This window comes from Benincasa hispida, chromosome 2, assembly GCF_027475165.1.
Source record: "Benincasa hispida cultivar pf3 chromosome 2, pf3_genome.v1.1, whole genome shotgun sequence".
NCBI lineage: Eukaryota > Viridiplantae > Streptophyta > Magnoliopsida > Cucurbitales > Cucurbitaceae > Benincasa > Benincasa hispida.
Genome location: NC_143479.1, coordinates 25645342 through 25706289, shown reverse-complemented (window position 1 = coordinate 25706289; position 60948 = coordinate 25645342). Strand labels below are relative to the sequence as shown.

The 60948-nt window shown below is 32.8% G+C and overlaps 1 protein-coding gene across 2 annotated transcripts; it reads right to left on the bottom strand.

Annotated features, from left to right (window-relative positions):
* Window positions 1–24832: 24832 nt before the first annotated feature.
* Window positions 24833–30220, bottom strand: LOC120071532 (K+ transporter 1). Of its 2 annotated transcripts, none has more exons than XM_039023859.2 (11): window positions 29764–30220; window positions 28787–29152; window positions 28640–28697; window positions 28231–28548; window positions 27896–28141; window positions 27659–27757; window positions 27510–27542; window positions 27214–27399; window positions 26818–27018; window positions 26620–26695; window positions 24833–25843 (listed from the first exon to the last, which is right to left on the bottom strand). In XM_039023859.2, the coding sequence occupies exons 1-11, from the start codon at window positions 29949–29951 to the stop codon at window positions 24993–24995; spliced, it is 2622 nt and encodes an 873-aa protein (XP_038879787.2). In that variant the 5' UTR covers window positions 29952–30220; the 3' UTR covers window positions 24833–24992. The 2 variants fall into 2 exon arrangements, with proteins under 2 accessions (XP_038879787.2, XP_090166821.1); XM_090310695.1 differs by having other exon boundaries at window positions 28787–29211; window positions 29764–30117.
* Window positions 30221–60948: the final 30728 nt, after the last annotated feature.

The window sequence follows — 60948 nt, the reverse complement described above, 5'->3', positions numbered from 1 at the left end:
ATCTATCCTCGGCCTCGCGGCACCTTTGGCGTGTCCCCCCAACGGATGGTGTTTGGGTAGATCAATATCAAGGTGGATGGAGAGAGTGTTCATAGTAAGTGTGAGTGGGAAGTGCGACAACATATCCCTCGGCCTCCCTCGTTAGTTTGAAGAAAGTTACTGCGCATCGCCTCAAGGCACCCTGGGAGTGTCCCCCTAAAGGATGGCAGTTTTGTGCGTTTCTTTATTTGATCTCCTGTAAGAGGATAAGGTAACTTAGTCTCTTATCCTAATCTACTTCTTCCCTATGGTGGGCTCATTAGGGCGGGACTCTAGAACCGAAAGCGAAAGGTTACACTTACGCAGAATAGTTAAAGGTTAACGATTCTGGACCGAAAAATGGTGGTTGTTAGGTTCAGTTCCAAAAGTTGGTTCTGCCTAATGGTTGAGAATGTCTCATCCCATCAAAGGGGCAACTGATCACCCCACCGGTGGAGTTTGTCCTGCCTCACTGGGGCATCATTGCAAAATAGAAACTATTTTGCAAAATTGATTGGTTTAAAAGTGGTTTAGCAAATTCTAATAAAGTTCTGTTCGTATTTTCAACAACATTTTCAAAATGGCAACAACCACGTTAGTATTGCTTAGCTCCGAAAAACTTATTGGCGATAATTTCGCAACATGGAAGCACATAATCACGACAATCCTAATCATCGAGGACCTCATGTTCGCTCTCACGGAGGCTTGTCCTTCTATTCCAGCTCCTAATGCCACTCGAAATGTTCAGGAGGCATACGAGCGATGGACAAGGGGGAATTAAGAAGGCTCGAGCCTACATCTTGGCAAGTCTTTCTGAAGTCTTGGCCAAGAAACATGAGCCTATGGTCTCAGCGTGTGAGATCATGGAGTCCTTGCGGGGGATATTTGGACAACTGTCTGAACAGCTTATGCATGAGGCTCTTAAATACATATTCAACTCCAAAATGGAAGAAGGCACTTCTGTTCATGAACATGTGCTAAACATGCTGGTCCACTTTAATGTGGCGGAGTTGAATAGGTCTACCATCGATAAGGGCAGCCAGGTTAGCATAATCATGCATTTTTTGCCGGAGAGTTTCTTGCACTTTGTTAGCAGTGTGATTCTTAACAAAGTGAAATATAACCCTACAACTCTCCTCAACGATTTTCAGACATACCAATATTTACTGAAAAAGTAAGGAGAGGCAGAAGGGTGAGGCAAATGTTGCTTTATCCTCTAGGACGTTCCATAGAGGTTCGACCTCAGGAACGAAGTCTGCACTTTCCAATTCTAACTCTGCAAAGGGGAAGAAGAAGAAGAGTGGTAAGGGCAAAGGGAAGGCACCCGCTAACCCACCGTCTGTTGCCCCAAAGAGGCATCCATAGGTTACTAAAGGAAAATGTTTCCACTACAACCAAGATGGACACTGGAAGAGGAACTTTCCTCGGTATCTGAAAGAGAAGAAAGCAGCCAAGACTAAGGCCAAGGCCGATAAAGGTAAATATGATTTACTTGTGCTTGAAACTTATTTATTGGAGAATGATGATTCTGCCTGGATAATTGATTCAGGTACCACTAATCATGTTTGTTCTTCTTTTCAAAGGATTAGATCTTGACGAAAACTGAAGGCTGGTGAGATGACGATGTGAGTAGTGGGAGGACTCCAATTAGCTTTATAGAATAGGTTTCTTGTTTTAAATGATGTATATATTGTTCCTGAACTAAAGAGGAACCTCATTTCTATAAAGTGTTTATTGCAATGTAAATATACTATCTCTTTTAATGTGAATAAAGCGTTTATTCATAAAGATGGTGTTTTTATTTCCACAGCAAATCTGGAATCGAATTTATATGTGCTAAGGCCGTTAGCCATTAATTTCCTCCATAATCCTGAAATGTTCCAAACTGTCGTAACTCAATCAAAACGTTGACGAATTTCTCCAAAATAAAATTTCCAATTTTGGCATCTATGATGTTTAGGGCACATCAATCTCAATAGGATTGAGAGATTGGTGAAGAATGGACTTCTAAGTGAGTTAGAAGAAAATTCTTTACCTGTGTGCGAATCTTGCCTTAAGGGTAAGATGAAAAAATGACCTTTTACTGGAAAAGGTTATAGAGCCAAGGAGCCTCTTGAGTTAGTACATTCTAACCTTTGTGGTCCTATGAATGTGCGAGCCCAAGGTGGCTATGAATATTTTATTAGTTTCACTGATGATTACTCTAGGTACGGGTACGTTTATCTTATGCAACGGAAGTCTAAATCCTTTGAAAAGTTCAAAGAGTTCAAGGTTGAAATTGAAAACACATTAGATAGACGGATTAAAAAATTTCGATTGGATCGAGGTGGAGAGTTTTTGGACTCGACATTCCAGGACTATTTGATAGAACATGAAATCGTTTCCCAACTCTCAGCGTCAGGTACACCTCAGCAGAATGGTGTAGCAGAGAGGATAAATAGGACCTTGTTAGACATGGTTCGCTCGATGATGAGATATGCTTCCTTACCGGACTCGTTTTGGGGTTTCACAGTGGAGACTGCGGTATACATACTCAACTGTGTTCTCTCCAAGAGTGTTGCAAAAACACCTTTGGAGTTGTGGAACGGGCGTAAAGCTAGTTTACGTCACTTCCGCATTTGGGGTTTCCGAACCACAGTCGAGGTTATGTATCTTTGTAGGCTACATTAAAGGTACACGAGGGGGTTATTTTTATGATCCAACAGAAAATAAGGTGTTTGTTTCAATAAACGCTACTTTCCTGGAGAATGATCATATAAGGGAGCACAGTCCACGAAGTAAAGTCGTGTTGCATGAGCTTTCCAATGAAACTACTGAAACTTCAACAAGAGTTGTTGAAAAGTCTGCTAAATCAGCAAGGGTTGTTGATGGGAGTTCATCCAGTAGGTCAGTTCCACTTCAAGAGTTAAGGGAACCTCGACATAGTGGGAGGGTTGCAAACCCACTCGTTCGCTATCTGGGTTTCACGGAAATCCTTGCTATGGTAGCAGATGGCGACATTGAGGATGTTGATCAGGATGGAAACGTTGATGAACCTTATGTCTACAAGAAGATCATAACGCTTCAGTAGTCTTCTTAATGTTATATGTAGACGTTATTCTACTCATTGGGAATGATGTAGGTCTACTAACTGCAGTTAAGAACTGGCTAGTGACCCAATTCCAAATGACAGATTTAGGAGAGGCTTAGTTTGTTCTAGGTATATAGATCTTTCAGGATCGTAAGAACAAAGTGCTAGCACGGTCTCATGCATCGTACATTGACAAGTTGTTGCTCAAGTACTCGATGCAGGACTCTAGAAGGGGCCTACTACTATTCAGGCATGGAGTCATATTGTCTAAGGACATGTATCCTAAGACACCTCAAGAGGTTGAGGAGATGAGACAGATCAGTCTAACCCAGACAATTTTATTGTTGCTGACTCGTTTACGAAGGCTCTCATGGCTACAGTGTTTAAGGGTCACCTATGGTTCATGGGTCTACAGGATCGCCCGCGCCTGGACTAGGGCAAGTGAGAGATTTTCTTGTACTGGGCTTTCATGCCCTAGTTTATTGTTTTGTACTAAGTTTTTGTACACACCACTTCGTTTTAGGACAAGTGGGAGATTGTTGGGGTTGATGCCCTAAAGTCTCGTGTCCTGTAGTTTGTAAATAGTATGTACGAGCGCTTGTGTTGTTAATATATGGTATTTACTTCATATCTTGTATTTTTGCTCAGTTACTTGTTTTATTTGCTTTACCACAAACCAATAAACATAAAATTCCTGGTTATCTATATGTGACTCAAACATGTATGTGGTGACATACAAGTGGATCATGTTTTGAGTGATAGCCAAAATGGTCTGTAGTATATGAGGGAAACCTTATCCTGGTAACGCTATGGACGCGGCCTGCTTTGTGGAATGGTCACAAGCGTTGTGACTTGTCACAGATGGTCTGATCTTGATCATTCGTGTTGGGGACATGCGAGCAGGGGTGTCCTATATAAAGAGTTTTTATAAGACTTGACCACAAAGTGTTAACGTCTCGTTATATAACACCATTCATGATAGAGACTTCACTTCACAAGGATGACCATAGGTAACATGACCTCAATCCTGAGTGAGTTGGGAACTCCTACCATTGAGGGTGGTCCTTTTATTTGTATGGGTGCGAGTGGCCAGATCGCCAATTCAAACCTACCATTTTGGGGATTTGTCTGATTTGGTTGCTGGGAACTCAGCTACACAAGATGGAATTCACTTCTTATCCAAGGCAGGGGTAAGCAGATAGATAGCTCCCTTAAGGGCTGATTCCGGGGCTTGAACGATGTGGTGCCACACACCTTCTCTTGGCCCGAGAGGTGTTCACACATAGTTGGACTATGTTGTATTGTTCATTAGAGGAATCAATGGTATTTAAGGAGTAAGATGTAACTACAGGGGCAAAAAGGTAATATGGCCTAGTTGTACTTACGTGCATCTATGAAGGGTCATCGTACTCATGATTGGTTATATCCAATGGACACAGAAATATATCTATGGTAAGAAGAGTTCAGCTATTGGTCTTTAGTAGAATGCCTGACAGTTAACGGATGGTGGATCTTGTGGCTAAAGAGTTTTTTAGTAAGCTATTCACAGACTGTTGGATCTTCAAGCCATAGGTTCATTAGGTCCCCTGGGTAGCTTGGATAAAGTCGAGAACTAGTATTTGGGTTAATTTGAAATGTTCAAATTGACAAGAGGAAGTTCGATTATATATGATATAATTGGTCTGGTTAATTATATATGATATAATTGGCTAAATGTAAGATACATTATTTTAGAGAAAATTAGCTATAAATATGATTTATATCAAGTAGAGGAGAAAATACTATAGTAGATATGTGATATCAAACTATAGGATATAAATATAATATGATTATATTTATTTATTAATTAATTGGTTAATTATAAGATAATTATGCCAAAAATCACGTTTGGACGTGGGTTAGTGGGGCAACGTCGGTTATTGTAACTCATGAGTTAAAATGAAAATGATTTTCATTTTGAATGGTCCGTCGTTCAATCGCCCAAAGAAAAAAGTGAGAGCACGTTGGTGTTGATCAAAATGATCGCTTAAGCATTTCGAGAGACTATACGATAGCTCTTCTCTGCCTAAACGATTGTCCACCTCGACTAAACGATCGCACACTGTCGCCTACACGATCGGATAGCTTCTTTAAACCATCGTATAGTGTGCCAAATTTTATTAAATGATCGTGTACCTTTTACTAAACGATCATTCAGTAAATCCTACATGATTGTGTAGCTTCTCTTAAACGTTAAGTATTTCTGCTATGCGATAGCGTTTTCTTCCCTCCCACTTGCTTATCGCCTACACGATTCGTGTTTCCTCCTTCCTATACCAAATTCACCAAAGCCCACCCTTTGGGTTTTCACTCCGAGAATACCTGGGGCTCTTTAGTGTGGTATCGTCCCCACAGTATTCGTGTTCGCGGTCATTCATGCTGCAATTGTTGACGCTGCTACTAGGTGTTGGTAAATCACGTGGAGGTTTTCCATTGCGTTGGAGTTTCGAAGTGTGAAGACTGTCTTCAACTGGTATGGAACTCTCTCCCTTGTTATTTATCTTGTTCGTAGCATGCCGTCAATTAAGATTTTTTTGCATAACTGTATATGTTGAATGTATATATTTGTACTTCGATCACTGTGAGATTGGAGCGATTCGAACACGCTTATGGAACTCTACGATATGAGATCCTTCAATCTCCCTAGCCTCAAGCTACCTCCAAGAATTACTTTCATGTAAAGAAGTAAGAACGTGGTTAATGACTCATGAACCAAGTATCCAGATATTGCTATTATGTTCCGCTAAGCATGTTTCAAAAACAAATAAATAATATTTACCTTCTTTGTCCTTTTTCTTCTCGGCCAAATAAATTGGGCAGTTCTGTTTCCAATTCCCATCTTGATTGTAGTGGAAACAATTTCCTTTTGTACCTTTGACCTTTTTCTCTTTCTGGGTGGCAGCAAGTGGATTAGTTTTATTCTTTCCTTTACCACTCTTCTTCTTCTTCCACTTCTTGGAAGATGAGGAATAAGGCATTGACTTAGTCCCAGAGGTTGAACCTCTGTGAAATTTTTTTGAGGAAATGGAAATGTTTGCCTCCCCAGGATTTCCCTTAACTTTCATTAGGGACTCATAAGTCTACAGCTCGTTTAGGAGAGTGGTAAGGTTGTACTAAATCTTATTCATAACCGCATTACTGCAAAACTGGAGATAACTCTAATTTGAGTGGCTTCTTCTATGAAAACGCCATTCATTTCTACTACGTTGAAGTGGATCGTCATGTCAAGGACATGCTCCCTGACAGATGCCCCTTCTAGTATACGGGCATTAAAAATGAACTTTAAACAATCATGCTTGAGATGAGTGGTCGGTTGGCCAAACATCCCTCGCAGTGACTCCATGATCTCCCAAGTAGAGACCATGGCTTCATGCTTCTTGGCCAATACTTTAGATAAGCTGGCCAGAATGTAAATCTTGGCCTTTTCATTGGTCTTGGTCCACTTGTCATAAGCCTTACGAACAATTCGTGAGGTGGTAGGTCTAGGAGTTGGAGGACATTCCTCCAACAAGACGAATTTTAGGTCATCAATCACCAAAATCGTATTGATTATATTTTTCCATTGTGCATAGTTATCACCATTTAATTTAGCAGTTCCAAGCAAGAGATTACTGCACTATTCATATTTTCTGATACAAAACAAATCGCTTATTTTAGACACTTATGCAAAAATCCATTTTTATCTAATCAGTTTAGCAAAAAACTAAATAATGAACCCAACATTATTTTATTTTGCAATGATACTTTAGTGAGATAGAATAAGTGCCACCGCGGGGTGAACAGTTACTCCTTCACTGAATCGAGATATTCTCAATCAAACATTACATCAGAATAACTCTTATTCCTATAATATTTTATTATCATTGATATGGTCAATCAATAACTTCATTAATGCTTTCTTGTAAGTGTAACCCATCATTTTCAACTCTATAACCCATCATTTTCCCATTATTATAGCGATCTTATCCATTTCTGGATTTTGATATATCCCTTTCCCATGTAAACACTTTTCTAAGGGGGACGCTTTTAGGGTACCACGAGGCCGAGCATGGAAATGACATTTCAAACCAATGAAGGAGACCACAAGATGTGTTGAGACACGTCATTCTCCCACTTACTATAAATACTTTCTCCATTCATCTTGATATTGACCCATGCAGATATCTTTACAAGGAGAGGTGCGCCCAAGGCACCACGAGGCCAAACATAAATCTCACCTTGTGAACTTTTAGGGAGAACATTGGTGGAAAAACGACATATCATATACATCTTTTTCCTTCCACTAAGTGTTTTGTAAAAGATGGGTTTATTAACTTAGTAAAATCCGACTAATTAATTTTAACTAAGTCCTTGTTAATTTGTTTAATATAACGCTTATATTGAATATTTTAACAATATGTGATTTCATTCATTAAACTCTTTGATAAAATTAATCATTTATTTCATGCTTATAAAATATTTTCCCAATTCACCTTCCGAGTCGATTTCTAGGTGGAGGTGTTATGTTTTCGTCAACTTAAATACCCCCTCCTAGACATAACGTTCCTAAGACAAAGGTCTCTTATAGGTAATTATTTTATAAACTTAATCTTTTAATGGAGTTCATTTTAATCCCATTAAAACGAATCAAAAGATTAATCTATTTCTAATCTCATTAGAAATGCTTTTAACATAAGTCTAGGTGAATTAATTTTAAACCATTTAAAATTAATTTGGATCTATGTTTGCATGCAACTCTTGATTGTAAATTTTTATTCTAATTTCATTATACTTATAACCATTATAAAATAATGAAAAATAAAATCTATAAATTTACATTTTGTGACATTGATTAAATATAACATTTTATATTAATCTAAGTAATGTCATACTCAATGCAAAGTTAATTTTTATTTTCATTAAATAATATAACAATTATATTATCACTAATGAAATCAATTCACATGCTATCATACTATATAACAATTATATTCTAGTATGATACATTAGCATGCTTAATTAATCATGCAACCACAATATAACACTTATATTAAAAGGATACATGAAACATGTTTATCCTAAGGTAGGATTTTAAATCTATACGGTATACATTATGCAATATATAAATCATATAATATAAACATACATCTCATGCACATTCAATTATATAAAGGCATTAATAGACCAATATTTGGCACCCTGATAAAATAATTAATTTAAAATTAAATAGAAAAAACAAAAAACAAAATTGCTTCAGTTTGGCGGAGACGGCAGATACACCAGGGCTTAAAATAATGATCCAACCATTCAAAACGAGACCCTAGGTGGCTTGAACATACTGACCAAATTTTGGCACGATCCAACGGTTTGAACTCTAGCTATCAACAAATTTGTAAAAGCTGTACCTGAAAATTTAAACTTTACTACATAGTTTCTCTCACTTTTTTCTTGTTTCGCCTTCGTTTTCTTAGGTTCTTTACACAGAAACTTTTTTTCACGAACGACACGGACTTATAGACTCGATTTATAGTAAAAATGTTAAAAAACAATGGGCTCTTACATGATTGAATCCAGTAAAACGAGTTTATATGCCAAATACTGAAAATAATATTAAGCCAAAAATACCCAAATGAAATCTACAGTATTCATCTCAGAAAACAGTATACAAAAGCACCCACCATGTTCTCTATTTTTCATTTCTAAAAACCAAACATCAAAATTGCAAGAACTGGCTCTGATATCAATTTAAGGGAATCGAGTTCCCGCGGAAGCATGAGATCGTCTTGCGTTTTATTTTTCAGGTTTTAAGGAAACAAAAACAACAAATAAAACAGAAATAATAATGGATAAACATTATAGGAATCATGCTTTAAAAGAAGAAACAAAGGGATAAAGCAACAAACTTTTGTCGAATCCCAAACTTTTAACGTTTTCCTCTCCGCCTTCTCACAAACGTTTCTTAAATGAATAAGAGATACTACTGCAAGTGTAACCTTATTATTCTCTAGGAATTCAAGGGTAGAAGAGGGGGTCACTATCACCTTGGAGGAGGAAGAATAATAGAGAATGGTTGAGAAGAAAAAATTTGAGAGGAAATCTAGATTGGAGGCTAGGGCACAATGAAATTTCATTCCCTAAATTGGCAATAAAGGGATATTTATATGGAGAATCTCTAAGTCTTTCCCAATTTAACCTTCAGCCAAATTAATTAGATAATATTTATTCAATTAATTAACATACCAATTAAACAACCATATATATTAAATCCAATTTAATATATATAGTTAATTAATTAATAAATAAAAGTCGCATATTTATTTGCCTTCACTTCTCAAAATTAATTAATTAATTCTTCGTGAATCTAATTCATAAGAATCTAATAGTTGAATCTTATTCAAATATTTCTCTCTTAGTTATAAATCATATTTATAATTAACCATATCATATTAATCTCATTAATATGTTATTCCATCAATTGACTTAAGCAATTCAAATCATTCCTATTATCTATCCTTTAGTGAGCTAACATTGGGACCTCATGGACCTACAGATTAGAAACTCTAATGATTAATTAAACTCTTTAATTAAATTAATCAATCTTCATTAACTACCGATCACTCCACTAAAGACCGACAGCTACATTCTTCATATTATAAATATATTTATGTGTCTATGGATATAACCAATTAATAATGAGTCAACCTTTCACAAATCGCTCATAACTACAATTGGGTCAAATTACCGTTTTACCCTTGTAGTTACCTCTAACTTCTTAAGTACCACAGATTTCTCTAATGAACAAATAGTTTATAGTCCAACTATAAACTAACACCTCTCAAGCTAGTGGGAGGTTGAGACCTCAATGTTCAAGACCTGGAATCAACTATTAAGGGCGAAATTTATCTACTTTCCCTAAGGACGGGAAGGAGTGAATTCCATCTTGTGTACTTGTGTTCCTAACTCCCTACTCGGACAGATCCCCAAAATGGTAGACTTGTTGAGTCGACTAACAAGGCCACTCTAATCCATGCAAATCAAAGGATTGCTCTCATAAACAGGAGTTCATAACTCACTTAGGATTAAGGTCAAGTCACTTATGGTCATCTTAGTGAAATGTAAGTCTCTTCTAGTAACAGTGTTATATAGAGAGACTATTCATTTCGTGGTCCAATCTTATACAAAACCTTTATATAGAATACCCTCGCTCGCATGTTTCCACAAGAACGATCAGGATCTGATCATTTGGGAATTCCTGCCATTGAGGGCGGTCCTTTGATTTGTATGGGTGCGAGTGGCCAAGTCGCCGATTCAAACCTACCATTTTGGGGATTCGTCTGATTTGGGAGCTGGGAATTCAGCTACACAAGATGGAATTCACTCCTTCCCCGAGGCAGGGGTAAGTAGATAGATAGCTCCCTTAAGGGTTGATTCCGGGGCTTGAACGATGTGGCGCCACACATCTTTTCTTGGCCCAAGAGGTGTTCACACATAATTGGACTATGTTGTATTGTTCATTAGAGGAATCAGTGGTATTTAAGGAGTGAGATGTAACTATAGGGGCAAAATGGTAAATTGGCCCAACTGTATTTACAAGCATCTATGAAGGGTTATCGTACTCATGATTGGTTATATCCGATGGACACAGAAATATATATGTGGTAAGAAGAGTTCAGCTGTTGGTCTTTAGTGGAATCACTGACAGTTAACGGATGGTGAATCTCGTGGCTAAAGAGTTTAGTCAGCTATTCAGGTACCATTGGAGCTTTGAGCCACAAGTCCATTAGGTCACCTGGGTAGCTTGGATAAAGTCGAGAACCAGTGTTTGGGTTAATTTGAAATGTTCAACTTGACAAGAGGAAGTTCAATTATATATGATATAATTGGACTGTTTAATTATATATGATATAATTGGCTAAATGTATGAGATACATTATTTTGGAGGAAATTAGATATAAATATGATTTATATCAAACAGAGAAGAAAATACTATAGTAGATATCAAACTATAGGATATAAATATAATATGATTATATTTATTAATTAAATTAATTGATTAATTATTTGATAATTAATCGATTGATCCACGTTCGGACGTGAGAAATGGGGCTGCGAAGGTTATGGTAACCGGTGGATTAAAATAATGAAAATTGTTTTCATTTAATTCAATCGTGCATTCATATTCTCTCGCGCCCAAAAGAATCCGTGAAAGCGATCGCGAGAGCCTATACGATAGAAGCTTGTTCGTCTAAACGATCGTCTACCTCACGCGTTCTCTAAATGATCGTATACATCTTTCCTCAATGATCGTTCAGTTTTTCCTACACGATCATATAGCTCTACTATACGATAAGCATTTCTCCTATATGATAGAAGAATTCATCTCCCACTTGCTTATCATCTACACGACGTCTTCTCCTCCGTCCTCTACCAAACTCACCATAGCCCACTCTTTGGGTTTTTGACATCAAGGATACCCGGGTTTCTCTTGTGGTGGTGTCATCCTTGCTGCATTGTTCGTGTACGCTCGAATCATGTTGTTGCAGTCGACATACTCACTGGGTGCCGGTAGATCAGTGGGAGGTTTTCTACTGCTGAGGGTTCAGACATACGAAGACAGTCTTCATTTGGTATGAACCTTTTTCTTTGTGTTTTATTGTATTTTGAGCATGCCGATAATGAGTTTTATATGCATAACAGTATGTTTGGAATATATGTCGTTTGTGTTTCGGTCACTGTGAAATCGGAGCGATCTAAGCTCGCTCATGGAACTCTCGGTATGAGATCCTTCACTTGCAACCTATAGGTTTTACTCCATCAGGTTGGTCTACAAGTTTCCAGATAAAATTAGAGTACATAGATTCTATTTCTTGATTTTATGTTCTTAATCCATTCATCCTTGTCAACATCTTTCATTGCCTTCTTGTAGGATAATGGATCCTCAACGTCATCATCTTGTATGATACTTTGAGTTTCAGTTAAAACCAAATAGTGAGTGGATTGAGTTCTAACCCTCCCACTACATCGAGGCTCCATCAACTCTTGAGTAGGATGTGTTTGACTTGATGAAGCAATATCAAAAACTCTTGTTGAATTGTTTTTTTCTTCAACAACTCTTGTTGAAGTTTCAGTAATGTCTTTAATGAGTTCATTTAATACAATCGTACTTCGTGATTTATGCTATCTAATGTGGTCTTCCTCCAAAAAGGTTGCATTTTTCAATACAAATACCTTATTCTCTTTTGGATCAAAAAATAAACCATCTCTCATTTCCATGGAATAGCTTACAAATAGGCATAATTTTAAACGCGGTTCCAATTTCTTTAGGTTTGCTACAATCACGTGTTGGACCCCCCTAAATCATAAGATGTTGTAAACTAATTTTATGACCTCTCCATAACTCAAAAGGTATTTCAGAAACACTCTTTGATGGAACATGGTTCGAAAGGTATGTTGTAGTCTCCACTGCATAACACCAGAATGAGATGGGAAGAGAAGCATAACTCATCATAGAACGAACAATGTCTAACAGGGGTCTGTTTCTCCTTTCTGATACACCATTATGTTGGGGTTTACCGGGCTCTTAGAGTTGAGATATGATTCCTTCTATCATATAGTTCTAGAATCCTACATCAGTGAAAGTGATAAAGTATTCAAATCCTCCCCTTGCTTTAACATTTATCAGACCACAAAGGTCTTTTATGTTCCTGCTATAAGAAGGAATTTAATATCCATCTCTTGTTTGTTAGAACAATTGTACCAAATATCTTTTGAAACAAATGACGTGTTCATTAGTTCAAGAAGTATTCATGAAGGAAAAACCATTGAAGCTTTACGCAACGGAATGCGGGGATCGGTCAATTTTTGTTTTTCACATAACTTACAAAAATTATAGAATTAAAAGAGAAGATTATGCATTTAATTTAAACCTACAACATGCTTTTCTAAAGAAAAAAAGGAAGAAGAAAATACCTTTGAAGAACGAATTTCTTAAAGAACTCCCTCGATCAAGATCACGATCTAGAAACCTAATTGGGACACCACCAAACTGGAACCTTCTATATTCTCCTTAGGGTTTGATGTATCAATTAATACCTTATATTATAATCAAATAATGTATTCTCCCTTGATGTATTCTCCTGTATTCTTCAAATTCCTCTCATATTACCTTATATTATAATGTAACAAATACATTATATTAATTATATCATATATATAATTATTTTAATCAATTATATCACATATAATTGATTCCCTCAATTAATTTGAACACTTCAAATTAATCCAAAATTAATTCTCAGTTAAATCTCTATTGAGCTATAGAGGGGACTTTATGGATCTATAGATTGAAGCTCCAACGGTATTGGGTAATTAATTAAACTCCTTAATTAAATTACCCAACATCTATTAACTACTGGTCATTTCACTAAAGACTGACAGCTGCACTCTTTGCACTACAGATAAATTTATGTGTCCATTGGATATAACCAATCAACAATACGATGACCCTTCACAAGTTGTTCGTAAGTACAACTGGGCCAAAATTACCGTTTTGCCCCTATAGTTACATCTAACTCCTTAAGTACCACTAATCCCTTTAATGAACAATAAGTCATAGTCCAACTATGACCAAGTCCTTCTCAGGCTAGGAGAGGGTGTGGCCACTATGTTCAAACCCCTGCATCAGTCCTTAATGAAGCAATTTATCTACTTACTCGACATCAAGGAATGAGTGAATTCTGTCTTGTGTAGCTGCATTTCCAGCTCCCCAGTCAAACGAATCCCCAAAATGGTAGGATTATTGAGTTGGTAATCTGGCCACTCTCATCCATACAAATCAAAGAACCGCTTTCATGAGCAGAAATTCACAACATACTCAAGACTCAGGTCATGCCACCTATGGTCATCCTAGTGAAATGTAAAAAGACTAATTATTTTGTGGTTCGGTCTTATACAAACTCTTTATTTAGGATACCTCCGCTCACATGTTTCTACATAAATGATCAGGATCAGATCATTTGTAGTACTTTACAACACTTGTAACACCTACAAAGTGAGCCGCATCCATAGTGTCACCAGGATAAAGTACCCAGTCTGATCCATCTACTACACACTGTTTAAGTTTATTATTTAAACAAGATCCACTTATATGTCTCTACTTATTTAAATTACATGAAACAACCTAGGATCTTAGTTTATTGGATTGAGTAACACTTATTTTAGTTTATTGGATTGAGTAACACTTATTTTATTAACAACAATATGTTTATACAAAGTTTACAAACTACGAGATTACAAGAGATTTAGGACACTAATCCCAACAATTCATATCTATTCTGCAAAACTAGAAAACAACTTATGCGTGTTAAAACCAACCGAGGCTAAAGCTATTTTGAATACTGAGATGTTTAAAACATTTGAGACTCAAAATAAAAGCCAAAAAGTTTCTCCTAATGCTTATCTTTGGTACTTGAGACTTGCACATATTAATCTCAATATAATTGGGAGATTGGTAAATAGTGGACCTAATAAGTCAGTTAGAAGACAACTTTTTACCTCCATGTGAATCCTGTCTTGAGGGTAAAATTACCAAAAGATCTTTTACAAGAAAAGGTTTTAGAGCCAAATAACCCTTAGAACTTGTGCATTCAGACCTCTATGGTCTGGTGAATGATAAAGCACGAGAAGGGTATGAATATTTCATCGGTTTTATTGATGATTATTCAAGGTGTGGCTATGTTTACCTAATGCATTATAAGTCTGAAACTCTTGAAAGGTTCAAGGAATATAAGGCTAAGGTTGAGAACCTATTAGATAAAACAATTAAAACACTTCGATCAGATCGAGGATGAGAGTATATGGACTTGAGATTCCAAAACTATTTGATAAAACATGGAATCCAGTCTCAACTCATAGCACCCTATACATCTTAACAGAATGGTTTATCATAAAGGAGAAATAGCACCCTGTTAGACATGGTTTGTTCAATGATGAGTTATGCTCAGTTGCCTAATTCGTTTTGGGGATATGCAATACAGACTGTGGAATACATTTTGAACATGATTCCTTCGAAAAGTATTTTTAAAACACCTTATGAATTCTTTCAAAACTGTGTCTATTCATAGGATGCCCCAAGGACACGAAAGGTGGTCTGTTTTATGATCCTCAAGATGACAAAGTATTTGTATCGACAAATGCTATATTCTTAGAGGAAGATCACATGAGAGATCATCAACCTCGTAGTAAGCTAGTATTGAATGAAATTTCCAAATATGCTACAGATAAATCAACAAGAGTTGTTAATCAGGAAGAACCTTCAATAAGAGTTGTTGATGGAACTGGTCAGTCACATCTTTCTCAAGAGATAAGAGTACCTCGATGTAGTGAGAGGGTTTTTCAACAAACTGACCATTACATGAGTTTAACAGAAACTTAGGTCGTCATACTGGATGATGCCATTGAGGATCCATTAACCTTTAAACAGGAAATGAATGATGTAGACTAAGACTAGTGAATCAAAGCCATGGACCTCTAAATGGAGTTTATGTACTTCAATTCGGTCTGGAAACTTATAGATTAGCCAAATGGGATAAAACCTATTGGTTATGAATGGACCTACAAGAGGAAACAAGACCAAGCCGATAAGGTGCAGACCTTTGAGGCTCGACTGGTGGCAAAAGGTTATACCCAATGAGAGGGGGTGGACTATAAAGAAACCTTCCTTCTGTTGCCATGCTAAAGTCGATTAGAATACTCTTTTCCATAGCTACCTTTTATGATTATTAAATTTGACAAATGGATGTCAAGACAGCCTTTTTCAATGGCAATCTTGAAAAGAGTATCTATATGGCTCAACCAAAGGGGTTCATTGAACAGGGTCAAGACCAAAAGGTTTGCAAGCTAAAACGATCCATTTATGGGTTGAAACAAGCATCTAGATCCTGAAATATAAGATTTGACATTGTGATCAAATCTTATAATTTTGAACAGAATATTGACGAACCTTGTGTCTACAAGAAGATTGTCAACAAAATTGTAGCTTTCATAGTATTGTATGTTGATAACATCCTATTCATTGGGGATGATGTGGGATACCTTACTGACGTTACATAGTGGCTAGCAATGCAATTCCAAATTAAAGATCTGGGAGAAACTCGGTTTGTTCTTGGAATCCAAATTGTTTGGAATGGCAAGAATAAAACGTTAGCCACTTTCTCAAGTATCATATATAGATAAGATGTTGTCTAGATATAAGATGCAGAATTCCAAGAGGGGTTTGTTACCTTTCAGGCATGGAATTCATCTATCAAAGGAACAATGTCCTAAGACACCTCAAGAAGTTGAGGACATGAAACATATTGAAGGAACTCGTGTGAGGAGAACCTTGAGCGAAAGCAGATCAACCAAATTTCATTAATTATCGAATACTAAGTTTACAGTAAACATACAACAGATATGCATTTAAAATAAATTACAGCATACTTTTAAAAGAAATAAGTTCAAGAAATATCACCTTTGAAGAATCTTTCTTCATGAATCCCTCGAACAGTCACGAACATCTTGAAGACCTTCTTCAACGAAACCTCAAACAGAAACCTGGACACAACTACAATGGAGTCCTTGGTATTCTCGGGGTGAAAACCCATGAGTGGTGGGCTCTGACTATTTTGGTTAGGAGGGATAAGTCTTAGGGTGGAGGAAAAAGAAGATTGAGAGATATCACACACAAGGAAAACTCACGGAACTTTTCTGTAACACTCTCTCAATCATTCAACAAGTTCAACGTTCAAGGAAGAAGAAAAATAAATTTTCTTTTATTCCTTTTTCCATAAAAGAATAATAACCCAAAGTGGGTGGAGAGAAAAGATTGTGGAAGAGAGTTGAAACTCCCTTCCTTATTTTCAAATAATAATAATAAAATATAAATAAATATGATAACTAACTTATCATATTATATTTATATATAAAAATTATATGTTATATCAAATATAACATTATAACCTATATGTTATATCAAATATAACATATAACCTATAGCTTTAATATTGTATCGCATAGATATAAACTATAGTTTCTTTTCTCTATTTTATGGCATTTAATATAAATCACATTTATATTAAATTTAACAACTATGAATCACATTCATAGAAAATATATTTGAATCTCATTCAAATATTTATTTCCTCCCATTAAGCTATAATGTATCAAATACATTATTACAATTATATCATATATAATTGAAACAATTAAATTACATCATATATAATTAAATCCCTCTATTAATTTAAAAAATTTAAATTAATCCAAAAACTGATTCTCAACTAAATTCTTTTGAGCTACCAAGGAGACTTATTAAGTAGTGTTGTTAGACTACTCTCACCTATGCAGATCAAAGGATAATCCTGAATAAATAGGAGTTCATAGTCAGCTCATGATTAAGATTGAGTTACCCTAAGTCGTTCAATTTGAAAAAGTCAGTTTTAATAGTAAACGGTTGTTATAAAGAAAAGTGACTATTTCGAGGTCTGATCTTATGCGAACTCATTACACAGGATAAGTATTCATATTATAGTCATAGATTTGTTTATTGGATTTTTATAAAAGAATGCAATATCAACAATAAATTTATTGAATAAAATACTCAATAATACTTTTGTTGATAAATTGAATATGTTAACAATATTTACGAACTGCGAGTTTAGGACATTCCCAACATCTTGTTTATTCGGGATTATCCTTTAATCTGCATGGATGAGAATAGCTCAACATCATCGACCCAATAAGCCTCCCATTTTAAGGGCAAAACTGGATAGATAGTTGGGGACATAGTCCTGTAAGATGGAATTTGCTCCTACCCGATTCTAGGAATAGTAGATAGATTATTCTCTTAAGTGCTTACTCTGGGTCTTGAACAAGGGGCTCCACCCTCTCATTGGCTTAAGAGGGACTTGGTTTGATGGTTGGACCACAAACCAATTGTTCATTAGAGGATTAGTGGGACTCAAGGAGCAAGATGTAATTCCAGGGGTAAGTCGGTAATATTGACCCAACTGTTATTATGAACAACCTGTGAAGGATCGAATTACTAATCATGGTTCAATCAAATGGATAGAAATATATTTACAGCGAGGAGAGTGCAGCTACTGGGCTTTAGTGGAGTATCCCAGTAGTTAAGGAAGGTTGGTTAATTAGGTTAAAGGGTTTAGCCGGTTACTCTCGAATCGTTGGAATTCATAATCTGTAGGTCCGCCTACTGGCTCAGATCAGACTAAACCTTAGAACAATGTGATGAGAATTTGAAATGTTCAAATTTGGTTAAGGGAATAAACGTTGAATTATATGAGATATAATTGACGTAATTGTATATAGTTTAATTGTTGAATTAAAAAAATTGGAGAGTTAAAAATATTTGATTTAAACATGGTACACATAAATCCATATTTTCTATTAAATTAATTTTATTAATTAAAGTGCTTAATTAATTATTTAAAATTTTTTTAAAAAGGAAATGAATTTTATTTAAAATTAATTATTTGAATTAATTATCAAAATTAAATTTGAATTCAATTTAGGGTCAGTGTGAAAATCTCACTTTTTCCACTAATTAAACCACCTCAATTCCTACTTAATGCATGTGATTTGATGTCATTTGTAGATGCAATTAGGTTTGCATGGTTTCTTCTTTAAATATAAGAAATTTTGGGATTAAGTTAAAAAATAACGTAATTTTTTAAAGTAATGACAAAAATAGTGTATATAGGAAAGAAATTACAATACTAAGGTGGAAGAAAAAAGTATTGACAAAAATAGGGTAGCAAAATCGTGTACCCGGTGCACGATTATTGTTGTGGCCTCCATGTCAGGGTATGACTTAGTCAATAAAGACCAAACTCGTGGACGGGGACCATGATTTCCATTTTTTATTTTTTTTAATTGTTTTCACAATTTCCTATATTAATAAGTTTTCATATAAAAAAAATTCGAGACCGTCCACGATTTTCATATTTTTATTTTTTTTTCATTGTTTTCACAATTTCCCATATTAATAAGTTACCACATAAATTCGAGAAAAATTTGAATTAATTACATGTCGCCATTATATTAATTTCTGCATTAATTGAAATTTTAATGAAAGGTATATATATATATACACATATTTCTTTTTTTAATGAAAATCTTGAGGTGAAATTTTAGAATATACAAAAGATTCAGTTTTTGTTCAGGTCGATCAATTAAAATTTCCTTCATCCAACAAATTTGTTAATGTAACATTATATTTAGGTTCTCACTTAAAAGAGAAAAAAAACTCAATGGTAGCAGTTTATTTTTTAAAAAAGAAAATGAAAGGATTTGCTTTCAAAATCCATAAATATTCAAACCAATTCTATTTTTGTCAATACTTTCAAACCAACTCTATTTTTGTCAATAAATATTAAAATAAAATTATTTTAAAAAAATCCTAAAATTAAATTGGAGTCAAATATAATGTTTGTTTTTAATTCATAATTCATGAATTTTATTAAAAAAATGCATAAGTAGATATTGCTAAAAAAAATCTCATAAATAGATTTAAAATTTAATTGGTATATATAATGTCATTAGTGATAGAATATGTAAATTAATATTTTCGAATTCTATAACAAAAAAATTCCTAATCTTTAATGGTCAAACATTTTGTTTTAAAAAAATGGTCAAACATTAATGTCATTTCCATTTATTTCTTTTTATTCTTTTAAATGGTCAAACATGAATATCCCTTCCAAAATGATCAAATCTCATTTATGATTTAGCCTTAAATCTTTACTTGACATGTGGTTAGGAAATCATAGACCCCGCTCACGATTTAGCCTTAAATCGTTGACAAGGTACATGGTTTATCTGCTAAGTCGACACTCCTGGACCCCATCCACGATTTTACAACCCTATTTTTATCAATACTTTCATACCAACTCTATTTTTGTCAATAAATTTTAAAATAACATTATTTATAAAAAAAACGAAATTTTGGCTAGAAAAATCTTCATGCAAAATTGACAATTTGAAGAACTTGTTCTTTCAATTTCATACACCAAAACTCTCAATACCTCAAAATTCCCTTCAAATTCGTCATAGATTGGATCTCACAATCCGTTCTAAGGCAGGAAAATAGCAGGGAAGACTCTAGCGGTGGTCCACGACGAATTCGTAATCAGATTAAAGCAAGGAATTGCTTCAACTTAGAGATCTACAAAGGTTGTATTTCTTAAACCCTAATTTCTTGATATGAACATGCATGCTTGATTCCTAAAATTAATGTAGTTAAAATGCTTAATTTCCTTATTGCTTCCACATGCATGTTGTAGAATCTTACACAAACTGCTTGACTAGCAAGTCTCCTTTGGTCCCTGTATTTTTACAAGTTTTGATGAAGTGAGCAACATGTTGTTTTGGATTCCCCTTTTCCATCGAACTGTTGGAACTTTGGGGGTTGGTACCCAGCTGACATTCTCAAATTGTTGATCCTCTTGGTGTACGATTTGGAATATATAAAAAAAAAGTTTGTGACAGTCCTCCATACTGAGCTCTTATGGAGTTTGTGATCATATCCTGTAATTGTTGAACTGACAGAGAGGCGGCAGAGGTAGATTGTTGCGGCTGACTTTCCTGCAGGACAACCTTTCCTTTGTCATTGACTTTGACTGCTGGAGTTTGACTCATCTCAGCAGTTTCTCGAGTCAGTATTTGATCTCTTAAGGCAGCGATTTCATGGTCTCACTCCTCAACAATTTTCATTAAGATATTTATCTTCCTCTTCATCTCTGTCATTGTCGACTCAGTCGTTATGTCAACCATCATGACAGACACTATATCAAATTATGATTCTTTCTTTGATCGATTAGAAGTAGGAACAAATTGTCGAACAATAGATTTTTTTTTTTATGATGATCCTGCCTTTAGGAAATTCCATCATCGGTTCCCAAATTTTATCCCTTATGACAGAGTCTTTTTCTTGTTCAGGCAGGATCTCCTTTGAGTGACTCTGGGTGACAAGTCCTGTATAGGAGTCGATTGTAGCAGTTGTCTTGGATGCAGCTTTCTTTGGTGCCATTTGTTCATTTGTTGATTTGGATGACGAAAGAGAGATGAAAGGTAGAGGTGTTCCACTGGGCATGCCAATTTGTTCACACGAAGCTTCCAGAGAAACTTGTTTCGTGGAATTTGAACTTTTGTATTCGTATTAATTTCAGTATAGCGAGTACAATCTCTAATACACCTTTGATGCTTTCAAAATAAACTTTAATTTTTAATTTAGTTGATTTTCTTAGATGATCGGCCTTTGGGCCTATTGATCTTTTTGGATGATCAACCTTTTAGTCTATTGATCTTCTTGGATGATCAATTTTTGGGTTTGATGATCTTTTGGAAAAAGATGTAGGCCTCAAAGGAATAGCACGTTTGTGATCTAGTTTCTACCTTAACGCACTCCAAGTGACCAGCCTTTGGGTTTGATGATCTTTTTGGATGATCAGTCTTTAGACTTGTTGATCTTTTTGGATGATCGACCTTTGTGCTTGATGATTTTTTGGGATGATTGGCCTTTGGTCTTGTTGATCTTCTTGGATGATCGACCTTTGGGCTTGATCATCTTCTTGGATGATCGATCGTCGAACTTAATGATCATTTTGGATGATCGACCTTTGGAATTGTTGATCTTCTTGGATGATCGGCGTTTGGGTTTGATGATCTTCTAGGATGATCAGCCTTTGGGCTTGTTGATCTTCTTGGATGATCAACCTTTGGACTTGTTGATCTTCTTAGAGGATCAGTGTTCACACTGCTGGGTGTTATTAATTGATCGTCATCAATAAAAAGTTATATATGTTAATTAAATAAATGTTATTGTGTTGTTTTCTATTTTGTCTTAACAACCCTAAATCCAATAAATTGATATCTAAGGCTGCCTTATGAGTCTTGAATTGTATGTGGAGACATATAGGAATCATTATTCAAGATACAGCCTAAAGGATTTATAGTATAGGGATAAGGTTGGGTACCTTATCCTTGTGACACTATGGATATGATCCACTTTGTATTTTATACAAACGCAACTATCCAACGCTTTCATGTAAGTGACACGTGAGTGAGGGTATCTTATACAATTAGTTTGCATAAGATTGGACTGAGAAATAGTAACCACTAGATGTAACACCACTGACTAGTTAAGTTTCTATTTCACTAGGATGACCTAAGCAACTTAGTCCTAATCCCGAGTATATTATGAACTCATGTTCACGAGGGATTGCCCTTTTATTTGTAGAGGTGGGAGTGGCCAGTTTGCCGACTTAATAAGCCTACCATTTTGGGGACAAGATCGAGTAGGGAGCTGATAATACAAGATGGAATTCACTCATTCCCATCTTTAGGATAAGTAGATGAGTGTTCCTTTAAGTGGTGTCTTTGGGACTTGAACAGAAAGCTCTACCCTTTCATTGGCCCGAGAGGGGTTTCTGTTTATTGGTTGGACCATAAACAGGTTGTTCATTGGAGAAACACTGGTGCTTAAGGAGTCAAAGGTAACCCAAGGGTAAAACAGTAATTTGACCTAATTGAAGTTACGAACACTCGTGAAGAACTAATATGCTATTATTAGTCTATATCTGTGGACACAAAAATATATCTATAGTGAGAATAGTGCAGTTGTGGGTCTTTAATGGAGTGTACCCACAATTAACGAATATTGATTAACTTGTTAATGAGTTTAGCCAATTGATCTCATATCGTTAGAGCTTTTGATCTTCAAGTCCACCAAGTCCCCTTGTTAACTCACTAAAGGATATTAAAGAGGAATGATTTGAATTATTCAAATCAATTTGACGAAATTGTATATTAATATGATTAATATGTAATTGATTATGGATGTGATCTATAATTCAAATTAAGTTAGAAAGAAACATTTGAATGAGATTCAAACAATTAATTCGAGTGAATTAGATTCACAAAGAATTAATTAATAAATAGAGAGGTGTTGCACATAGACATACAATGTTTATGATAATTAGATATATATACGTTAAATTGGATTTAATGTATAAATAGTTATTTAATTAATGTGCTAATTAATTAATTAAGTATTATTTAATTAATTATGCACAAGAAAAAATTGAAAAACGACTTGGAGAAGGTGGTTGACCCTTCTCTATATAAAGTCTTCCTTATGGCCCTTTTGAAAGAAAGCATTCATTGTGCAAATTTTTTCCTAAGCCACAAAAAAGATCCTCTCTACTCTCCCAAAGTTTTTTTTTCCTAAGCCACAACCATTCATTGAAATCCTTGAGAATAACAAGATTATTCTCATGGTCGTGTTCAAGATTGTTCAAGGAGACGTTCGTGTTCAAGATCATGGGAGGAGTTGTTTGTTGGAATATCGAGAGGATCGTTCTAGGAGCTTGCGAATCTACAAAGATGAGAATGGTTCTTTCCTTTCTTTAAAGCATGCTATTTTCTATTTTAGTACACCGATTTTATTTATGTAAAAACTCCACGAAATACATTTCTCTAGAAGCCTCGTACATAATGGGATTGAAATCCTGAGTGGAAGCGTGTGTATGTCTTGCATCTCGAAAATCGATTGAACTTGTGAATGAATGGAAGCAAAGCGTGTGAATGTTCTTGAAGTTGGAGTCTTGGAAGAATATTTGTATCTCCAAAGGACTGCAGTCTTCAAGTGTGGTCAGCTTCAGGAATCAAGAAGTCTTCTAATTGTAAAGATAATTGTAAAGAATTCCCTCTAAGCTCAAAATTTCTGACCCCCACAAATGAAGAAAACTCCTCTATTTATAGAGTTCGGGGCTTCATTGGCTTGGGCTTGATTGGTCCATGGACCTGGTCGTGGGGCCCAACTAATTGAATTTAGGCGTTATTTGACATTAAGCCTATTTTTTGGTTCAACAAATAATGATATCAAGTTGGACCGAATTAATGTTATTCAATCCAATGATCATGAAGAAAACATGTGGCTCATCGAAATTCACCAATTTATGTCTTCAACTTCAATTTGGGACACTCTATAATTCCATTATTTGGAATTTCGTATTTAGTAAATGACATGGAAATTTGCAATTGGTCCAAAATTTATCATTCAATAATTATTATTTATTATTTTATCTTCATTATTTTTGCATTAAGTATTTCTTACTACATATTTTTAAACACTTTAAGTTAGTTTTCGATAATTCATCATTCAAGTGTTTCAAAATGAACCTAATTTTTTTTTAATACCTGTTTATTAGGAATTTTATACTTTAAAAAAAAACATTTTAATTATCTAAAACCTAAAAAGGACACATTTTAAATTATTAAGTTTTAGGGGTTCCAGCATTAATTTAAACTATTATGTTCTCCCTTCCATTAAATTATCAAGTTTTAGGGGTTGCAGCATTAATTAATAAATGAATTAATTTAAACTTAGTCAAAATTTTCTATGAGAATCATTCATGCATTTACTCTAATATATGATTTGTAAAGATAGTTGTAATAAAATTTTTAAATTGACTAATTTATTATATCTTTCTCAACCTTTTGGCTAAGATCAAGTATAAATTGATTGGTTTATGAAAATTTATGATTTAATCGACTCAAAACATAAGTCGATACAATCCAATCCTAAGATGGTAGATGCATTTCAATGTTTTGCACTTTACAAATACATGGGGTGATTCGAAGCAGTCCATTTCAATTCTCGACCACCAATTTTGGTGTCAAAATGGTAGATGCATTCAAATTGCACAAAAAATGCTTAAACTATATACATGTTTTGCACTTTACAAACTCCTCTATCTATTTGATAGTTATTCTCTTTCGTTTACAATTGGCTTTCAGTAATTCAAAACAAAACGAAAAGAACGAAATTTTATGTGGTTCTTCCATCACTTGCAAAAATAAGATGATCACCATCCCTAATGACCTCTATATCTTCAATGGCAGCTCCGTCTTTGTTCAATACCTTTGTTGCCATAATCCCATATTTCTTCTCACCAATCTCGAGCAGCTCATTGTAGCTTTCCGGAAGCAGCACCAACTTCCCGCCAACCTCACCGATCTCTGGACAGCTGACTATCACCCTTGCTGGGTTGGTTCCAGAGTTCTGTCCACTGGTTTGGTTATCAGGAAAAGGAATGTCTCTCTCTCCTGAGTGTGCTGCTGACATGATACCAAACAAGGAATTATGGAAGTTGTTAGTCCTACGCCGGGGACGAGATTGACCAGGCCATGAACCATCATTTGCTTCCTGAGGTTGAGGACGAATCATAGGCTCGCTTGTAAACCTTCCAAGGAAGCGAATCCCGGTCTGCTTCTCCGGAATGGCAACGACAGATTGAGTTTTTGACTCTTTTGTTGTTTGGAAGAGGTTTTTAATTTCCTCATGTCCCTGTTGATCTGCCAGATCTCTTGCAGTCCATCCATGGACATCTGGTTTGTCAATATCAGCTCCTTGCTTGAGAAGGAACTTGACGATCTCGATGTTGTCTTCACAAACAGCAACATGTAAAGCTGTCGTTCCATTGTTCCTGGCACTCGTAACATCTCCTCCATATCGGAGAATCTCCTTTAGCAACTGGAGGTTGTTTTGCTCTGCAGCAGTACACACAAAGTGGCCCACGTCTCCCGATCGAAGGTTAGCACCGTTGTCTATAAGTAGCTGAACTACTGCCTCATGGCCACCTAGTATTGCCTCCCATAAGGGCACAATCCCATCTGAATCTGTAGAAAGAAACAACAAAAAATATATCATCTTTCCAGTCTGTTTGGATACATTAAATCAAATAATGCAACAGAAATCTTTAACTTAGACCCCCAACTCAATGAAATCCTTCAATAATTCCAAGTGTTTGTCAGCTTATGTCTCTACATTCCTCCAATATTATTATTTTAATACGTTCCTCAAAATAGAAATGTAATCCTAGAGGAAGAGATCCACAGGAGATATATATATAATAAACAAAACAATTCAACAGAAATGAAGCACATGATAAGGTATGTATTATTTGCAATGACCCTTATATGATCTGTTTATCAAGCTATGCTATGATAAGAAATTGGATGCCAGCGAGGACACTACAATAAGAACACCTATAATGGAAAATGAGACAGTTGGAGTAGATTTTTTTATGGGTTCCAAATGTGTCTAAAGCAAATAACTATTAAGACTGTTTTGGATAAGAATATTAGAAGGTCAACTTGGGCCTTAAATATAAGAACACAGAATTCCTTGGGAAAATACACATGTATTCTAATATTCAGTCACTGTTGAATCATATTTAAAAAAAAAAAAATAGAGATAGTTGACTTGAAATACAATAATGGAGGGAAAATAAATGCTTTTGCAGGGGTGAGAGAAGTCAACGCAGTGCCACATATTTTTCATTCACATTAAATAACAAGTATGATATGCATAGCAAGCAAATGGTTGTAGAGAAAAATATCTCTAAAGTTGTTTTATAATATCAGTAATATCAGTGAATTGTAAAGAAAACTACCTCTACTATTCGGATCCGCTCCATAGTCCAGTAACAGAAGAACACAGTTCTCATTTCCATTTGATGCTGCTATATGCTGGTATTACATAAATGGGGAAAACAAGAAAAGCAATGAGGAATGAGAATGGGAAAACCTATTTAATCTTTATGCATGATCTTCTGATAGAAAGTCAAAGAGCAACAGGAAATTAAACTCACAAGTGAAGTCCTCCCTGTGTTGTCTGATTCATTTGGATCAAGACCTCTTTTCAAAAGCTGGTGTAAAAGCAAATCATCTCCTCTAAGTGTTGCAAAACAAAGACTAAGTGGTAGGTCCATTCTGCCTCTAGCTAGCATGTTCTCTGTCTCCAACAAAACTCCTTCCATGATGGGGTCCTTGTCTTTCAAGGCCTTCAAATGCTGCCAACCAAGAAAATAAAATGTCATTGTAGATAAATTATATGTTAAACATCGCTTTGTAAATGTCCATTCCATTAAAATTCAGTTTTTGTTTTTTTTAAAAGTATAGGAAATGTTGTTGCAAAAAAATATACTTGACAACATCCATAAGTAACTCTTGTCAACCCACAACATAAGTGATCAAAGGAAGCAGACCTGAAGAAGATTGTTCATGATTATTGTCCCATCGCCAACATTGGATTGAACAATATTCAGAAAAGCCGTCCTATTCAGACGCAGCAACTGACTCAATCGCTTTGTACGAACAGTAAACAATTGTGGCCTGTAACATAACACCCCAATCTCTCCGCAAAGATCACCAGTTTTAGCTTCTCCAACAGGCTGCAAGTAATGGAGCAAATTAGTCAGTAAATTAATTGCCTTGGACTACAACATAGGTAACCAAAAACCCACTATTCAAAAGACCCAAGAGTTTCAATTAGCAGACTTGCCTGTTCAACTCCATTCTTGAGAACTAGCAAATCCTGTGAAAAAAATATCAAACATTAGACTTGGTTTGAGCTGAACTTGGCAGTTAATTAATCAAATACTCCGGTCAGTAACTTAAAAGCTTCCATAATCGGATAACTTAAATAGTTACCACAGCACCAGTGACAAGAATGTAGAAGTCTGTTGGGGCTTCATTTTGTAAGATCACATCTTCTTTTGGAGGAAAATATTCTGCCTTCATTTCTGAAACCTTTAACATTTCAGAAAATCACTCAGTATCAAAGAAAGAACGATCATACTAGTCACCAAAAAAAAAAAAAGAAAAGAAAAAGACTCATATAAAAAGGAAAAAATATGTGTTAAAAGCTTAAAGACATTTGCCAATTACCAGTTGAAAAAGTAAGTCATTTGAAACACCACGAAACAAGTAGACCTTGTCTACTAGAGAATAGAAAAGATAATGTGAAATGCTTGATCGGATGGCTTTAGGCAAGGAATCAAGAGTTTCTTGCTGCTGCAATCCCTCAGAGTCAGTTCTGAACTTTAAACACAAATGTGCAAGCATTTGATCTTGCAAACGAAGAGGAAGTTGATTCCTATGGGCGAAACTAGATGCAGCTTGTATGGTATCTCTCTGAGTATTGAAAAGAAAAGGAAAATTAGTATACTATACTGTAAAGTATTAAGTGCAATTTATACACTGTGCAAGAATTTTCTACTTACAAATTTTCTAGTCCTGCTGGTCCCATGGACAACTAAGTTGGTCATGTTTCCAATCAAGTATGCTGTCAAACCAAGATTGAAAAGCATGTAGAAGATGTCAAAAATCATCTCCCTTGTATTCACAGGATGCAAATCGCCATATCCAACAGTGGTTAGGGTAGTGATAGACCAGTAGATGGAAGTGACATATCTAATCCACAAACTTTGGTCCAGAAAGTTCTCCATAGATGCTCCAATCCATGTATTTTTCGGGTCATGATAACGAGCAGCAAGAAGATAATAGAAGCATGCGGCACAGTGAACCGCAAAGAGAGTAACCTGCAAAATACATAGACTACAAATAAGAGAACAGATTAAGAATAAACAAAACTAATTGAAAACACAATCCTATTCGCATATGAAAACTTACACAAACGAGTTTCGCACATCGAACCCAAAAGTAGTTATAGTTCCTATCTTTTTCCAATCTGTTCAGAAGAAAGAAAACAAATATTAACTTAGAGGTAGAACGCATATTTGTTTCTGTATATACAGGCAAATAGAAAAGCCTTTGTACCTGGAAAAAAGAGCACTGACTCTGCGAAGACGCCAAAGACGAAGCATGTTGAATAATCCATAAGAACGGAGAGGTGAAGGGGAAATCTTCTGTGCAAGTTCAGATGGAATTGTGGATATGACATCAAAGATTAGCCATGTCCTTGCATATTTCAGAGCAATCTTCTTGGGTTCATCAACAAGTAAATAGGTGGTTTTATCAAGGTATGCAACAAAGAATGTGAGAATAATATCCACAGCAAAAAATCCATTAACCACATTGTCTGTAACGGAGAGTGGTGATTGAGGTTTCTTAAGGAATCCAAACTCGAACGGCGAGACCCAAGCAGTATATACCACCAAAACAACCAGAAAAGTCTCCCAAACCCTGTAGATAACAAAACCTTAGCCACTTTTGGCAGAAAAATGAGAAAGCTATGCATCACCCTGTGCAAACAAGCATAAATTTTGGCTTAATCAGTGCATGAAAAGAATCTCTTTAGAGTTCTTATTTTGCAAAAACATCCAACCCCTTGAATCCATTCGCCAAACAAATATTTATATATATGTTTCTGTCCAGTTCTATATTAAATACAAAATCTACCTTTTTGCAAGCTTTAGGGCATGGGGAGAATCGTCTGACGTTTTAGAATAACCTTTAATAGGATGAAACGCATAAACAAACAAGAAGTAAAAGCTAACAACAAAAAAGACGTAAAAAGCCAGAAAGCACCATTATTTACAATAACAAATAGAGAGGAGAAAATTCAGAAGCAGGGGAATTCCAAAAACTTGAGAAAACAAATGGAACGAATAATAAATCTGACCATTTTGATACACAAATGGATGAATGAAATCAACAAGAACATAAAGAGTTTAAATTATCAATTTTCAAACCCAAATGGAAAAGTCATATGAAATTCAGGAAGGAGTGAAAGCAACCAGCAAAATCCATTCCAAAATCCTCTGAAAAACTCAATAAGAGAAAATGAAAGCTACCTGTATCGACGATCATAAGGCGAAATAATAAAGCGCCGAAGCTTGACTCTGCGATTGCTTCTAGCGCCAAGAGAGGGCAATATTCCAGTGGTGAGGCTGTACTGACTGCCATCTCTGGAGAGTTGTTCGAGTTCTTCTTGACCACAAACAGAAACCCTGAAACCTCCTCTGTTTCTGATGGCGTCCATTGTTGACGTTGGACGCTGCAAAAAAAAAAAAGAAAAAGAAAAAAGGAGAAGAAAAATCCCCTGTTAATGGGTATATCTTCTTCTTCTTTCTTCTTCTTCGGTTTGGTTTGATAACGTGATTTTGTTTCAAGTGCTTGGCTTAATCCTTCTCCTTCCCCTGTTTTTGGCTTTGCAGTGATCTTTTTGGGTGTCTTTATATAGAAAAAGCTCTGTCTCCGCCGCGCGTAAGGTTTTCGGGATTCTTTTTGTTTTGTTTTAGGGTGTGGGCTATTTGCAAATTGGCACTACCAAAGTTATTTATTTTTCCATTTTGACTATTTTTCGCTTTTTTTCTTTTTTCCAAAAAATAATAAAATAAAAATAAGCACTTTGGTCAAACACAGCTCCTTTTTGGGTTCCCCTAATGCCGTGTTGGCCTTGAGCTATAATAATATAGGCTATGGATTTTTTTTCTCAACAAAAAAAACAAACAATTATTGGCTCTGGATTTTTTTTTTTTTAAGGTCATGAAAAATATATTTCATCATTCGAAGGTTACTTTTTTTCGTTTTAGCCTCGAATATATATATATATATATATATAGAATCATTAAGTGTGGCTTTAGATTTTATCTTTTACATAGTAAAAAATTGGGATAAATTATAAATAATAGTTTACATTCTTTCTAATATTGAAATATTACTATTGACTTTTTATAAATATTTTAAAATTATCTCTAAAGCAGAAAAAACTCAAAAAGTGAATGTATTTAAATATGTTAGTGTTATCAAGTTATTCCAGATTATGTTAAGTTGATTTTATATCTAAAATATTGTACCAAATTTATGAGAAAAAAAGGTTATATAGTAACTTTTCAAAGAAGGGAAGTATTTTAGAATAATATATAATTTAGCTTAAGGAAGTGCAATAACTTTTTCTTTTTTAGATAAAAGTATCTAAAAGGATTAATATTTTAAGTTTCTTTTAAGTGGAGGGATTAAACACATACATTTCCAAGGACAATGCTTTTAAACAATTTTCCATATAAATAGTTACTTTCCATTCTTTGTAAATAAAATATAACCCAATAAATAATTACAATATAATTTTTTTAAAAAAGAAAAAAGAGATCAAATTCAAGGTGACAAAAAAAAAAAAAGAAAAGGAAAGAATCTTGAGCATTTAAAAATTATAATAAACAATTAGGATTGACTCATTAGAAAGGAAAGTACGGAATTGCCCTTTGGAAGGGAATCACCGCCATGTCAAGCTGGCAGAAGTAAAGCCCTGAATTCCATATAAACTCTACAAAATCCGTGATGCGCTAAAACGGAAAACTGCATAATTATCAAATCATCCTCACGCGCATAAATTGCGCGTGAAGACACTCGCCTCAACTTCCTGCCACGTTGCGTGCATGTCACCTGATTTTCACGCCCACCCTAAAATCTTACGCTTTTTAGCTGACAAGTCCAATATTTTGGAAACTTTTCAACTTTTTTTTTCTTTTTTTATTCTTAATTTTGGGACTAATGGATTAAACATTAACTAATAGGTTTGTTTTCAAACCGTGGTGGAATCAGAAATTTTATATAGAAAATACTATATAAAAAAATATATCTATAAATAAATATAAAAAAAATATTCACAATTTTATAAATTAACTAATTTACTATATTATAATTAACGAAAATGATGTAGGAAAAGAAAAATAAACATTATATATTCAAGAGAAAGTTTTTGAAAATTGAGATTAAAAACTTTCCTAAATTTTGAAGAAAAAAACTTCAAGATAAAGGAATTGCATTCAACCCAAATCTCTTGAGTTGTTAAATCTCTTTTTGATTGATCAATGTGTGATATTCCGAATCCTCATTACTAATGGAATCGAAATGATGTCTGATCAGAAGATCCTTTCAATTGGCTAGAATCCTAGCATCAGTCAACCACGGCAAAGGGGATTTAACAATAAATATGTATTTATTAACAATATTATTAATTATTACTTAAAATTTTATATTTAAAATACAAAAATCGATAATTTGAGAGGGCACGTGCCCTGATCCCTATGTGCTCCACCCTTATTTTTAAATATAAAAAATAATTCAAAATATTTATAAATATAGTAAATTTTATTATCTATCTGTGACAGATCCAAATAAACTATTATCTATGTCTATCTATGTTATGATAAACACAAATTAGTGGATCCATTTTGTTTGATAACAAATTTTTCTTAGAATTATGTTTATTTTTCACTATTTTTTTTTCCATTCAATTTCACCTTGTTAAGAACACACATTTGAATTTTAAACCAAATTTTGAAAACAAAAACAAGTTCGAAAATTTATTTCTTTAGGTTTTGTTTAATATATGACCTTTTTTTATTAAAAAAAATCATATAAACACTATTCACACTTATAAATTTATTTGTTTTAAAAATTAACCTCATAAATACTATTTTTAATTTAGCAATTTAAAGGGCCGATCAAGAGAAGAGATATTTGAAATTTGAAATTCTATTTTCATGAACTAAGAAAATTTTGTTTTGTGTTGTTTTTTAAGAACAACGCTAATTTTTAAAAGCTATAATTTTGTATTTTTGTCGTTCTATTCATGTTAATAATTTTATTTGATTTCAATAACGTTTGAATGGAGATTTAAATCTTTATTTTACATTAGTTAAGTTTAAATACATTATTTATTATTATTATTATTTTGATAAAGAGTGGAGGCGTTATCTAATTGAACTATATATGGTAAAATGTTAACAATGTTAAAAAGACATAATAATAAAAACAATGCAAGATTCAATGTCTATTGTAGAGTATCTTTTGTATTAATTAATTTACTTTATTCTAATAAATTGAGTAATTATTTTCTAAAATCGACGTCGTTTTTAGTAATAAAAAGTGGAGGCGTTATCTAATTGAACTATATATGATGAAATGTTAGCAATGTTAAAAAAACATAATAATAAAAATAATGTAAGATTCAACAACTATTATAGAATATATTTTATATTAATTAATTTACTTTATTCTAATCAATCGAGTAATTGTTTTCTAAAATCGACATCGTTTTATTTATAGTAAAAATATTAAGCCATTATTTTAAGTCAATAAATAGATTTAGCTTAAAATAATAGATATTTTATTTCTAAATTAGAAATTTCTAAATTAATCTTTGTATTTAATGTTCTATAAATTATTCTACTTAAAGTTAATTTTTATTGAAATTAAATAGATAAAAACAAATAATTTTCATTCCAAAAAATATATCATGATATATGTTTTCAAATATTATATATGAAAAGTTGACATATACAAATTGAAAATTTCTCAATGAACTAACAATATAACTATTTTAAAGAACCTTTTTATAATAGATAAATGAAATTTAGATATTTAAAAATATATATACATATATATATGGACTAAAATATAACAAATTCGAAAATAGGGAAAAAAATCTATTTCAAATATATTTTTAATAGACTAATGTTAAAAAATTATTATTGTTACAGTTGTTATTAATTTTTGTAGCTTGCATCGTGAAATGTGAGGTAATTCAATGACCCATGTGACAAGTTATATATATTTTGTTTTAAAAAAATACGAAAATGAATATTTAACATTTCTAATGTGACCATTTTTTCTCAAATTTTTTTTTAAAAAATGTGACCAATTAATTGTATATTACTCCTTGGAATCTCTTTTAATAGAAATTTCTAAGTCTCTCCCTGGATAAATTTATTTAGTGTAATTTACGATCTAACTTAATCGGATTTGAATCTCTCACATATTGTATCTACGATATATACAATATTTCATTTCTAAAATTTAGGAGTAAAATTCTCTTAACTTCTCAAATATAATTTTGTTAAATTTAAGAGTATCGACCTTATTTTTCCAAATAATGACTTTTTGATTGAGAACCTATCCATCTTTTTTTTTTTACAACACCAACTTAAACACTCTGCAACATTTTTTGCCTTCAATTTGACTATGGAAAACTAAATTAGCCAAAATAATGACATGATAAATAATAAATAAATAACTTTTTCCTCTCTTACATCCTTGAACATGTCTATCTACTTATAAATTTTGTTACTTTTCAAATATAAAATAATTCAACTGTAGTTGATATATATATCTCTTAAAAGATGGTTCAAACCTTCTAAATCAACTGTTATTTTATAAAAGAGGAAAAAGTTTTTTTTTAAAAAAAAAAACTTGTCCCTTTTTTTTTCTCTTTTTTATCCATTTTAACTATCTCAAAGATTTAAATGTATTACCATTTTTAGTTTCATTTTGAAAAGAAAAATGTTGCAAGTCTATACTAAAATTAAAATAATGCAATTGTTAAAACCTTTTCCTTCAAAATTTAAATATAAAACCTTTTCCTTAAATTAAAATACAATTTTCAATCATATTTTTAATAAATTGTTCATATGTAAAATAATGCAAAATGCTAACAAATAATAAAATTTTGGAATTAAATTTAATTTGTTCGCCATATATTTATCTAAACTAATCTTTTTTTTTTTTTTTTTTTTTTGCTCGGGATATTTTCAACTTGCTAATATACTATTTAAATTGCATTTGTAAATATTAAAATCAATTAGGAGGTAATCTTAATCATTTAGGCTATTCGGTAAAATAAATTCTTTATATTAATTTATCTAGAATTATTTTTTAATTTATTCTGACGGGCAAAAACAGATAGTACCAGTATTAGAAGGTGCAAAACTATTATAATTATAGAATACCTGAAATCCTAGTATTAAATAGAATCAAAGTTAAATTTGATATACACTTTGTATAAATAAATTAACAAAAAAACAATTACATTCATTTTTTTTTTCATATTTAACTTTTACATTTTAATCTTTTGTCAATTCAATTAATTCATGTTTACTTTCTAAATTTTGAGTTATATTTGGTTTCCTGCATTTAAAAGTACTTCATTTTTACTCTTTAGTCATGAGTATGAGTTGTGAGTTTAGTGGTCTATTATTATTTTCTTTATATACAACATTCAAATTTTAAAATAATTTAGATAAAATATATACAATACAAAATAAAAAAAAATTATATATTTAGCACAATAATTAGCGAAAAATATTTTGTTTCGAATTAAACAAACATGGGATGATTCAAAACTCCAATTTCTTTAAAAGGAAATGGTCTCTCAATACCATTTAGCTATGAAGAAAATAGTGCTGAGAATTTGTATATCTAACTTTTCAGTTGATGTTATATTATCGATTTTTTTTTTTTTAGCTAGGTTCATGTTCATAATATCATTAAGCTATATATATTTGTCTCTTTTTTTTTCTTTTTTTTTTTTGAGGTTTTATGATATGTAGAGATGAAATTTCGAAGTCATCCACTAGCATGTATTTAAAAGTATGGAGTTTCATCTCACCTGATTTTTTCAATATGGGATTCTCAACATGCCTCATTCTTCAAATAGGGTGTTGGCCTATGTTTCATCCTTGGCCGAGGCCGAGGAGGTCATTTGGGCTTTTAACCCAAACTTTTTTCTTCCCGAGGCCTGAATTAGGTCATACCACATTCATCCAATGGGGAAGGTCGTCCTCGACATCATCCTTGGCTGAGGAGGTCATTTTGGATCTTAGCTCAAAACTCCCTTTTTTTCCATACTCAGTTGGTCTCTAGGGTATTGTTTTCTTACTTGAGTTTTGCTATAAAGTCGATTATGTTCTCTAATTCAAACTTACCTATAATAATTTTCACCGTTTAGAGTGGTTTCATTTTATTCACCACTACTATAAGAATCATGATCAACTAAATCGTGATTGGTCTATGCTTAGGTCGGTAAAACAATGATAGAAAATAGGATCCATTAACCTGGTCAAATTAAGGCAATAAAAAGTAGGAGAAACATGAGCGATTTAAGATTTAAAAGACAAGATGGTGATGAGAAATCAATGATTTTAATCACGAATATATATATAGTTAGCGTTATATTAACCCTCCATTATACTGATTTGTTGATGTGTTGAGATGTGATTAGTCAAACAGCATCTTTGGATCTAGAACCCCCATTTTCTTAATTATTCTTCCACTAATTTAATTAATTAATAACAAACTTTTAATGCAAATTAATTTTTTCCTTTTCCTAAATATTAATTTATAAATTCTTGCGGACCACATTCTTTTAAAAAATAATAATAAATCATTCTTCTTTTGGGAAATTCAGAAATTTTGAGTGCCACCTAAATGCTACTTTATTATTCGAATGTTATCTCCTGAACTAGATTTAATTAAACTAAAAAGATCTTACCAAAAAATTATAATAGAAAAAATAATCTTTTATTCTTCCAGGGAAAAATGTCCTTTTACTTAGAAAATTGGTTGAATTTTAGTTATTATGCTATCAATAAATCTTAAATTTAATCGACAATACTAGTTTATTGTTGATTCTTTTAAAGAAAATGTTATCTATAGCATTTTTATTTTAAAGGTTGAAAACATATTCGTATATTTTATTTTCTAACATAAAAATTATTATTTTTATTTTATCAATTTCGATAAAATTAACTTTGCGGGACTAAATTTAAGAATTATTGTAAGTACAAAGACTAAAATAGGATAATTGAAAGTAAAAATACTAAAATTGAATCAACTTCAAAGTATGAGAATCAAAATGATATTTTAACCTAATTATTAATTTTGTCCTAGAAATGTACTTAGTTTGAACTAGAAAAAAAAAGTTTTTTAAGTTAGCAATTTGCATAATGGAATATGTATGTAGGTTAGATCTATATATATGATAAACTACTTTATTATAGTTCAATTTGGTTAAAATATTATATTCTTGATCACATATTTGGTCGTTTGATTCTCCATCTCTGAAAAACTACTTTATCAAATTTAATTTGATTAAATAATTATATTCTCGATCACATGTTTGATTGTTTGATTCTCTACCTTTTAAAAAAAACTACTTAAAAGTTTAAAGTAGAAAGCAAATGTAGAAAAATACAATAAAATTATAATATGTATGTATATCCAGTATTATTCTTAATTCACTAAACTATAATATGATTGCACATTCAATTAATATCTAAACTACTAGTTAATTCATTTCAATAAATAAATATATCATAAAGCAGCCAATTGTGGCTTCCCTTAGATTCAACAATTATGTAATGGGAGATCGAAATGTGACTTTAGAGTTAATCGATGGTATTTTATCTACTATGTTATGTTTAGATTGATATCAAAATGGTTTGAAATTTTCAATTAATTAGGTCTAGCTTGAGATTATTAAATAATTATTAGTAACCGTCCGTCGAGAAAGCGGTTTGAATATGAAATAAATTAGATTCGTTCGATAATTATATTTAGGTCCCATTTGGTAATTATTTTATTTATTTATTTATTTTAAAAAACAATTAAGCCTACAACACTACTTTCCCTTTCATATTTCTTCTTTTTATTAATGGTTTTAAAAACCAAGCCAATATTTAAAAAGTAAAAGAAAAATAGCTTTTAAAAAGTTATTTTTTGTTTTTATAGAATTTGACACAATAATTGTAGTTAAGTAAGATACAAACTATGCTAAGAAATGAGTAGAAAATAGGCTTAATTTTCAAAAACCAAAAATCAAAACTGAAATGGTTACCAAACGACGCTTTATTTTTTTAATTTTTGATTTTTGAAACTTAAATTGATAGTCTAATACTACTTTGTTCGTCAATTTCTATGTTTTTGTTAATTATCCACTTTTTATTAATGTTTAGAAAAAAAATCAAGTTTTGAAAATAATAATAATAATAATTTTTTTAAGATTTGAGAATAATTCAAGCTTAAATTCAAAAAAAGAAAAAAAGAAAAAACAAAATCATATGTTCTTAGTGTTTGATAGATTTCAAAATTAAACCTAGAAAATAGGATTAAAATAAAGATAAAATAAGGAATTTTTAGGAGATGGTCAATAGAGGAATCGGGTTCTCCAGAAAATCGATCTCAACAGCTATATAGCTAACCAAAATTTACAAACTACCTTAAGTAATTGAAAAGGTTAAGATTCTCCATAGTCATATATTACGAAATAAATTCCAAATACAACTCTAGTCTCTCCATAGCTTGAATTCGATTTGAATGATTAAACCTCACCATCCATCTAAATTATTTTTATATTCTCTTTTTTTTAAAAAAAAAGTTTAAATTAATATATAACATGTAAAGAATAAAACTAAGGTACCGTTTAATAACCATTTGATTTTAATTTTTGTTTTTAAAAATTAAACTTATTTCGTCCACACCTTTTGAACCATTGATGAAGAGTAGATTACAAAACGAAAAAATTTAGATGTAAGAGTAATGTCGATAGACTTAATTTTAAAAAATAAAACAAACAATAAAATAATTACCAAATAAAAGCCTAAATTTGTTGATTTGTAAATCGAATTGATGATTTCTAGATAAACAATATAACTTTAACATGATAATATTTCATATTTAGAATTTAAAATATAAATTATCGACACGTGTACTATAAATTAAATCCCGTCAACTAAATTCGACTCCTTTTTAAGTTAATTCCACTTTTTTTTTTTTAACCGAAAAAAGTTACTTTTAAAAAAAAAAAAAAAAAAACTTTTCTCCGACGTCACCGACCAATAGGACAGGCCTCCACGTCATCGACCCTACCTTCTTCCCAACGGCAACGATCGGCGTGCCACCGGCCACGGCGGTTACGGTTTGATATCATAATTATAAATCCTCATAATTACATAAATTTGTGACGCTTCTACTACCTGAACATAAGACATCTTGTCTCCCCAAGATACAACCTTAATTACTCTCAAAGCAACTACATTAATTTTCGATTTATTCTCTTTAATTTTCAAACCTTTTTATTTAATAATCAACATAAATTATCTTAATTTTTGAAAGGATAATTTGTATCTTATTCATTAACTAAGATATAATCCTTAAATAAAAACGATATCCTATTCTTTTACAAAATTTAAAAATAAAGAAAAAATAATTATTGATTTAGAAGTTAAAAGATTTGAATCTTTCCAGGTATATTATTGAACTGTAAAAGGAGAACCATGCAAACAAGAAAATAGTTTATTCTAACTAATTAAAAATTCAACCGACAAAAATAAATTATGGGCAGTTAAGAGATATACATTTAAAATAAAATTTTGCCGTCATATGTTGCTCATATTCTGCCAAATCATAAGAATGTGTCACATTCATATTAAAATAAAAATGTTAATAACAAAAGTATATCAAAATCAAAATGAAATTTCAAATACATGATAGTAATAGAAGCATTTTATTGTTTTTATTAGTACAAGAAATAAATACAGATGGTATAAAGATTTGAACATTCGACTTAAAGAAAAATGTACATATCAATTACTACTAAAATATATTAATATTTTTATGTTAATAGAAACATCTTATTAAATCTTAGAATTTATATATGTACAATTGAATTTTTTAGTATTACATAACAACATTTTCATCCAAATAAAAAATTTATTGGGAAAAGTACAACATTTTCATCCAAATAAAAAATTTATTGGGAAAAGTACCTTTTTAATCCTTAAGTTTTGGGTCTAATTTTTATTTAGTCCATAGGTTTCAAAAAGTTACACATTTAGTCCTTAAATTTTGGGTTTGATTTAAATTTTGTCCCTAAATTTCAAAATATTCAATTTTATCTTTGACATTTGAATTTTACTTCAATTTAGTCCATATGTTTCAAGATTTACACTTTTAAACTTGATTATTCGATGAAAATTATCATTTTCAGTCTTTAATATTAATTTATATCAGTAAATTAAAAATAATTATAATTAATAAGTTTCACTATTTTTTATCACTTTTAAAATTAAACTCAAAATCTCATTTCATAATTATTTCTAATTAATTAATTGAAATTGGCGTTAATGATTGAAAGTGAATTTAATGAAAAATCGAGGTTAAAAAAATATAAAACCTTGAAATTGTGACCAAATTGAAACAAAACTTAAATCTCAAGATAAAATTATAACACTTGTAAATTCAAGACTAAATTGAAACAAAACTCAAAACTTAAGAATCAAATGTGTAACATTTGAAAACTTAGGGACCAAATAGAAACTACACTTAAAATCTAAGAACCAAAGAGTTATTTTACCCAAATCTTTTTTAACTCATAAACTCCCATGAAAACAAATTTGGAAACCCATGTGAATTTAATGCATATTTAGGAGTGATTTCTAAATTATTAAAATTATTTTTGTCATATTCAAATTCACTTCATAACACACATTTAATAACTCAAAATCAATTTACTGTTTATTTTTACACTTTCAAACACAGTTTTCATACTATTAAAATTGATTTTGAATTATTAAAAATATTAAAAAAATGACTTTAATCATTTTAAAATTATTTCAAACATATCCTTAATTCAACTACCATAATTCAAGAGATTTGATTTCTCCGATAGACTACAGTAGTTGACGTTTGAATGATAATTAAATTAAATCCCAAATCCCGATCATAAAATAAATAAATAAACAATATTAACAAGTAAATGTGAGGTGGGCCCAATCATCTATTTCAATTTTTTCACTCCCATGCGCAACCAATCACCTCCAATGGTTGACTTTCTCTTATAACCATCTTTGAAGTTTGACCTTTCACCTCCATACACATTTAATTCCTTTCCATAATATTTTCATTTATACACATTTTGACTTCTCATCAATAATGAAAATAAATTACTTCTTTATATTATCCATTTTCATTTTTATATTATACTTTTATCCCACAAAAATAGAAACCAAGTTGGCCATTTAAAAAAATTAAAAAAAAAATTATGGGACGTATATGAAAGCTATTTAATACTAGATGAAATATTTTATTATTATTATTTTTTATCTAAGGAAAGTCTCCTCATTTTTCATTTTGAAATCAAGAAATACGATTATATTGTCTAAAATACTAAACATTGACTCAAACCAAAAAAGGAAACAAAATAATTTATTGTTATCTTCCCTTAAACAGAAATATATAAAAACATCCATAGCATTAAAAGAGTATTTTCTTAGATCATACTCTTCTAAAAATGGAATATAATAAAATTAACATATACCCAACATTTTCTATGTAAAGTGTATATATATCCAATTTTATAATTCTCTGCTGGCATATCAAAAGAAAACAAAAAAGGAAAAACAAAGAGCGTGACCATTGTTTACTCAAAATGTATAAATAATTGATTTAATAAAATCATATATATAAAGAAGTACAAGTCATTGAAACAAAGAATATAGCTACAATGGCTTTTGTTTACTCACATACTACATGTCATTGAAATAGATTAGGCTTCTATAATTTAACCAAATATTATTTTTATTATAAGTGCAAGCCATGACCTATTGTTATAGGCCCACCACAAAGTCCCATTTGATAATTAATTAAGTTCATAAATTTATTTGCTTTTCTATCTACTTTATTAAACATGTTTAAAAAAACTTTAGAGAAATAGTCTTAAACATTTTTTTTTTTGAAATTTTGCCAAAAAATTTAAATGCTTACTTAAAAAGAAGGTTAATAACATGAAAAAGAAATTATATATATAAAAAAAAAGAAAGCGCAATTTTCAAATGTAGAAATCAAATGATTATCGAATAAAGTCGTAGTTTTTTAAAAATTATCTTTTTATTTTTGAATTTTGATAAAAAAAAATTCACACTTTTATTTTTAAAAAATGAAAGGTATGATAAAAAAAAATTATGAGACAATGATTATAAATTTCAAGAAGCAAGGTAAAAATTTTATATATACATGTACAATAGCAAGGAAGTTCGTTATTTATCGAATTTTTATAAGATTTATATGTCTACATCTAAACATTTTTTGGTATACAAAATTGCTATAATTGGTTTTTTGGATGAGACCATAACATCTAGTTGTGCTATGTTGTCTCATTTCTGTATTAGTTGACATTTTTTTTTATTATATATACACTCAATACTTCTATTATTAATTTGATCTCACACAAATAAATAAATAGATACATATATAAGTAAATAATTGTATTATATAAGAAACATAAATTAATAAGTGTCATCTCTACTAAAGATTTTATTTTAAAATGTTTAGAATAATTAAGCTACTATTTTTTAAAATACAACCTTATGAATACGATCCAATCACATATTAACTCAATACAAAATTTCATAAAAATTTAGGAAAGAAATCGAAACAATCATTTCTAAATTTCAATATAAATGAAAGATTTGAACCACAAGCCTTTTAATAGTTAACATGTGTATTATATGTCATTTGAGTTATGCTCTTGATCGTTAACAGTTTTTTTCCTCTTAAAAGAAGAAAATGACCCATCTTCTTAACTTGGGAGCACTTGTGCCATAATTGAAATTAGTAAACATGATTAATTTGTATAGAATGTGGAAGAAAAGAATACAATTATTTGTGAGACAAATGGTCCATAAAACATGCCAAAGTGAACTAGGTAGAGGCCATTAAATTAGATTTAGGGGATATGTCTTCCTCTTCCATAATCAGCTGCACAAAAGTTGCCCTAGAAAGGTCTTTTTAATTCTTCATCATCATCATCAATTTTTTTTCCCCTTTTTTGGTTCCTAAAAATTCATGATTGTTTCTTTTGATTTCCTTTGAAGTGAAAATTAGATTCCTTCTATAGATTCTATTGGAGTTGGGATCCTCCTAGATTCCAAATAATGATTAAAATAATTTCAAAACTTTGAAATATATATATACACATATAGAATGAAATATGTGATAATTTTTATTATTTATTTAATATAATTTTGGAGAACAATAGTTTTTATTTGGTGAAAACTAATTATCAATATCTAAGCCAGAGTTCTCATAAAATATTAGAGTTTTAATTAATAAAATAATGATCTATTTTGGGATTTTGATTTATTAACGAACTTTTTTTTGGCGGAATAAACTAAGAAAGTCGTCATTGGATCCTTAACTTTATTTTAGGTTAGACCAAGTTTTAGGACCCGTTTAGATTAGCTTTGAGAAAGAAAATGTTTTTTAAGGAAAGAAAATTTTTATAAATAAAAAAATCTAAAAAATATTTAGATTTTATAGCAAAAAGTTCCAAAAGTGCTTGTACTTTTGGAACTTTTTACTATAAAGGGTAAATACTTTTAAATATTTTTTAATATTTAAAAAGACTCCTTTAAAGAATTCATTTTTATTTACATATTTTTTTTTATAAAAATGATACTTGAAAAACTATTTTGAGTGGTTGTCAAACATTATAATTTTTTTTTCTAAAATGACTTATTTTTTAAATTAAACACTTAAAAATGTATTCCAAACATACTCTTATTTTAGATTGGTGAGTTAAATTACAAGTTGTGTCCTTTCATTTTAAGGTTTATGTTAATTTGGTCTTTGAATTTTTAAAAGTGTTTATATCTAATAGGTTCCTGACAAATTTGAAATTTAATAATTTGCTTTATTAGATTGATATAAATTTATATTTTATGTCTATTACATGCATCTTTAAATTTCAAAAATTTTGTGTTTAGTAGATCATAAATTTTAAAGAATTCAAAATTTTAGAGATTAAAGTCCAATTTGGGATTGGTTTTGCAATCTTAAAATTTATAGGAAAATCTTAACCGTCTAAGCTGTTTAGTAAAACAACTTATTTACTAATATACCCAAATCACTTTTAAATGTGTACTAATGTGCTAAAGCTATTCGGTGTGGCTTTTAAATTTTAGCTTTACTAAACATTTGGTATCTTCCTTTATACTCATCTCAATTTTTCATTTCATTACTTTATTATCTCAAATCTATTTCAAATTTTAATTTGTTCAATTTCTTATAACAATTATTAAAAAAAAACTTCTATAAAAAAAAATAAATTAAAAAATTAGTTACCACGGGGTTTCTGGATAAACTTGCTTCGTAGAATTTGAACTTTTGTATTTGTATTGTTGCTTCGTAGAATTTGAACTTTTGTATTTGTATTGATACAATCTCTAAATATAATTCTTTGATGCGTTCAAAGTAAACTTTAATAAAGTTGGTATTAAAGTTAGTTTATCTTCTTGGATAACCGACCTTTGGTCTTGATGATCTTTTTGGATGATCGACATTTGGTCTTGATGATCTTTTTGGATGATCGGCCTTTGGGCTTGATATCTTCTTGGATAATCGATCTTTTCTTTTAAGATGATAAGATAACCGACCTTTGGTGATCGACATTTGGTCTTGATGATCTTTTTGGATGATCGGCCTTTGGGCTTGATATCTTCTTGGATAATCGATCTTTTCTTTTAAGATGATAAGTTTTTTGCTTGTTGATCTTCTTGGATGATCGAGCTTTTAGTTTGCTAATCTTGGATGACCGGTCTTTGCACTTGTTAATCTTCTTGGATGATTGGTCTTTGCGCTTGTTAATCTTCTTGGATGATTGGTCTTTGGGCGCTTGTTAATCTTCTTGGATGATCGGTCTTTGGGCTTGTTGATCTTCTTAGATGATCGGACTTTGGGCCTGATGATCTTCTTAGAGGATATTAATATTCGCACGAGGCTTCCGGAGAAACTTGTTTCGTGGAACTAAACTTGAGTTGGTGTAGATAATGTTGATGTTCTGGACAAGTTTGGGCGTCTTCGGAGAATTCTCTCTAGGTCCTCTGGAGTGTAGAATTGCTGATCTTCACAAATGAAGAGAGTTCTCTATTTATAGACTTTGTGGACTTAGGCCTAGTTGGTCCATGGGTCTGACCCTTAGGCCTGATTTGACATTTAGGTCCAATTTAGCCTATTTTTGGGCTTAGTTGGACTTTAAACCCAAATAATAATATAAAATTGTACCAAATTAATTTTATCCGATTCAAAGATCACCATGGAAACATGTGACGTCATTGAAATTTGTTTCAACTTCAATTTGGGACACATGCCAACTCCTAATTGGCCCCTAATTTGACGATTTGGAATTTTGTTATTAATTTAGTAAATGATGTGACATTTTGTGATTGACATTTTGTGATTGGTCCAAAATTTATTATTCAACAAATACCCTTTTTGAGATTTATGCACATATATGAGTGATTGAATCTCAAAAAAATATAAAGTTGGAATCAAAATTCAAATATATCTGTTCTTGAATTTGATCTCAATTGATATGTCAATCAAACTATGAATTTAGTACATAAGTTTAACTCGAATTTGAGATAAAATTTGGAATATGACCAAATTTTAATTTGAGATTTTACCCCTGATTTGGAAATATGGGCAAGAACCTAAATTTGGATGAATTTGATATAAAATTTGGAAGATGTCCAAATTTGAATTTTACATCAATTTGAGATTTTATCCTCAATTTAATTTGACTTGAGGATAAAAGTCTAAATTTGGATGATTTAGATTTGGGATAAATTTTGGAATATGTCCAAATTTTATTTTGAGATTTTATATAATTTAATCTCAAAGTTGAACAATTTGATTTTTTTTTTAATAAAATTTGGAATATGGCAAAGGATAAAAGATAAATTTGAATTGAATTTGCCAAAAAATTTGGAATATGGCCAAAATTTTATTTTTAGATAAATTTAAAACTTTATACCTAATTTAATTTTGCTTCGAGGATAGAAGGTTAAATTTGAATAATTTGAACTTGGGATAAAATTTGGAATATGACCAAATTTTAACTTGACATTTTATTCACAATTTAATCTCAAAGTTGAATAATTTGGATAAATTTTGGAATATGGCCAAATGTTAATTTAAAATAAATTTGAGATTTCACCCTTAATTTGATTTGGATTGAGATAAAAGCTAAATTTGATTTGAATATGAGATAAAATTTGAAATATGACCAAATTTTAATTTGAGATAAAATTTGGAATATGCCCAAATTTAAAATGGATATAAATGGATTTTGATATCATTTGACTTAAAGTTAATTCATTCAAACCCACCAAGAATCTTAAATTCAAATTTAAAAGATAAGATATTTTGATTCACATCTTACCAAAATCTTTTAGAAAGATAAGATTTTAGTAGGAAATCCAAATTAAATTAGGAATTTGAGTCTATTTTGACCTCTATAAATAGGGCTCACCACATACATCTTTCTCATTCTCATCTTTTACTTCTACTCTATTCTCTTATTTTATTTCTTCTTTCTCTTTTTTTTTCTTCCTTCTTTTTGTTTCTTTCTTTTTCTCCTTTCTTTTCTTCTTCTTTCTTTTCTTTCTTTCTTTCTCTTTTTTTTTCACACTCAATCGATGGAGTAATCCTTTTCTTTTTTCGCCAACTCATTAGTATTTTTTGCAAATGGTGAGTTTTTTTTAATCATTATCACTATTATTATTATTTTATTTGTTTGTAGCAATGGCTTGTTGCGTGACCGTCTCCTTGACACACATAGGGATGACCCCGGAAAAGTTTAACAACTCTTATTTGATCAACATAGGGATGATCCCAGAAAGATGTATCCTATTATATCGCCACTTTTTTTATCAACATGAGGATGACCCCATAAAGATTTAACTACCCCATTTGATCAACATAGGGATGACCCTAAAAAGTTCTACTTTATTATATCTCAATCAACATGGGGATGACCCCGAAAAGGTCTAACAATCCCCATTTAATCAACATAAGGATGACCCCGGAAAAGTCTGCCCTATCATATCTCGGTCAACATGGGGATAACCTCAGAAAGATCTAACAATCCTCATTTGATCCACATAGGGATGATCTCGGAGAGGTCTACCCTATTATATCGTTGCTTCTCGATCAACATGGAGATGACCCCAGAAAGGTCTACCCTATTATATCACCACTTCTTGATCAACATGGGGATGACCCCGAAAATGTCTAACAACCCACATTTGATCAACATAGGGATGACCCTGGAAAAGTCTACCCTATTATATCTCGATCAACATGGGGATGACCCTAGAAAGGTCTAACAATCCCTATTTGATCCACATAAGGATGACCTCGAAAAGGTCTACCCTATTATATCTACCCTATTATATCGCCACTTGATCAACATAGGGATGATCCCAGAAAGGTCCAACAACCCTATTTAATCAACATAGGGATGACCCCAAAAAGGTCTGTCCTATTAAATCGTAACCTAATCAACATAGTGATGCCCCGGAAAGGTCCAACAACCCTATTTGATCAACATATGGATGACCCCAAAAAGGTTTAAATAACCCTATTACATCGCTTCATGATCAACATAGGGATGATCCGAAAAGGTCTAACACTCCTTATTTGATCAACATAGAGATGACCCCAGAAAAGACTAAACAACCCTATCACATCGTCACTTCTTGATCAACATAGGGATGATCCCGGAAAGGTCTAACAATCCCTATTTGATCAACGTAGAGATGACCCTAGAAAGGTCTAAACAACCCTATTACATCCCTTCTTGATCTGACTTTGAAGATAAGGCAAATATGTCATCAAGTTTTGAAGATGAGGTAGATATGCCATCAAGCTTTGAAGTTGGGGAGAATATGCCATCAAGCTTTTGAGTGGAGTCGAGTGGACTGGATTGTATATGAGGTGAAGCCAAGTGGATCAAAGTTATTCTCATATATGAGGTAGAGCCAGGCGGACCAAACTTGATTTCGCATATGAGGCGGAGCCATACCAATATTTTCTTAGAGGAAGCGAAGCTACATCAACATTTTAGGGAAGGAGTGAAGTTGCACCAGCATTTTGGAGAAGGAGCAAAGCCTTATCAACATTTTTTGGGGAGGATGCAAAGCTACACCAACAATTTGAAGAAGGAAGGAAGCTGCACTAATATTTTGAAGAGGGAGCGAAGCATCAAAATCTGACTTCGAAAAAGAAGTGGTGAAGCCTTCAGACTTGAAGATGAAAAAGCATCGATAAAGCCTATGAACTTGAAGATGAAGGAGCATCGACGGAGCCTCTGAATTTGAAAACGGAGAAGCATTGATAGAGCCTTTAAACTTGAAGATGGGGGAACATCAACAAAGCCTTTGAATTTGAAGATGGAGGAGCATTGACAAAGCCTCTGAACTTGAAGATGGAGAAGTGTCGATGAAGCCTCTAAACTTGAAGATGAAGAAGCACCGATGAAGTCTCTAAACTTGAAGATGGAGGGGCATCGACGAAGCCTCTGAACTTGAAAATGGAGGGAAATCGACGAAACCTCTAAACTTGAAGATGGAAGGGCATCGACGAAACCTTTGAACTTGAAGGTAGATGAGCATCAACAAAGCCTATGAGCTTTAAATTTGATGAAGCATTGACAAATCCTTCAAACTTGAATTTTAATAAGCATCAGCAAAGTCTCTGAACCTGAATTTAAGAAGCACCGGAAAATTTTCTAAATTTGATATTGAAGAACATCTATAGTTGAAGATGAAGAGTCGAACTATAGATGAGTGATGCTTCAAACTTGAAATAAGCAATGCCCAACACTACTTTTTTGTTTAAGTGAGCAAAAAGATGATTGCATAACCTTATTATACACACCCAACCTATGTAGTATCGTGCAAACAACATGTATCTTCAATTTGTTGTGTTACCCTTAAAGGAGATCTAAACTGAGATCTCCATGAGCAGTGGAAGTGGATCATTTCAAATTCCATTCAGAATGAACATGACAATCATAGTCTAACCAGAAACAAATAGATTATGCATAAACCAAAATTACAGCATGTAACAATAGGATACAAGGAATAGAGTATGCGTATCTTTGAAGAATTATTCTTCAAGTATCCCTTGATCAGTCTCCAATGTGACCGTATACTCGATCGTTTAGAAGATGAAGCCTATCGTATAAACTTTACTACTCGATCGTGTAGCAACGATCAATGAGTAGCTATCGTATAGTCAACTCTTAAACGATCGTGTATGCTCTCAACGACTATCGCTTAGTAAAAACTCTTTTTACTTGATAGCCTATTTTCGTGAGAATTATCTGAATGAATCAACTATTAATTTTGGAAAACAATTTTTCTTTTATCTCACGGTTACCATAAAACTTCCAAGAACCTCCCACTCAAATCAATTATTAGAGAAAAAGAATTAATTATCATATAATAAATGAATATGATAACCAACTTATCATATTATATTTATAACCTATAGTTTTAATATTACATCATATAAAACACATAAACCATAGTTCTTTTTCTATTTTATGGTACTTAATATAAATCATATTTATATTAATTCCTCCAATTAATGTATCTAATACATCACACCAATTATATCACATATAATTGAATTTCCTCTTGTTAATTTGAACACTTCAAACTAACCCAAAAACTTGTTCTCAACTTGAATCCATTGAGCTACCAAGGGGACCTCATGGACCTGTAGCTTGAAGCTCCAACGGTACGTGAATAGCTGACTAAACTCTTTAGTCATGAGATCCACCATCCGTTAACTGTTGGTCACTCCACTAAAGACCGACAGCTGCACTCTTTGCACTACAGATATATTTCTGTGTCCATATAACTAATCAACAGTGTGATAACCCTTCACAAATCGCTCATAAGTATGGCTGGACTAATTTACCGTTTTGCCCCTATAGTTACATTTAACTCATTAACTACCACTGATTTCTCTAATGAACAATAAGTCATAGTCCTACTATGACTGAGTCTTCTCTTCCAAAGAGAGGGTGTGGCCACTATGTTCAAGGCCCAGAATCAACCCTTAAAGAAGCAATTTATCTACTTACCCCTACTTCGCAGAATGAGTGAATTTTATCTTGTGTAGCTGAGTTCTCAACTCCCCAGTCAGACGAATCCCCAAAAAGGTAGGCTATTTGAATTGGCAATCTGGTCACTCTCACCCATACTAATCAAAGGACCGCCTTCATAGGCAGGAGTTCCTAACTCACTCAGAATTAAAGTCATGTCATCTATGGTCATTTTAGTGAAATGTAAGTCTCAATTATTAACGGCGTTATATAAAGAGACTAATCATCTCGTGGTTCAGTCTTATACAAACTTTTTATATAGGACACCCCCACTTACATGTCTCCACATGAATGGTCAAAATCAAACTATTTGTAGTACTTTACAATAATTGTAAATATCTACAAAGTTATTCGTATCCGTAGTGTCACCAGGATAAGGTATCCCTTTTTTATCCTTATACTACAGATCATTTAGGTTATTACTTAAGGCATGATCCACTTATATGTCTTACATACATGCTTAAGTTACATGAAATAACCATGAATCTTAGTTTATTGGATATAAGTAAATGCAAATAAAATAACATTTATTTTATTAATAACAATGTGTACAAAAGTTTAAAAACTACTAGATCACTGGGAGAATTAGGACACCAATCTCAACAATCTCCCACTTGTCCTAATGTCTCGGGAGACTGATGTACAATACATACAAATAGTACAATATATAATAAACTAGGGCATACTCTATACCCCAGTATCATCTCCCACCTGCCCTAAACAAGGTACCGCATGTCCCGTAAGTTCAGACTCTCTAAATAATCCTCAAACACTTTAGACGTGAAAACCTTTGTAAATGGGTCAGCAGCGTTGTGCTCTGACGCGATCTTCGTGACTATCACATCATTGCGATGCACAATCTTCTTGACCAAATGATACTTCTGTTTAATATGCTTGCCTCTATGATGACTCCGAGGTTCCTTAGAATTTGCCACAACCTCGCTATTATCACAATGAAGAGTGATCGTCAAAGACATATTTGGAACAACTTCTAAATCTGTAAGGAACTTCCTAAGATAAATTCACAAATGGCTATGTATTCGACTTCCATAGTGGAGTCCGCGATACATTCTTACTTGATGCTTCATCAAACTAAAGCCCCTCCATTCAGAGTGAACACTGACCCTGATGTCAATTTTCGAGAATCTCTATCAGTCTGAAAGTCAGAGTCTGTGTATCCTGTAAGGATCAAATCCTTATCTCTATACACGAGCATATAGTCTCTCGTTCTCTGAAGATACTTGAGAATCTTTTTGACCTATGTTTAGTGATCTAATCCTAGATTGGAATGATATTGACTGACAATCCCTACTGTATAACAAATGTCAGGTCTAGTACATAACATTGCATACATGAGGCTTCCAATAGTCGAAGCATAGGGAATCTGTCTCATTTTCTCAACATCTTGAGGTGTCTTAGGGCATTGCTCCTTAGACAAAATAATTCCATGCCTGAAGGGTAATAAACCCCTCTTGGAATTCTGCATCGAGTACCTAATCAACATCTTGTCAATGTACGATGCCTGAGACAAGGCCAACCTCTTGTTCTTAGGATCTAGAATGATCTGGATCCATAGAACATACTACGCCTCTCCCAAAATTTTTATTTGGAATTGGGCGGCTAGCCACTTCTTAATGTCAGATAGAAAACCTACATCATTCCCAATGAGTAGGATATCATCCACATACGGTACTAGGAAAGCTACTGAGTTGTAGATGATTTTCTTGTAAACACAAGGTTCATCAACATTCTGATCAAAGCCAAATGATTTGATCGCACCATCAAATCTAAGTTCCATGATCTAGATGCTTTTTTCAGCCCATAAATGGACCTATTAAGCTTGCAAACCTTTTGCTCTTGATCTGGAACAATGAATCCCTCTGGTTGAGCCATATAGATGGTCTCCTCAAGATTACCATTCAGAAAGGCATTATTGACGTCCATTTGCCGTATCTCATAATCATAAAATGTGGCTATGGACAGGAAAATCCTAATAGACTTCAATATGACAACAGGTGAAAAAGTTTCCTCATAGTCCACTCCCTCAACCTGGTATAACCCTTTGCCACGAGTCTAGCCTTGAAGGTCTGCAGCTTTCCATCTACACCTCATTTTCTCTTGTAGATCCACTTATATCTTATAGGTTTACTCCATCGGGCTGATCCATAAGTTCCCAGACAGAATTGAAGTACATAGACTCCATTTCTTGATTCATGGCTTTAATCCACTCATCTTTGTCAACATCCTCCATTGCTTGCTTATAAGACAATGGATCCTTAACTCCATAATCAGAGATGATGTTTTGGGCTTCAGTCAAACTCATGTAGTGTTCCGGTGGGTTTGCAAACCTCCCACTATGTCGAGACAGTCTCAATTCTTGAGATGGTTGACTGGATGAACTGATATCAATAACTCTTGTTGATCTATAAGTCTATTCAACAACTCTTGTTGAACTCTCAGTAGTCTCATTACATAATCGAATGAATTACGTTGATGGGAATACGTTGAGCAACAAGTTTTCTCAGCAGAATCCAAGTATAAATTCCACTGAGTTTCCTGGTAAGTCCAGGGTCGAACTCAGGGACTAGGGAAAACGGTATGCAATGATAATTTTCAAGAAGACTTTGCGGTAACCAGTAAATCAAATAGTTGTTTTGGGTTGTTGTTTTCGGTATAAAATAAATGTATGCGGTAGATTTGAGAAAAGATCTATTATGCATTAGATGCACTGAGTATGCGGAGGAACGGATTGAGAAGATCTTTAGCTAGCATTTCCTAGAAATGCGTCAAACTATGCGATCATGCTACACTCATGCGACAGCAAATCATTTTCCAATGCAAATACGGTGCTCCTAGTTCTAGGACGCATGTGTTGAATGCAATAGTGTCCATAGAGCTTATTCTTAAGTCTCTACTCTTTTCCTATGCGATGATGCAAGATGCACACAAAGACAAGGTGACCGCATACAATCATATCCTATCTCTAGGATGCATGTGATGCGTTAATAGCAAACAGTGCTTATTCCTAAGCTCCTATCTCTTGATTATGCGTTCTAATCTGACTCTCCCGAGCCTAGATTCTAACCTGACTTTTTCAAGCCTAGATTCTGCCTTTAGACTACCCTCCCGAGTATCTCTAACGGACGAATGATACATACATAATACAAGATAATACAATAGAATGAAGATCCCCTAGTTAAGCTAGCTAAGTGCTTCTTAACCCATTCGACAGATTTAGCTATTCATGCGTAATAAACAAAGAGTGAACAGATATAAAGAAGTAGATTCCATTTCTATAGATAAGTTTAAGTACAAAATGATAATGGAAGATAAAGGTAGAGAGCCTGGTAGCAATCCTTTGCTTCCCAAGCCTTTTACATTGTTAACTCTATTATGTTCAAAAGATATTCCTGCTTCCGCAGAAGTTGGCCCTCTCTTTGATCTTGACGCTTTCGAAACTCTTCCACGTTCACCGAAACGATATATCGACACAATCTCGTTTCTCTCGCTTCCGCCTTAAATAAAAGAAAAACTAAGAACAAGGCTATTCTATCTAAGGAAAAATTCTCTAACTCTTCGAACTGTCCGAACTCATTCACTGAAGATTGCCTTCGGTATTTATAGAGCTTCAGGGTGAAAGACTGATTCTCTCTTATAATTGTACTGATGGGATGACATTAATTCTCTGTCTGATGCACCGACTATTTGTCACCAAAAAGTTGAGTGTACTTACTACAGTAGTTCGTTAGCGGCTTGTCAACTTAATTCGGAATCGACTGTCATCAGCTTTCTGTCCCATCGTGATTTATTATGCTTTTCACCCAGATACGCCCACCAAGTTGCGGCGGCTCTATGCACCAATCCTTCTTGAGCAGATGTTTGCGAGCACAAATCACCGCAAAGCCTTGCGGTAACGCTGCGTTCGACCATTGCTTTCTTGTGATCACATTTTACGCTTTGCATCAACGCATATTTTGCACACAAAAGTTAACTGTTTTTATGTGATGAATGCATACGACCACAATGTTACAAACTTAATGCTTTTTGTATGCAATATTATATATTTTATCAACGCAAACCTGCATTGTTTAATAACTTAGCACTGTAATAACGTTCATTTCTGCCCGTTATCAGTTAGCCACAAGCACGTAGGCCGAACATCCCCAAATCCTGAAATGGTGTAGACTACCTTTACGGTCTCTCTATAGCTCAAAAGGAATTTCAGAAACACTCTTTGAGGGAACATTGTTCAAAATGTAACCTGCAGTCTCCACTGCAAATCCCCAAAACGAGCCTGGAAGATGAGCATAACTCATCAAAGATCGAACCATGTCTAACAGGGTTCTGTTTTTCCTTTCTGATACACCATTCTGCTAAGGTGTACCTAGGGCTGAGAGTTGGGACATGATTCCATGTTCTATCATATAGTTCTGGAATTCGAAGTCCATATACTCTCCACATGATCAAATCGTAGTGGTTTTATCTTCTAGCCTAACAAGTTTTTAATTTTAGCCTTATACTCCTTGAACTTGTCAAGAGCGTCAGACTTATGTTGCATTAGGTATAGATACCTGTATCTAGAATAATCATCTATGAAAGAGATGAAATATTCATACCCACCTCGAGTTTTAACGCTCATCGGACCACAGAGGTTTGGATGTATAAGCTTCAAGGTTATAGGTTTCCTTGGCTCTATAACCTTTTCCAGTAAAAGGTTGTTTGGTCATCTTACCTTTAAGGCATGATTCACATACCGACAAGGAGTTTTCTTCTAAACCTTTTAGAAATCCACATTTCACTAACTTCTCGATCCTATTGAGGATGATGTGACCTAACCTTAGATGCCAAAGATGAGCGTTTTTCTTAGGAGAAACCTTTGGTCTTTTGTAGTTATCGTTATTTTAAACATTTCAATATTAAGCTAGGCTTTTATGACTAACAGCCTTAGTACATATAAGTTATTTTCTATTGAACCAAAATCAATCTAGATACCATTCTTGAAAATAAACACTTTATTCTCAGAAAAGAAGACGGTATAAATTTGTTCAATCAAACAAGAAATCGATATTAAGTTCCTCTTGATATGAGGAACTACAAAAACAATCCAAAAACAGAAATGTTTCTTGTCCAAAAATAACTTCAGTCTGCCTACAGCAACAATTGAAATAAACTCACCAATACCAACTCGAAGAGTCAACTCTTCTTCTTCCAACGTTTTCTGGGAACTAAATCCTTGGTAGGAAGAATTTACGTGGTTAGTAGCATCTGAATCAAGTATCAAGACAGAATCATCATTATCTACAAAACACGTCTCCAAGATAAATAAAATCACATTTACTGTCTTTAGACTTCTTCCTCTTTTGGAGAGTAGTGGGATCAGTTTCAGAACCTAAATAAGCTCCAAGTTCCATTTCAGAGAAAAATTCTCGTCGATGAACTTTATCAAAGTTAGCAATAATTGCTTTCTCTTTTATCCTTTGACATTCAAAAAATACTGGAGGTTATCTTGGGAACTAACACTACTGGTTTCTTTGTCATCCATCCCTTTGTGCTCAAAAAGTGAGAACTTATGTTCAAAAAATTCTTGCAACGAGTCCATGATCTTACATGCAGTGACCATTTTCTCAAACCTTTTGGCCAATGCATCAGGTATGCTAGCCAAAATGTGAAGTCAGGCCATCGAATTAGCCTTCATCCACACCTTATATGCATTACGAAAATTTCGCGATGCATCAAAGGTTGGGACTTAAGGACACTCCTCAACCACGACAAACTCAAGGTCGTTTACCACGAAATATATTTTCAGAGACTCTTTTCAATGTATGTAATGAGTCAAATTAAAATAGACAACTAACGAAAAATCATACATGTTGCTGAAAAAATAAACACATTGATTTACATTAGATTTTAGCAAATACTCTTTAAAACAAAATCCAATTTGGTTTAGCAAAATCTGCAAAATCTAAATGAACCTCATGTGACATCTAGTTTTGCAATGACGCTTCAGTGGTTTAGGACAAAAGCCACCGAAGGGTAGTCAATTTATCCATCCTTTGATTTGAGACACTCTCAACCAGTCATTAACACCAGAATAACTATTGTTCCTATAACGACTAGCAATCATTGATTTGGCCAAGAAATCATTAACTTGCTTAACAATTTCCCATAAGTGTGACCTTTTATTTTAGATCTTAGAGTTCCGCTCCAAGAAGCCAAACCGAAGGGAAAAAATCCGATTGGGGCAAAAACTAAAGTGACTCTATCCATTTCTAGAGTTCATCTTGATATTGACCAACTGCACAAACCATCCGAAGGGGGACGCTCCCAGCGTGTCACAAGGTCGTGCAAGAAAATCTCACGGTGCAAACCAATGAAGAAGACCGCAAGACATGTTGACACACATCCTTCACCCATTTACTATAAATACTCTCTTCGTCCACCTTGATATTGACTCATGCAAACACCATCCGAAGAGGGATGCTCCTAGGGCACCATGAGGCCAAGCATAATCTCACGGCGTGAATATTCAGGGAGAAACGTGAGTAGAATTGACATATCATATATATCTTTTCCTCCCATTGAGTATTTTATAACCTAAGGTTTAGTTTACTTAGAAATGAGTAAATGCAAATAAAATAACATTTATTTTATTAATAAAAATGTGTACAAAAGTTTACAAACTACTAGACCACCGGGAGAATTAGGACACCAATCCCAACAACCCTTAGTAGAGATGAACATCTTCAATTTGTTGTGTTGCCTTCAATAGAGATGAACATCTTCAATTTGTTGTGTTGCCACTCCAGTAGAGATGAATAACATCAATTTTTTTTTTGTATTGCTACACATAGGGTGATTGTGCCACTTCTTGATGGATTAGACTTAAATTTCTTTAAGTTGCCTATGTACCCTTGAAGAAAGGGATCGAGTCATGAAGTTCATGAGGGATCTTTTTTTTTTCTTTTTTCTTTTTGTTTGGACTGAACTTAAAGTTTCTTCAAATTGCCTACGTACTCTTTACAATGACAGGAATTAAGTCATAATGTAGTTCTTTTTTTTTTTTCATCGTTCACCTTTTAAGCTTATGTGGGCCAAAAGCAACATGCAGTTTAGGCTCTTGCGATAAGAAGTTTTTACATTTAAACTTCAGAAGCTCTTATTTCATCATGGCTTTGATCATCCTCTTCATTTGTAGGATTCGTCAATATGATGAGTTCTGGCTTCACTACCAAGGAACCTTCTATATTTATATCAACAGACAATTTCCTCTTGTGTTAAGGAACACAATTGTGAATCTTTTCGCTGTTTTTTTCTTCATGAATGGTCTTACTTTCAAGGTTTCATTCTCAAGTTTGGAGGTTGGTACCCAGCTGACATTCTCAAGGTATTGATTCTTTTGGTGTATGACTTGGAGTACATAAAAGAAGTTTGTGATGGTCCTCCATACTGAGCTCTTATGGAGTTTGTGATCATATCCTACAACTGTTGCACTGACAGAGAGGTGACAGAGGTAGATTGTGGCAGTTGACTTTCCTGTAATAGTCTTTCCTTTATCATTAGCTTTGACAACAGAAGTTTGACTTGTCTCTGCAATTTCTCGAGCCTGCATTGGATCTCTTAAGGCTGTGATTTCTTGGTCTCGCTCCTCAATAACTTTCAGTAGGAGATCTATTTTCCTTTCCATCTTTGTCATGGCCAACTTAGTCGTTACGTCAGTCATCATGACAGACACTACATCAAAGCGCGGTTCTTTCTTTGATGGATCAGAAGCAGAAGTATAGTTGTCAAACAAGGAATTTTCTCTGATGAAGATCCCACCTATGGGAGATTCCATCGACTATTCCCAAATTTTCTCCGTGAGAATAGAGCCTATGTAAGTGTCGCTTGCAACAGTAGCTTTGGATGCAGCTTTCTTTGATTCCATTTGTCGATTTGTTGACTTGGATGACGAGAGAGATGAAAGGTAGAGATGTCCCATTGGGCGTGCCAATTTGTTCGCACGAGTTTTTTTCGGAGAAACTTGTTTCATGGAATTTGAACTTTTGTATTTGTACTGATTTTAGTATAGCAAGTACAATATCTAATATATAATTCTTTGATGCACTTAAAATAAGCTTTAATCTTTAAGTTGGTTTATCTTCTTGAATGACCGGCCTTTGGGCTTGTTGATCTTCTTGGATGATCGACTTTTAGGCCTTTAGGCTTGATGATCTTCTTGGATGATCGGCCTTTGGGCTTGTTGGTCTTTTTGGATGTAGGGGTGTTCAAAAAATCGATCAACCCGGTTGGGTTCAAATAAATGAAAATTTTATGGGTTGGGTTGGTTCATGGATTCAATAATATAACTCAAACCAACTCGAACCAACCCAAATTTATTATTAACTTTAAAATATATATTTTTTTGTTAGTTATAATACAATTATTTATACATATATTGATTTTAATTTTATTTAATTCTAATATTTTTTGAATAATTTATTCCTCAACAACTCTCAAAAATAGTTTCTTTGCACTTTAGAAAAAAAAATTTCACTATATAAATTGAAATTGAGTTGTTAATCTTAATTCAATATATGAAAATAATTAAATTAGATTTTTACATATTTACATTTTGCTTCTTTTTAGAATAAAATTTTAAATAAATGACCTGATTAACCAGAACCAACCCAATCCAAATATTTCATGGGTGGGTTGGGTTGGGTTCATTTTTTAATAAGGGTTATTTGGGTTGAATAAATTTACAACTCAAACAATTAGGTTAGGTATAAAAAGTCTTTCAACCCAACCCAACCCAACCCAACCCACAAACACCCCTACTTGGATGATCGACCTTTGGGTTTATTGATCTTCTTGGATGATCAATTTTTGGACTTATTGATCTTTTTGGATGATCGGCCTTTGGGCTTATTGATCTTCTTGGATGATCACACTTTGGGCTTGATGATCTTCTTGGATAATCGGCCTTTGGGCTTGATGATCTTCTTGAATGATAGTCCTTTGGGCTTGATGATCTTTTTGAATGATCGACTTTTGGGGCTTGTTGAACTTCTTGGATGATTGGCCTTTTGGCTTGTTGATCTTCTTGGATGACCAGCCTTTAGGCTTGTTGATTTTCTTGGACGGTTGACATTTGGGCTTGGTGATCTTTTTAAAGGATTAATGTTCACATGAGGTTTCCAGAGAAAATTGTTTCGTGGAGTTAAACTTGAGTTGATGTTGATGTTGACTTCATGCAATGTGGTTCGATCTCTAGTACTTGATCCTTTGATTCTTTCTTGGTTGAATGCGTACGCCTGATGTATAGAAGTGGACCGTGTGGATGTTCTTGAGCTTGGAGTCTTGGAAGAATGTTTGTATTTTCAAAGGACTTCAGTCTTCAAGTGTAGTCAGCTTCAGAAGTTTGGACGTCTTCTGATTATTGGGAGAATTCTCTCTAGGTCCTCTGAAACGTAGAATTGCTGACCCCCACAACTGAAGAGAACTTCTCTATTTATAGAGTTCTCAAGTGATTTCGTGGGTTTGTGCTTGGTTGGTCCATGGGACTGGCCTTTAGGCCAAATTAGTTGGACATGGACGTTGTTGATCCATAGGTCTGACCCTTGGGCCTGATTAGTTGCTTTTGAGCCCGATTTGACATTTAGGTCCAATTCAGCCTATTTTTAGGCTTAATTGGACTTTAAACCCAAATAATAATATCAAATTGGGCGAAATTAATCTTATCCGATTCAATGGTCATATTGAAAACACATGGTGTCATTGGAATTTTTCTTCAACTTCAATTTAGGACGCATGTCAACTCCTAATTGGTCCCAAATTTGACAATTTGGAATTTTGTCGTTAATTTAGTAAATGGCGTGACAATTTATGATTGGTCCAAAATTTCTCCTTCTACCGTTACAATTCAAAATCATATATATTTTAAAATAATTATATTATAATAAATTATAAATTAGATATGAATATAGAAAACAATTGAAATGATAATCTACTTTTGTTCATATAACTAAATTACATAAATTTAGTATTAATTTACTAAACACTATTTTACTTCTTACAGGTGATGATTCTAAAAAACAGTTAGATACAACAATCCGAAACTAAGCCTAAATTTGTAATTTTAAAAGTTTAGGCCTCGTTTGTTAACCATTTGGTTATTTTTTATTTTTTTTATTTTTTGAAAATTAAGCTTATGAATAATACTTCCATTCCAATTTTTTTTTCTTGTCATCTACTTCTTACTAATAGTTAAAAAAACTAAACCAAAATTTGAAAACTAAAAAAATAGTTTTTAAAAACTTGTCTTTGTTTTTTAAATTTGATTAAGAATTTAACTATTGTACTTTAGAACGATGCAAATAATTGTAAAAAATGGAAAATAAATAGATTTAATTTTTAAAAATAAAAATAAAAATTGAAATGATTAGTTAGAAATCAAAGTAGACACAAATTTCAAAACTTGTAGTTATTTTTTTCCCTTCCTAAAATGTCCTAGGATTTGAACTCTAAAAAGCTGTCGACTTATATTTTATAAGACAGAAAGAAGCAGAAATTAGAATTATTCTCTTTTTTTCCCCTAATTTATTCGACAACTTCGTAAAAGAGGACTCTTATCTATTCTCTTAAAATTCCATTTGGAGATGATAACGTTTGTGAATTTCAATTTAAGGGGATATATTGAAAAAAAAAAACAAATAAATGATGCCTATATATTAATGATATTCCTTCTTTTAAATAAAATAATATTCCTATATTTTAATTTTTTTTGGTTCACTTTTGTGAACTCTTTTACATTAGAGATAACTACGTTTGTGAATTTCATTTGGCGAGGGAAAAAAAAAGCATATATGATATTGTCCTCTGTTTTTTATTTTTAACAATATTTTGCTTACATTTAGGTTAAAGATTATTTTTAGTCCCTAAACTTTCATAAAAGTAATAATTTAGTCTCTAAATTTTTGGTTTATAATGATATAATCCCTGAACTTTCAATTTTCTAATAATTTAGTCCTTGAACTTTATTAGGTAATAATTTAGTCCCTAGTGTAGAAATTATTGTTAAAATTTAATGAGATTTCTTGCCTAATAAATTAATAAACTAATTAAATACTAAATATTTTTTATAAAATACAAAATCTACATCATAAAATAATAAGAATTGACATCAAACTTTGATAAGTTTTTTTACATTAGGGACTAACCTGTTACAAATTTCAAAGTATGAGGACCGAATTGTTACATACTAAAG

Bases quoted from the DNA above. Each gene is read 5' to 3' on its own strand.
- LOC120071532 (XM_039023859.2), bottom strand. From the start codon at position 29,951: ATGGACGCCATCAGAAACAGAGGAGGTTTCAGGGTTTCTGTTTGTGGT. The intron at 26,696-26,817 runs GTGAGTTTAATT...ATGTAATACCAG, and splicing joins ACACAGGGAGGACTTCACTT to CATATAGCAGCATCAAATGG. The intron at 25,844-26,619 runs GTAGTTTTCTTT...TTCTTTCTACAG, and splicing joins AGCGGATCCGAATAGTAGAG to ATTCAGATGGGATTGTGCCC.